This window comes from Amaranthus tricolor, chromosome 10 (assembly GCF_026212465.1).
Source record: "Amaranthus tricolor cultivar Red isolate AtriRed21 chromosome 10, ASM2621246v1, whole genome shotgun sequence".
In the NCBI taxonomy this organism is placed as follows: domain Eukaryota; kingdom Viridiplantae; phylum Streptophyta; class Magnoliopsida; order Caryophyllales; family Amaranthaceae; genus Amaranthus; species Amaranthus tricolor.
This window is the reverse complement of record NC_080056.1, coordinates 6,512,289-6,570,878: the sequence shown is the minus strand read 5'-3', so window position 1 is coordinate 6,570,878 and position 58,590 is coordinate 6,512,289. Positions and strand designations below refer to the sequence as shown.

The window sequence follows — 58,590 nt, the reverse complement described above, 5'->3', positions numbered from 1 at the left end:
GAAGAAAAAGTGAGAACCCTAAATATTAAAAGAATATGAAATAAAAATTATTAGAAAAAATAAGAAGACCACAACTATAATAAAAAAATATGTTTATAAAGTTAGTGGGAAACTTGTGGCCTTGTAGAGACCATAAGCAATACAAAAATATTAAAATGAAATTAGTGGAAGATATGAAGAAATCATAAGCATTATTGAAATATTAAAATGAGGATGAATAATGTTAATTTTGTCCAAAATTTGTGATATAAATAGAAAGATTCCTTATTGGAATATAAAGTGAAAATCCAAAAATGATAAATGGAAACTTCTTTACAGGCTAAATAAGAAATATAGTTTGGACTTTTCATAAATTTGTTTGAATTTGGATTAGAAATTTCTAAACCGAAATATATTGGTTTGGATTAGGTTTGAGTTCACTTAAAACCGAAAACCGAAATTTCAAATTCGATTAAAATTAGAATTTAATTTCACTTTAGAAGGCAATAATAAAAAAAACTTAAGCGTTCTTACAAACAAAAGATAAACCTTTAATCCTACAATTCAAGTTTCATTTTTATATTCCTACTTTTACTACTATGACTTTTAAATTTATTTAATTTTTTAAAAATTCAATTTGTAATTTAGATTTGTTTAATTTGAAGGAGTAAATTTGGTTTAGATTGAACAAAAAAATTTTAAACTGAATTGATTTGATTTGAATTGTGGCCAAATTTATTTTGGATGTAGATTGAAAATTAAAAACTAATCAAATTTAGTTTGATTTGATTTTAAGTGAAAATCAAACCAAAACCGAACTTTCAGCCCTAACCACCATATTATAACACAAATTATTGTAAGAGACCATCTCTAATTGGGCTAGCCCAAAAAGGAAAATATAAAGTAAATTTTTGGTAGGTATTTAGAATATTGTAAGTACTTACTCGGTTGGCATTACGTATATTGTAAGTAGGCATTAAAAATACTGTAAGGATATGATATGTAGGCTAGTTGTAATAGACTCAAAATTCTTAATCATAATCTTCTGATTAATTATTCCCAATTTTCAATTTAAATCTCTAATCCTTTGGTTATCCATTTCAAACCATCTTTAATTCCTAAACCTTTTCCGATTTTGTAATTTCTTTCAAATATTAAACTTAAAAAATATTATTTGTTTAAAATCTTTTTATAAGCACTAAAATATTATTTTATTATTTCATAGTACGAAAAGTAAAATTTTATTATTATATTCACGGTTTTGTAAAACGTTACGTTTTATTTTTCTTCCTTAAACTAACATTACTACTTATTATTTTAACCTTATAACTTGATTTAATTATTTTATATATAAAAATGAGTTGTATTTTTATTATTAACTTTAAGTATAGTTTAAGAAAAATTTTCTAAGTAAACTACAGATTTTCATTATCAAATTTACTCATTATTTTAAAGTATATTTACTTGTACATACTAGAACAAAAATTTGATGAACCAAAATCCTTTCTATAGTAACCCATGATGTTCATTACTAACACAAATTATCACAATTTCCTTATACAAGCTAACCTTCTTCTACACTCCAAACTCTTACACATTCACACATTCACACATTCACTTACACACTCTAACTCTTACACATTCACTTACACACTCTAACTCTTACACATTCACTTACACACTCTAACTCTTACACATTCACTTACACACTCTAACTCTTACACATTCACTTACACACGCTAAATCACTTACACAAGTTAACCTTCTTCTATACTCCTAAGATACTTTTTCATACAATCTAATGAACTACAAAGTTGCCCAAACCCATTGTAAATACCCCCTTAGCCATGAGATCGCTTACACCACCATCATCAAATCTTTTTAACATTCTTTCTTATATTTTCACTTCATTTAAATCTTATTACCTTGATACCTTTATTATTAGTTGAAGAAATTCAAAAAGATGGAGCTTAGAACACTCTTTATTTAGCTAAATCACCATTATTATGGAGCATTATTGGGTTATTACTTTGGGTATTTAATGTATATTATTTTTGGAGTTTGGATTTAATTATTTTGGGAGCTTAGAAGATCATCATTATTTTGGGAGTTTGGATTGATTATCTCTGAAGCATTATTATCTATTTTGGAGGGACTTATTTCTTATTATTTTCCTAATTAGTACTTAGTACTAATCCTTGGTGTTAGTATGGTATAACTTCTTACCCTACTCTTTTTGTGGAATTTTACATTATATTTACTTTATAATATGCAAAGTATGAAATATGTTGATATGTTTTAGTAGGAAGTTAGTTTAATGAAATTATGATCAAGATTATATTAAGTATGTGTATGCTAAAAGTATTTTTAGTATGTTAATTTAATAATCTTTGAACAAGTTTAGGAAGTTGGGTGCAAAATTATATTCTAGTGATATTAAGTATGATTTATGTTACTAACTAGTGCTAGTATGTTTATGAGTTAAGTGTTACATTAGGACTGTTATTATTTTTTTATGTTAGAATTTTTATTAATATGTTTATGTTAGCCTTTAAACTAGTTTATAAGATAGTAAGTTATTTTATGAACGTATTTTACTCGGTATGATTATATTAAAAATATTGTTATTATACTTTATTTTGAGATTTAAGTTTATCCTTAAAGTTATATAGTAAATTTCTATGTTATTGCGTAAAGTTTTTATTTTTGTAAGTGGTTATGTTAATTATTTAAATCTAGGATTTAGTATGATAAATTAAATTAAGTCGTTCTTTTTATGTGAAAAAGGCCCAAAACACTCTTAAGCCATTCGACCACTATCATATAATAGAAAAAAAGAGTTTAATTTACTATTTTAAATTATTACAACTATTTTTGTGATAATAATAAGATAACAATTTAAAAAGAAATTTTTGAGAAATTTTTATAAGTTATTATATATTGAAGTGTTTTTCTTGAATATATGAGATTTCATAATAAAAGTAACTATTAATCACTATTTAGTACAAAATATTTTATTTGCTAGCTATTTGACCAAATTTTATGTAAAATGATGTAAAAATATTTTTAGTATACTTGCCGCTAAAACTATGTGTGAAATATTGATTTTGTGGGATTACAAGTTTTACTTGTTTTATAATTAGAAATATTAATTTTTGTGAAAATTATAAGTTTGACTTGTTTTAAAACTAGAAATATTGATTTTTGTGAAATTATAAGTTTTATTTGTTTTACAACTAGAATGTTGATTTTTGCAAACCTAATAAGTTTACTTATTTTTCTGAACTTGAAACATTAATTTTTGGTGAACTTGTAGAATTTTGGAAACTTATCCAAATGATGCAATTTTAACTTGCATTTTAATTAGAATATTTGATTTTTTTGAAGAAAATAAAGTTTTATTTATTGTAAAGTTGAAAATGTTGATTTTGGGAACTTATTTAAAGAGAAATAGATTTTAGTAGCTACTTGTGGAAAATATTAATTTGGAGACTATTGATAGAATATTAAGTTATTAGTGTAAATTTAGCGAGCTATTAAAAAATAAAGTTATAAATAAAATTTAATGTGTAAAAATTTAATAATGAATGTATAAAGACATAAAGGTTAATTTTACGTTATGATTTGGAATTTTATTAAATAAAAAAGGTTATCACCTAAGTTGTCAAATTGTAGTAATAAAAATGTGATGTACTTGTGTGAATGAATATTGATTGAATGACCTTGATAGTAAGGTAATGTCGAACCATGGACCGACATGTTAAATTCCGGCGCACGTGTTGGCCGGCACATAAAATGCGGTGTAAGACAGGGGGTTAGCTACCTATCTTGTAGAGCTCGAGCATAAATTGTATTGGAGGGGTGACGACTCCCACCACAGTTAGGGTTTAGGACTACGGTCCTCACCTAACCAGACCCTTACATATATCAGGTGTCATATTTGATGCGCTTGTTGATCAGTGATAAACTTGATTAGTGTTGATGCTATGATGCATGGTACGGTTATGAGTATTAACCAAATGAACTTACTAAAGTGTTAAGATTACCGAATTGTATAAGTGACAGTAACATACTTCTGTCAGGATTGAGAATGCTATCTTAATGACTTAAAAGTATGGAACAGAAAAAGAATATGGTAAAAGTATACGATGATATCAATTAATTATAAGTTCGTACTTAAATTATTATTTTGTAAATGTAGCGTATAATTTTCGTATTTTGAGCTAGATAGGAAGTTATGCTCAGCGTTAAGCGTTGACTGATTAATCGGCTGTCATCCATATCATAGATGACAGCATTTTGCAGGATTTAATTCAGGTTCCGATCTAGGCCGCAGCAATTACTATTTATCGAGAACTTAGCTGCTTTTTGTATCTTTATTGATGACTTGATGATGATGTATTTTTTCCATTTTTAGCAAACAATATTTCTTATCAGATATAATATTTACTTTTGTTTTAAACAATTTCAGTTTTTATAATTTAAAGTTTTTAACAGTTCGGCATTTTGAGACTTCCGCAATATTCTTGTATTAATTATTATTAAATATTAATTATATATCGAAATTGCCGCTCCTGTTACACTAGTAGACTAAGTTTCTCGCTAGGCATTAAAAATATTATAAGTAGGTATTTTAAGTACTTTTTCCGTGGACAATAAGTATATTGTAAGTAAACATTAAGTATAATGTAAGTAGACACTAATGATACAATAAGTGAACATTAAGATTTAATGGGTTGGACCTGAGAGACGTTCAGGAGACCGAATAATATAAAGATAGCAATTTTACAAAATTGTGATTTTTTCATTTAACAAAAGTTAAAATGAACTAATTACAAGAATTATTATATTGAAATTGCGGGTTTCTTTAGGGTACATGTTTTAATTAAAAATCACATCCAAGAATATCAATAAATTCAGAAACTAACCTAAGAAAACAATAATACTAACCTAAGATAGACTCGGATCCGAAAATCCGGTATTTCAAATACCTAAAAATGCGATTCGATTCCTACTCGAATTAAACCGGGTATCCGGATTTCAGATACCCGATTTAATCCTGGTCGGATCAGGATACCCGGTTTTATTAGAATGTTTTTTTTAATTATTTTTTTGTCTTTTTTTTCGTTCAACCATACGTTTTTTGTCTCTACTTTTGTTTTGGAAAACTTTTTTATATAAAATTCAAATACTAACTCTCTGAAAATATATAGCTTAATTAGTGATGGAAACAAATTAAAAAAAAATTAAAGAATAATATTATTGCTCATTGGTTTAAGTAAGGACAATCATAAAAAAAAAAATCCAGGAGAGAATAATTATATTAAGGTTCAACTCAAGGTTAGCTTGTAGAAAAAAAAACAAAAAATAAATAAAAACGAATACCGGACATCCAGTTTTCAAAAATATGTAATCCGGATTATCCAATTTGCAAAAAACGTGTAAATTATCCGATTTCGAAAACCGAATATCGATATTTCGAATCCGGTGTTTATGTACACTCCTAACTTCAATCCTCTTCAAATCTATAAAAAAATTATGAGTCTGTCTATGGTTAAAATACCTCTCCTACTTTCAGGAATTTTCTAAACTATTTTCAAACTAAAATAATCCACACTACAACATTAGTAATCATGTAATAGTAAGAAACTTCAACTTTATCAACCAAATACAAACTAGCATAATCGATAAGGTCCAAGTTGTTGTATGAGTTCGTGTTACGCGCCTCATACATATATTAAACGATCCAACTTGTATACGTAAGATATTAATCAGAGACAATTATGACAGAAAATTATCTGGAAAAATTAATTTAATACTAATCTGGGAGGAATTAGTAAGTTTAGAGGGTAATCTGACAATATTTATCTGGGATGATTGAAGGAGCATTGAACGTATATCAGTAATACAACTACAGTGGCATGCAAAGGAATTTTGCGGATTGTTGAAATAACAGAGGAATGTTCTACATGCACAATGATAGACTATAAATACACATTAAAGAGCTCAAAAATGAGGTAATTAATTTTTAACTAACAACTGCTACTAAGAGAGAAACAAAGAGCTCTAAGTAATTTATTGCAAAGGAGTTATTACATCTGATTTTCAAAGACCTACATTGATTTTCAAATAAGCATTGTCATTGCACAATCATAAATCTAAGAAGGTAGCTCCTATTGTCATAAATAATCCGCAAAAGTACATTTGTCAGATATTAATCACAAAAGACCTCACGTCAAAATAAGTTCTAAGTAGTAATCCACCTTGTAACCACAGTGCTCATGGAAGGACCTATTAGGCAATCTGTCTCAAACTGTTACTGACTTGGGTGTCAGAGTGGGTCCCCGGAAAAACATTTCAGGCCCTACTAACCCCTTGTTGCATTTTACAGGAACAACCATCTTCTCAAACGATCTTACTGTACAGCTTGGCAAGATAGCAAAGACAAGCTACCACCAACACTTAATTTCTGATTAAATACAAATCAGGGGATTAAGTTCTTAATTAATTGTCCTACAAAAACATATAAGAACACAACTATCACAAATTATGAGATTATACGCTCATTTTGAAAGGTACTTTAACTGAGTAACGTCTCATTGGAGTAAGTAGGTCCAGAAAAAGCTGACCCAACTTGCTAATCTTACATAAATCTAACCTGAAATAAGTAGGATTGGAGTGAGATTTTCTACCTAGTTAATTAAATAGGTTGACCTGACCCGATGTTTATTAATTGGGTTAAGTTAAGGTTAAATTTTAAACCTAAAATAAACTTGTATAACTCAATTAATTATACAAAAGAATTTCGAGTCAAATCAATTATCATAACATTAACTTAGTTCATTTAATATTTTCCTATTTTTTCATAATAAATACAAAATAAATAACTCATAAATTTAAAGTTTAAAATTAAGGCATAAAATATGATTTATCAATATTTAAAACCCTGAAATAAAAACTTAAATTTTTTAACGAGTTGATTGAATCAAAATTAGGTTGACTGTGATTTTTAACTCCATTAACAAAATGAGTTAGTTCAGATCAAAGAATTAACTCCATTAACTAAACGAGTTAATTCAGGTCAAAGAATTTATGGCTCATTTATCTATAACTCGAATGTGACTCGATCCAACCTTATCTGTTTCACATGAGGAACTGTCAATAAAGGTTACTTGCATAGTGAATTACAACAAGTTTTGTATGAGACCGTCTCACCGTGAGATGAGCCCACACAAGCAGTCTATTAATAAGAAAACATAAAAAAATAAAATAAAATTTGAATTCACACTTATTTTAAGGAGTTTGAGGTGACCCAATTGAGGTCGACTCAAGTCGGGCCTTTAACGTGGGCCTTCCCTAGATAAGAGACACTCAAAGTGTTTGACTCACTGAGTCCGAAACTCTCACGCATTGAACGCGCGCGTCAACAATGATGCTAACTGTGCACTCGGATTTATCCCTTCATCGGCTGGCGTTTCGTTAATGAGTCAACCCAGCGATCGAATCCCTTTCCTCGAACGCTTCCGCTCAAACCCTAGTTTTTTTTACCACTAGTCACGCCTCAGCCTCACGAGTTTCTTGACTCGTTGATTTAAATCGTTCGACGCCGATTCATACCTTATTCTTCCCGAAATTTCTCAATTTCCCTTAATTTTGGTCCATTTTTGCAATTTAATGTTTGCAGCTTCAGTCTTCTGATCAACAAATTTGACAAAAGGCGAATTTTGGTATAATTCTGCAGTTTTGCTGTTACGATCATATTTGATGGTATTATTTCGTTGAGTTATTGTTATAGCTTTGGAAAAGTTAGGAATTATGAACTGTGATCTCATTTAGATATTTGCAAAAATTTTTCCGATTTTGGTACAATTTTCGTCCATTTTGGTATAATTTTAGTTCTTGTTTCTTGTAGTTCTTCTATGAACTGTGAAAAGAAGGAATGCGTTTCTTACACCGAGCCGATACATCTTTTCGTCAGATGCATGTATTTAAGGTGAAAAGTGAAGGAATGTGTTTTTAAAACCAAAAATGAAGAAAAGTGTATAAAATAGGGTAATCATGGAATTGGAACATGAAAAGTAACTACTTTGATTTTAATTCCTGTTATTGGTTGCATTGAATGAATTGATTTCACATTGCTTAGTCTCCCAGTGACAGTAGTCTTCCTGGTCATGATATATGAATATGAAAATACAAAAAGGATTGATTTTGGGAATAGAGTTTTTTTTTTACTACAAGGTAGGGTGAGGGAAGGGGAGGGGAAGAAGGGGAGGGGAAAATACCAAACCCAAGACTTTACATGAGAAAAGTGGTACTTGTTCCAACTAAGACAAGACCTGATTCTTGGAAATAGAGTTTCATAGCCTCATCACATTATCTAAATTTTCTGAATAAGATAATCCCTAGAAAGCACTAGAAAATGTAGCTATGAGAGTATTCAGATTACGGATGGGGTTGGTGAATATGTTTTTAATGGAATAATGAATTTTTTTTTTCTTTCGGGATGCGATCACCTTGCTATTATATTTTTTGTTCTTTCTATGTTTTAAAAGCTTTACGTTGGGCATCTTGGATGAAATATGGAGGCTGCCCTAGTTAACTTTGATGTGGAAATGACTGCTGATTGTCCCGGTGAAATTACAATATGCTATGCAGGATTCCACAGGTCTTGTAGATTCTAGAATATGGAGTATGGCATGATTTTTCCTAAGTTGGTTGTATATGTTATTGTGTAGATTTAGGAGAAGTTGAACTGCTGACAGATAAGGAGATGTTTGTTGCTCTTATGCCACAAGTTGGCTGGGTTTCTTTTGCCTTTGAGGAGCTGAGTTCCTATGCTTGAAATATTCATTAGATTATAGATATGTTATGCACTTCTAAGCTATTGTACTGTGAATGTGGAGTAGTAGATATTCATTGATTAATGGACTAAGGCTCAACTCGGAACGACCTCCATCACTCTGTTTTTCAGCCCCACTGATTAAGCGACCTTGTTTTCCCTTGTTAAGAGTCCGATTCTTTTAAGTGCAGTATTGTAATGTCTCATTGAGATTCAAAATTACAGTAAACTTTTGGAATCATATGTTTTATCTTATGTGAAAATATGATGTTCAAACTCCAAACTTTGTGAAGATAGATAGTTAATGTGAAATATTCCGAATAAAATTCAAGCTATCTTCAATTACCATAAAGTCTCTACTTTTTATAACTATTTTCTTCATTTGTGATGCATTGATGGATGTCAGTCACCATTCTCCTACATAATGAGGGTAATATACACAGTGTTGTTCTCTCTTCATTTGATCAAATTTTGCATGATCTTGTGCTGTTCAGTGATGGTACAAATGTTTATCTGTTTTTTTTTTTTTATAATGGCAAATGTTTATCTTGTTTTGTTCATAATGGAAATGTTTATCTTGTTTTGTTCATTAATGTTGTGAATTGTTATCTTGTTTGTTGTAGTTAAGATATATGCTTGGTCTACAATATAATGGGAGAGATGACTCCACTCCGTCCGGCGGGATACATTGACCCTGGCTGGGAGCATGGGACTGCCCAAGATGAGAAGAAGAAAAAGGTCAAGTGCAACTATTGTGGGAAAGTTGTTAGTGGAGGTATATATAGATTAAAGCAACACTTGGCTCGAGTCTCTGGAGAAGTAACATACTGTGAAAGGGCTCCAGAAGATGTATATTTGAAAATGAGAGAGAATTTGGAAGGTTGTCGATCCAACAAGAAGCAAAAACTGTCTGAAAATGATGAGCAGGCGTATCTGAATTTTCAGTCTCATGATGACGACGATGATGATGATGCAATGGAGACTATGGAGTATAAAAGAAAAGGGAAAAAAGTGATGAATGATAAGAGTTTCTTTTTGAATTTGACTCCTCTTCGCTCATTGGGATATGTTGACCCTGGTTGGGAGCATGGGATTGCTCAAGATGAGAGAAAGAAAAAGGTGAAGTGCAATTACTGTGGAAAAATAGTCAGTGGAGGCATCAATAGATTTAAACAACACTTGGCTAGAATTCCAGGAGAAGTTGCTCCCTGTAAAAATGCTCCAGATGAAGTATACTTGAAGATAAAGGATAATATGAAATGGCATCGCACAGGAAGAAGGCACAGAAGACCAAATACCAAAGAAGCACCAACCTTTTTTATGCATTCAGATAATGAACCTGAAGAAGATGAGCCAGAAGATGTTTTGCATCACTTGAGTAATGATAAGGTTGTTATTGGAGATATGAGACAGAGCAAAGATTTCAGGAGGGGACATGGTGGAATCTCTTCAGGAAGTAGTTCAGAGATGTACTTGAAAAAGTCGAGGCTAAATTCATCGGTCTTGAAGACTTCAATGCGTCATATGCCACTGACTTATAAGCAAGGAAGCTGTGGTTCAAACAAAAAGAACCGCAAGGAAGTACTTTCAGCTATTAGTGAGTTCTTCTATTATGCGGGGATCCCAATGCAAGTAGCCAACTCCCTTTCTTTCCAGAAGATGTTGGAACTTGTTGGTCATTATGGTCCGGGTCTTACAGGTCCTTCAAGTCGGCAGATATCTGGTAGATTTCTACACGACGAACTGTCAACAGTCAAAAGCTATCTTGTCGAGTATAGGACATGCTGGGCGGTTACTGGTTGTTCTATTATGGCAGATAGTTGGAAAAATTCACAGGGTAGGATACTAATTAATTTTTTAGTGTCCTGTCCTCGTGGTGTGTACTTTGTTTATTTAGTTGATGCCACTGACGTAGTAGATGATCCTTCTAGTTTGTTCAAGTTACTTGATCAAGTGGTGGAGGAAATTGGTGAGGAAAATGTTGTTCAGGTATTTATGTGACTTATATTCATTTCTCTTGTTAACAAATATTTTCAGCTACGGACTTACGGAATTTTCTATTTGGCCCATACTCACATATTTGTGCTGTTATATGATGTAGGTAGTCACTCAGAATACTCCTAATTATAAGGCTGCTGGAAAGATGCTTGAAGACAAAAGAAAAACTCTATTTTGGACTCCGTGTGTTGCCTATAGTATAGATAGAGTACTTGAAGATTTTTTGAAGATAAAGATTGTCGGTGAATGTATAGAGAAAGCCCAGAAGGTGACAAAGTTCATCTACAACCGTACATGGCTGTTGAATCTGATGAAGAAGGAATTTACTGGCAGGCAGGACATTCTTAGACCTGCTATTACTAAATATGCTGCTAACTTCATTAGTTTACAAGGTGTATTTGACCATAGGATAAGTCTTAAGAGAATGTTCCAATCAAGCAAATGGCTTTTATGTCGGTATTCCAGATCAGAAGAAGGCAAGGAAGTGGAGAAAATTGTACTAAATGCTTCATTTTGGAAGAAAATGCAGCATGTTTTGAAATCAGTGGAACCAGTTCTGCAAGCACTGCATAAGGTTGACAGCAACAGTAACCTGTCTTTGCCATATGTATATAGTGACCTGTTAAGGGCAAAACTTGCTATTAAAAGCATGCATGGTGAGGATGCTGATAAATATGGTCCTTTTTGGAGTGTGATTGACAGCCATTTGAGTTCATTATTTCATCATTCATTATGTGTCGCTGCATACTCTTTAAATCCAGCCTATAGATATCGACCAGATTATCAAGCGGTAGGATCACTACAACTCTCATTTACTGTAAATTTTATTGTTTCTAGTCTGATTTAGTTTTTTTTGCTCCATTAACACAGAATCCGGAGGTGGTCCGTGGATTAAATGAATGCATCGTTCGGCTTGAGTCAGATAGAGGTAGACAGGTTGCTGCATCCATGCAGGTAATTATTCGCATACTAATTTCTCATATTGGGGAAAAGTTTAGTACCTGATTCTTCCCGTAACAGATCTCTGACTTTGTATCGGCTAAAGCTGATTTCGGGACTGAATTGGCAATCAGTACAAGAACTGAGCTTGATCCAGGTGAGAAGAATTATTAGTAGAGAACATTTTGACCTGTGTTCATTTTGTGACAAACATCACTTTTAAGAAAGACCTGCTCCTTTTTGTGACTTGATTGGGTTAACATTTTTGTAAAGGTTCTGACTCAGTTTCGCCTCATCAGGTGTGTGGTGGCAGCAACATGGTATAAATTGTTTGGAATTGCAGTGCTTAGCTGTACGCATACTAAGTCAAACATGCTCTTCGTTTGGTTGCGAACACAATTGGAGTGTATATGATCAAATCCATTGTGAAAGTCAAAACAATTTAGCTCGCAAGAAATTAACTGATTTTGTTTACGTTCACTACAACTTGAGACTTAGAGAGCGCCAAATAAGACAGGCGAATGAGTTGATGTCACTTGATAGTGCTCTTCTAGAAGGTTTACTTGATGACTGGGTTGTAGAAGCTGGCAGACATGCTATTCAAGATGATGAGGTATCTTTTTGCGCCTATAAATTATAAATAGATACTTAAGACCAAGCCATTGCCCCCTCCCTCTTGTTATTTCCTGCATAGCTGTCGACTCTTGTGGGTGGTTTGATATAATATGTCATTAGGGGGAGGTTGCTTAACAAATGCAGATTAGTTGGACTTCTGATTTCTCCTCAGCAGGATATATTTGACCATGAAGATGGATACAACTACGATATACTTGATTATGACGATGGTAACTCGGATATGAGGAGGGGATCTTTAGAAATGGTGACACTGGCAGATGTGGAACCTTTGGAAGTCCATCCTAATGCCGGTCCAGCAACTGATGATGATGCTGATCTTGATTTCCTTGATGATGACTTAACTGATTAATTGAATTACAGGACTTACTAAGGTATATTTAAACACTACTTTACTACCCAAAAAAGTTGAATGAATTTGAGACCTATATCCCACCTAATATTTATTAGGCCGTACAATTCGTCACGTAATCTCACCGTGGCCCATTTGTGTGGACACGGGACACCCGTAGGCTCAGGCCCACAAACCCACGGGTTAAGAGCGTTGACTTGCACACGCACTTGGTGAGGTTCATTGTTTCCTAGAACCATATGGTAGTAGGAAGATTAGCTCACCCAATATATATGGAGGTTAACAGCCCACTATTTTATCGATGTGTTATCTTGTCTCACATGTGAAGTATTTCCAATAAAATCCCTTGCTCTTTTTGTGGCTATTCTGTTATGACTGGCATTACCTAGCCGAGAGTCTACACAAATGGAAACGAGCATCTTAGTCATTAGGGAAACATAATACTATCAAGAAGAGGATATAAGCACAATAATAGGAATTAAATTCCTAAATAAGTTATCAGAGTCTATTAGAAACCTAGAGTTTGTTAGGACGGTCTAAACATGTAGTAGTATATAAATAGAGGAACGGAGGCGATAAAAATGAGTGTAATATCGTAATGAGTTTGGACTCTTAGGAGAGAACAAGCCTCTTATATAGCTTGTAATATGTTTTTTCGTCCTGCCATTAATATCAATTTGCTTACTTTTTCTATCTTTGTCCTTTCATATATGTTCATTTCTATGGCCAACTCAGTTTTCTTTCCAACACTCAAGCCTAAGAAATTTCCGGTTATTTGCAGATTCTATTCTGGAATGACAAACATGATGCCGGGCATGTTTTATTTTGAGAGATTTGTTTTTTTCCGGGTTGCTTGGCTCTACTCATTGGACGATCGGTAAACAAGCACATTCGTTTTACACATGTTTTTAGTACCAATTGTAGAACTTCTGACCTAGGAAGTAATAGTTCTTTTAAGAGTCAATGAGCTTCATCGTTCTTCGCTAAGTCTCACATAGTAAGCAGACGAAATCAGGAATTGTGTTCGTGCTGGATTTTGTGGAGTCGTCGATACGTATCAGCATAGTGATAATTCATTTTTTTTTGTTCTGTATTTTGGTAATGTTTTATTTTTCAGCCTCTGGAGTGAGAAGGCATCTGTATATAACTCTATATTACCTACTGTAACATAATCATTAATCTGTTTAGGTTTGTTGTACCCTGCTATTCAGTTTTAGATTCTGCAATCTGCAGTCAAAACATCATGTTCATTCAATCTTAAATTTTTCTCTTTTTACAACATCATGTGGGGGTGTTTACCAAATTAGATTTTTTATTGGTTTTTTAGTTGATTTTTAGATTTTGATTGGTCAAACAATTAAAAAAAATATTTAATAAATAACTATTAAACTATAATCAAAAATTTATTCGTATAAGCATTTTACATTTGATTTTAGCTTTTTGCCTGTATTTTCTCTAATAAACACCCAACCACTAATAAATAATTTTTTCCTAACATTTGCTTGACTTATTTAAACAACTAGCTTAAATAGTTCTCTGGTCATCATACTTTCAACTAGTCAAACCAACCAATAAATTTAGTTAATAGGTCCAATTTATTTGCAATATTTGAATTTTAATCAACTTCTCGTACTTCTTTTGGAAGTTTTCACTTTCCCAATACTTTTTCTTGGTATGCTTGATATGAAAATTTTAGGTACGACAATTTTAAGATGCATGGATATCGTCTTATCATTGGATAAGAATACGGAAATACGACATAATAATTCAAAAAATTCTTACATCATAAATATACTTAATATTGCATAAAATGTAAATAATAATAATAATAATAATAATAATAATAATAATAATAATAATAATAATAATAATAAGAAGAACAAGAACAAGAACAAAAATAAAAGAACAAAAAAACAAGAATTTTTAATACTTTATACTAAATTTAAGAATTAGTAGATCAAAATAAACACTTAAATGGCCAAATGTAAAATTTTAAAACCAAGTTCAAGACTTAAAGTCAATTTAATTTTAATTCTAAAATTTGTATTATTATTTTTTAAAATAAATTTTTAATTTCAAAATTTAAATGACCAAACGGCTTAGAAAGACCAATTTCAACGTTATCTTGGATTTGACCTTTTAAGTATTGAAATTAATATTTTAAGACTTAAAATCTGTATTTTATGGTTTGGTTTGAAGACATGTATTGAGGTTTACTAATTCTTTATTGAGATCGTTTCACCGTAGATGAATTTAATTTGGTCAACTCAAACTATTTTCTTAAAAAAATTGCCTTTTTGTACAATTGTTAATCTAGATTTCATTACTTTTTCACAAAAACTTGGGTGAGACCGTCTCACGTGTGAGACGCATCTTATTAGGCCGACACAATTGTATATATTTTTTTTACCAAATTCACAAATTAAAATGTCAATTTCAAAAGTTAAAAGACCAATTTAATGACTTAAAAGACCAATTTCAAGGATTTGAAATTGACAGTTTAAGTCATGAAATTTGACAGTTTTAAGGCTTAAAAGGTAAATTTCAATAGTTAAAAAACCAATTTTAAGACTTAAAAGACCAATTTCAAGACATTAAATTCTCATTTCAACTTTAAAATAGGATGACTCAAATATTAAAGTAGATATTAAAAACTTTAAAATTGACCTTTTAAGTCTTAAAATTGAATTTTAAAGTCTTGAAATTGTACTTTTAAGTCTTAAAATTAGTATGTCAGAATATTTTTAAAAAATGATTAGGCCTGGGCTAGTTGCACAACTAAGGTCGTCTCATAAGAAAGTAACTGTATTTTTTTAAAATTTTTTTCTTATTAATAAACTGCTTATATAAACCGTCTGAGTGAGTGGGTTTTAGTAGGGGGCCTTGGGGGCACGTTCCTTAGGCACTTTTTATAAAAAAAATTAAGGGGGTATTTGGTAAGAGGGAATTGAGGTAGGAGATTGAGATTTTGTGGTAAAATAATATAAAGTTTGTTGTTTGTTTAAGGAGATTGAAAAATGATGAGACTTGTAGATAAGTTGAGACTTGAAAAGGTAAAGTCCCACAAAAAAGTCTTTGAGAAAGGTGCTATTTACTATTTAGGGTTGAGACTTAAAAAAATTTATAAAATAACATTTTTATCATTAATAAAAGTAAAGAAATATAAGAATTATAAGGACAATTTTATAACTATAATCAATTTTTATTTAATTTCTAATCTATTTTTTTCATTTGTTAAATAAAAACGTAAAACATTTATTTTTAAAGTCTCGATTCAAATCTAATCCTAAAATCACATTTTAAGTCCCAACTTCAGTCTCATAATTTCAATTCTCACGTGCCAAACACCCCTAAAATTTAATGGCATTTGATTTGCTGCTGTTTTATGAAGGAATATGTCCGTAGACATTTCCGACAACTACTAAATATAAATATATAGGATATTTATGAAGATAATAAAGTTAATTATTATTAGTAATTGTATTTACTTGCTAGAGAATAAATATAATTGGTGGGTCAATAATAATTGGACCACGACTAATATAATTAATCCTATAAGGTCTTACAAAAGAATCAATTAAACGATAAATGACTCAGGCCCATTAGGAGTATGGGTTTGTGATTCAATTAGGTTAACAAAAGAATCAATTTTTTTTGACCTAGGTTTTGTAATGGAAAACGTGGGATGATGGGGTGAGCATAAAACAGTTTTATTTAAACTTCCCCTGTCTATCATTCTCATTGCAAAAAAATTGAAAAACCAGAAAAAGCAAGAGAAATAATCTCTTCCGTTCTAGCAGACGTTGGTGTTTAATTGATTCTGGTAGACTGAATAGAGGAGCAACGTTTGAGGCTCTATAGATTATCTTACCGCGCCTTTTATATGATTCATGTGTCTTATTATGTTCATGATCTTGAGATAGATGTTAGGGAAATTCCGCTTTTAAGCATCTAAGGAGACCCAACATTTTAGAATTCATAACCAACCCTAAAACCCAGTTACCCACCCAACCGACGACCGGACGGCGAACGACCCTACCACATCGCCACCAATCCTCGCCGGAATCTCTCGCCAGCCGCCACCATTCATTGGTATTTCTCTGTGAGCCTGTGAGTCTTTGGCGCAGTCTGCTGTTCACAATTCGCAAATCGCAAGGCCTGAAGGCCATAACTGCTGCTGCTGCCTGCACTTGCTGCAGTGAAGTCAAGCTACCAGGCCTACCGACGGCCACCGTGATAACACCATACCAACCCACCTTCAATTAAATTTCAGGTACTCCCTCCGTTTGTTTGTTCATAAGTTTTTCCGAGAGAGAAATTAAAATTTATTTTTGAAATATATATTAAAATTAAATTATATTGTTAGAGTCGCTTGATATAAAGAATTTTAATATATAATTTTTATAATTTTTTATGATGCCGGATTATGAGATTCAAAATTTATTTTAAAATGCGTGGAAGATAAATAAAAAGTAAGCAGAGCGACTATTATTTTGATTTGTAATCCCAAAAATTAGGTTTTTTTTATTTCAAATTTCAATTCTGAAATGGGTTACTTTTTACGTTCTTCATTGCTTAATTGCTTGTCCAGTTGTCCTCCTTTTTGTGTGTTTAATAAACCCAGAAATTTGGTATTTTGTTGTAATTAATCATTTATCCCATTGCAGAATCCAAGCAGATTGAGTTAAGGCCGTGTTGGATTTGGATTCTGAAATACGTTTATCGCGTTTGGTATCACTTGTCAGTTCGAGCGATTGCTGAGTCAAAGTGGAACTACATCTTATCAAAGAAGAAGGTATCTATGTTACGCTAAGCGATTAGTGTTGTATTAACTTTAGCAGTCTTTCATTGTTTCATGCCTTTCTTTGTGTTGTTTTAAGCATAATGCTTGGTTTGCCTTGTGTAGGATGGGATATAATTCACTGTCCGGTTTGCTTCTTGAATACATAATGTGCTGAAACCCGATTGATCTAAATAGCCCAAAACTGGCCATGATTCACTTTTTATTTTTCGATTTGTGATTTGTGATTCGTAGAGAGATTAAAGAATCATGTTGGCTTGTATTTCTGTTGTTTTATTACTTTCTTCATTTAATTTTGTTTTTTCACTTGATTCTTTTCTTGGGTCAATCTAAATATGGCAAGATGAAGCAATTGCTGCTCAAGTTAAAAACTTTGTTGTTAATTTTTTGGAGTCTAGGAGATTTGGTAATGTTAGGTTTTTCTTTCGATTAGTATGGATTGTGGGCATGTTTTTTTTGACTTTGATTTGAGTTATGGGCCTTGTGCTCAATTTTGTTTTTTTTGGAGGAGTTAAAAAAAAATTGATTGTTCATTTTACAAATGCAACTCCGCTGAAATTTACCGTAACTTTTCTTAAAGTTTCTTTAATATGTTGGTGCCCCCAGGGAGTTTGGACCTTGGATTTGCCAACTACCCGTCTCATGGTGAGACAGTCTGGTTTGGGTTTTAATGAAATGATGGAAAAGTATCTAGAACACTTTCTCTTCTTGTTAAACTCCACTCCCCTTCAATGACAATTTGAAAAACAGTAAGGTAAATTTCCATCTTCTTCTCTTTTTTCAGGGTACGTATCCGAAATCCCGACCCACCGAAGAATATGGAGACTCCGAGTATTATAGATTATGAGTGTAAATTATCTTCTTATATGGTTTTTCTTTTTTTTTTTTTTTGGGGTTTCATTATGCAGCTTGAATTGATGCAATAATGGGTAGTGAAGCCAACTTAAAGTCATGGGTCTCTAACAAATTGATGTCTCTTTTGGGCTACTCTCAACCTACTGTTGTCCAATACATTATTGGTTTATGTGAGTATTGAATTATCAATTATTATTTTACCCTTTTTTAGGTATAAATTGATTGGAAATTTTTATGGGAATATATAATTTGATTGATTATTTTGTATAGCTAAGCAAGCTTCTTCCTCTGGAGATGTTGTGGAAAAACTTGTGGAGTTTGGGCTATCATCGTCTACTGAAACACGTGCTTTTGCAGAAGAGATTTATGCTCGTGTTCCTCGTAAAAATGCTGGAGTTAATGTATGTTTTGATGTTAAATTATTATGTTGGAGTCATTATTAATTTATTATGTTTATCAGTTTTGGTATTCTTGTGAATTTTGGGTTATGTGTTTCAATCAACCATGATTTGTAGACTCTTTTTCTTCAAAATTTGTTGAATTTCTTGATCTAGTCTTGACCCTTATGTATTGGGTCGTTCGACATACTTGTCACTGGATTTAAATTTGTTACAATGTGAAATTATTGGATTGCAACATTTTAATTATAATGTTTGACAGGTTTAAGTTTCTCAATTACAATTAATTCTTAGTTTCTTGCACTTAATGATTTTTAGGAGAGCTATAGAGAACTTTACTATTTGAGATTATGTTGAATTAAGAAAAGATGAACCACATGAAAGCTATAAAGAGGATTAATAAGTAACTTTTTTGATTTTGTGTGAAGTGGATTACCCTTAATGTTGCTCATACTATTTTATTTCCAACTAAACAATTGCACATATCTTCATGGTTGTTAAAATCGCAATCTGGATCGTAGAATTTTACGATTGTACGACCCAGATTTGACCCAACGACTAGGATCGTTTACAGATTGGAATCAGGTAGGATCAGTGGTAGGATTGGTAGAATTGTTCGAGATTGTGTAGAATTGCGATTCTTGAATGACCCTAACGATTCTATTTGAAAGACCTTGTAACGTATTATTTGGGCCTGAACCTGCTTCAGCCCACAAAAACCCTTAAAACCCCTAATTTTTCAATCAGCCTTCTTCCTTCTCCCCCCTTTAAAAAAAAACCCTCTGCTTGCTTGCGTTCCTCCCTGCTATCTGTTGCTGCTTGTGTTCTTCACTTTCATTCACTCTATCTTCCCCCCTGCTTGCGTTCCTCCTCTTGCTTAATCTTTCAACCACTTCACTTCAGGTATGGCTGATTGATCTTTCATGTTTTTCACTTAATTTTTTCTTTTCCATGTTTTCTATTCTTTTTATCTTCTTCAACCCTAATCTGATTTTGATTCGTTTTCTTTTCATGTTATTCATTTACCATTTTTTCTTTTCTTTTCCTGTTGTTAATTTCATGTTCATGTTTAATTTGTTTTTTTTTTAAATTTTCTTTTGTTTGAATTCCGAATTTCCCAATTTCCCAATTTATTGATTCATCATAATATAATTTATTTAGGTTCGAATTATGAACTTTTTTTTTGATCTTAAGTCCAGGATTGTATGTAAAATTAGAAGTAAATGTAAAATTCATGTAAAATAGAAGTAGATGACATATTATGCTTATCTGAAAAACTAAATTTTCTCATTCTACAAGAGGTTTGTTTCTGTTATGCCAACATTTTGTTCCCTATTTCGTATATCATGTTTGTACGACAGTTTATTGATTTCTCAGCAGGATCCCAGGTTAAAAGATAGCATGCTTTCCATGCCAAAGATACAAATTTTATACGATTCATCAATTTATTATTGTTAATTGTCCTTGTATTGTTTTTGCATTAGCTTATGTTTAATGTAAGCTTATTGTTTGACATTTAAGTCGATTTTAAATTTTGGAGTAATATGTATTATGATTATTTTGAAACTTGTATTTTGACAATGGTTTTTGCTAGTATGTTTGTTCTTTTGTATTGACTATGGTTCTTTATTATATCCTTGGTGTGTGTGTGTTCTAAATACTTCTAGAGATAGTGACATTTCTTCTCACAAGATGTCACTATCTCTAGCAACTTATAAAAACCAGAGGAAGCAAATTGTGAGTAGTGTATATCCAATATCTTATGTATATTTTGTCATTTCATAAAGAAAAGAGAACCAAAATGACATAAACAAGTAAGATGTATATATTTTTTTTAATATTCAAGCAAAAGTGTATGTGTTTTTAGCGCTTTTTTACACTGAAAAATGATCAAACAATAATCATAGTCATCATAGAACTTGTTATTTCTGCAAATTTGTTGATAGTAGAATCGTCTGATCCTACGATCCGATCTAACGATCCAATCCCACTAGTTGATTTCAATCCAACGAAGAATCCTAATCCTGACAATCTTGCATATATTTATACCTCATAAGACCACTTCTAAATTTTTTGCAACCAGACAATCAATATGTTTCATTTTCCCAATGTTGAAGTGTTGCTAAGTGCGAATCTTGTGGTATTGTGGCACTTTAGACAAAAGTTTCTGTTCCATTCTATTATCTGACATGGTTCTGTATCTGCGTAATATAATTGGACCATCATTGTAATAGATATGGAGGAACTTCTGCCTTTAAAATTAGAAATCAACGTTTTGTTCTATTATATCAGCTTTATCAGAAGCAAGAAAGGGAAGCAGCAATGTTGGCAAGGAAACAGAGGACTTATCAGCTTTTGGATGCGGATGATGATGATGATATGCCTGTTGCTGAGAAAAAATCTGCTGGCACCATTGATTCTGATTCAAAGAAAGTAGTTTCTAGTAAGAAACGGTTCAGAAAGAAGAATGACAATCTTGACGACGGTGATGATGATGATGAGGCATAATGTTCATTTCTTTTACTGATTGATTAAGTTTTCTCTGTTATTTTAAGCTGGTAAAGATTTGTGTATGTACTGTACTAATTGTCCCATTTTCTTGAATTTATATGTGATGCAGGTGACTCCAAGCAGAGAAAAAGGCAGACATGTGAAAATAAGATCTTCCCATGCAGATGATGATGATGATGATTATGAGGTATGCATGGTTGATAAGCTTCATGGCAGTGCATCTCCCTCCTCCCTGCCAGTTTCAATATTTTGAATTTGAATTTTTTATATCAGGGAAGATGAGACTGTCCCACTGTTTTTGACTTTAAACTTCTAGTTTATAGCAATAACTTAGAGCCAAGGCTTATCTACTGAATATTGATCCCTGCTTGGGATAATTGAAGTTCAGTTTACTGTTCAAAGTAAAGAAATATAAATTGGGCGTTCCTTTGTGGACATGTAAAATTATGTGGTTGTTTATTTTGATGTTTGGAAGTTAGGGGGTGTTAATCTATATTTTCTTGCCAATCATAAATTGTGAAATTTTTATTTGAACAAGGCAAACTAATACATTCTTTTTTTCAAGTATTTAAGACTGGATTATAGAACGAAACAATCATGTTTTTCTTTCACTGCACAAGTGAAAAACTCACTTTGTCTATTCACATGACAGGAATATAAATGAAATATCTGTGCTTGTAATGAAACACTTCGTGGTTAACTGGTCCAATGAAAGAGTAATTGTGTGAGACTTAATAAAGATGAGCAAGGTAGAGAGTCTCAAAAAAAAGCTTCTAGCTTTGCTGAGATTTATGGTACACTGGCTGAAATAAATATCTCTATCGCATACTTGGTTTTATTCAGTTCAGGTCTATGTTCATTTAGCCAACTAAGAGTCATGAGTTGCTTGCATATATTTCTCCATTCATGTGAATGATTTTTCTTCTAAGAATTGGCTTATAATTTTTTGGATAATAGTGACGTACTGTTTCCCAATGGATGGCCCTTGGTGTGCTTAGGCGGATCTGGTTTTTATCATTATTCATTTTTCTTGGAGGACTTTTAGATAATTTTTGAAGTGTTGAATGAAGATGGGCTTAATTGCAGATGATCCTGTGGTTCAGCTCAATCGACTTTAATGATTTCACAAAATTCTGGTTATTGATTGTCGTGAAATAGTCTCCCAATAAAGTGCCGCTCATGAAAATACATAAAGCAGAAACATTATATATCGGCCCTGCTTTTTTCTCGTTATATTCACTTGAGTTCTTTTATGTAACTTGATGTGCTTTAACATACATTCCGTCAGAAAAATGGGGCAGCACAATGAGAGTTATTGAAATATTTCAGAGTACAGCTTACACAATAATGATTTACTCATGAAAAACAGTACTTTTTGGTAAATGCTTGTGCAAGTAATTGTTGCTCTTTTAAGTATCTCATTGTGAATGCATGACTTGGTAGACATGATATAATTCATTTTAAAATAAGATTTCTGTTTGTGATCTTTTATTGATATATTTGTTTGATTAAACAGTCAGAGGAAGAAAGACAACGAGATCAAAGAGAGAAAGAAGAATTGGAGAGACATATTAAAAAACGGGACGCTGCTCGAACAAGGAAGGTAACCTTCTCAATACTAGTGTGTTTACATTCTAATATATCTCATATATGCAAGCATGGGCTTTTTGATAATCTTAGTTCTCATGTGCTGTGTACCAAACACTTTCTTATCCCAGATTCCTGCCTTTCTGAGCTTCATTATATCGGTGGTAAAACCAACATTTCTAAATCGGACAGAAATCTATTTCCAAATTTTTGATGTGGTGTGGACTGAAATCTATTATGTGGATTTTTGCATATCTTTTTGACATGATACCTGCTGGGTCTGGTTCTGGGTTTCTCCTTTGGTGTTTTTCAAAGGAATACACTTTAACATACTTTAGAATTGTTTCTGTTTGGTGTTGGTTTTATCCATATCTATGCCATTTCTCGAGTCGATTATTTCAGTGACATGTGGAATCTTTGTATCTTATTGTTTCATCTTTGTTCTTTCCGTGCTTTTTTGCTCTCTCATTCATTCTAGTTTAATTTGTAGTTAACGGAGTCAAAATTGACGAAGAAAGAGGAAGGTATGCTTCAATGACCTTCATTTTTTCTTTATGAATTGAAATATTAAAGGTTGAAACATAGAAGAAATCCCATTGTTTTATTGCTCGAACTTCTTTGCAGAAGAGGCAATTCGGAGATCTAATGCTTTGGAGCGGGATGACACTGAAGCACTTAGGTTAGTTACTTGTGCTTAGATGTGGGGTGCTTCCATATTGCATCATTTGGAGTATATCATTTCTCATCTTTGTTTTTTACTTTGTTCACTTTTTACGATTGCACGTTATGCTGAGAAACAAATACTGTTTTACAAGTAAAATTTTGTTGCTCATGATGCACACTCCATTAGTACTTTTGTGATCTTAATTTGAGTTATGAATATTTTGTCTAGAATGCCAAAAAAAAAAAAAAATTACCATCCAGGGGATAAAGGTGTTGGGATGAAAGCTCATAAGATTACTTTTGAAGAGAACTACTTATTATTTAGTATCATTATAATAGTAGTACTTTTAGTTAGTCTAAATTCAATACAATTTTGGAGGATGTGTCTTCATAGGGAAGTTGTTCAGTAAATAGAAATAGAATAAAAAAGAGGCCATTCTGTTAAATAGTGGCCGCTTTTTAATGAATTTTTAACTCACCGCTTTGCAAACCTTGACATGATTTAAAATCACGGAATAGCAACCATTATAAGTTGTTACTCCAATGTATTAGTCATTTATAGTGTTTTTTTTAATATTTATTCGGGACATAAAGTCTAAAAGAATAATAGAGTAATGAGCTGTATAAGTTGTTTCTCTAACATGTTATCCTTTATTCTTTTGAAATACATATTGATAAGCTTTTATTTAAATATGCCCTCTAGAAAATTTGAATCATTATTATATATATGGATATTTTCAAGTTAATATTCATATTGTGATTTCTCCAAAACGAGTCGTTATGTTTGCAACATCGTCTTCTGTATTGCAATCGCGAAGACATCTGTAATTTTTTTTTTCATGAATGTGATACATGATAAGATGTGAAGTTAATAATGAAGTTGCAACATTTTCTGTGGGGTTTCTTAATGTCTGTTTGTTGAGTCTACACATCTCTCACCCTAGTTATGTGCTTCTTGTACATTGTACATGAGGGATAAACATTGGAAATCTGTAGATATTTCCCTATTTTTTAGTAATCTTTGTCATGTGAAAGATAGTTGAACCAATGTTCCCATAATTCTGATGCTCATGAAAGCTGCAAATGAATTGTGAACTTGTATTCCATTCACATTCCCTTGGAGTCAATAAATCCATGTAACTTTTGACATAATTTGGATTCCAATCACATTCCAATTACTACTCAATTCACGGAAATCGCAATATGAGTTGTTAACTTAAAAATATCTATTTTTAATATAATGATTCAAATTTTCTAGAGGACGTATTTAAATTAAAGCTTATTAATACATGATTCAAATTGTTAAATTGGATTCAAAAAGTAATAGAATACTTAAAATTTTTCTTTCATATGTTAAACCTTTACTCCCTTTTTATAATTATGTTAAAGTTACATTTCTTTATTTTGATATTAATGCTTAGGTTCCACTCTCTAAAGCCCGAGGTTCTACAAAAGTGTCTTTGTCAAAAGGCCATCTATTTCATCATTTTATTCATTTGTGCAAATCATTACTTTTGGCTCATTAGCTCTGTTGTGTGGCACTGTACTGATGTATGTTATATGTAAACTTGATATTATCTCCCTTTGTGGAATCCAAATTATCTTTTAGTCATCAACTGTTTAATGCTAAAAACTCAAATTCTGCTTCTACTAATTCTGGATTATCTCTGTTTTGCTCATCTGCTGCAGAAAAGTTTCAAGACAAGAATATTTGAAAAAAAGGGAGGAAAAGAAATTGGAAGAGCTCAGGTACTCTTGCAATATTGTTTTATGTTCTGTTTTTATGGTGCCTAACTTAAATAGGCATGAGGCCTGGTAGCTTGCTAATTCACATGATTTTTGACTTGTCATTTGATCTTTATATGGTCATAATAATGCAGAGATGAACTAGAAGACGAGCAATACTTGTTTGATGGGGAAGAGTTGACTGAAGCAGAGCGTCGTGAATTCAGGTGATACACTGCCCATGTGCCCATGCGCTTATTTTTTTATTTTTTTTTGTGAATGTCGTTACTGTAAGTATGTGTCCAAAGGAAATTTAAACATTTTTTGTAATTGGATCTTGTTTTCTTTTACTATTTGTATCTATCTGCTGGAACCACGTTTGTGATTGTTCGGTGAAGGGTCATATATACAATCTTTTGTAATTGGATATGTTTTATCCCTTTTCTTGGTGGTTTCCGTGTTAGGTATTAGGCAGTGTTGCTTTATATGAAAATTGATTAGGCTCTTCTCAAATGTAAGTTTTATTTTGCGGCTGCGGGTGAATTTATGCTTGTACTTTTTCCATAATGATAAGGATAAATCCTCCAAAAAATAATAATATTCTTGCTTGCATGCACTATTAGACATTTTTAAAGCAAGAAGGTTTATGTAGATTTTTTTTACACTTAGAATTTGTATTTCTTATTTTTGCTTGGATGAATTTTCAAGAGATACTATCCTTGAAATTCAGTTGGTCATGATTTTTTTGTTATGACAGGTACAAAAAGGAAATTTTCGAGCTTGTCTCAAAAAGGAAGGGAGAAGATGCCAGTGAGATGAGCGAGGTAATGTACAACTCTAGTTTTTGATATGTGGTTGCTGTTTTTGACTTTTTCTTTAATAATTTTTTAAAAAATTATATCAAGCTTTGAGATTGATGCTTTACCTGCAATCATTGTTTTAGGAAAATTCAAACCTAAGAATCTCACCTTTAGGTGGTCTACTTTTAAAAATCTCAACTTGTTATTTTTTTAAAATCCCACCTTTTAACCCGATTTCTTTTCCGAGGACTTTCTCCTTTGGTAGCTATACTAGCAGTATTTTTTAAGAAAAAAAATATAAAAAAGCTTTGTATCTCGTTCTATTTGGTAACCCACAGAATTAGACCATTGAAACATGTATACTTATCTTCTTCCTTTGGCTTCGATGCAACAAGCATACATGAAACACCCCTGGCCTGCATCCCCATGGTTGTACTATAGAAAAATCAGTAATTAAAAAAAAGGGTTAATTACTGTGCTGCCCCTGCTAACAATCAGTATATATGCATATATTAATGAACGATTCTCATAAACATTTTCATGGTTTACTAGAAGTCGAGAACTCTAAAGGCTAGAAATCTTTCACTTTATAATGTAAAGAGTCATTTTGCGAACAACGACATTGATTGTAGACTCCTTATACCAAATGGCTTACTTGATCCTACATCCCATTTACGAACATATTCATCCCAAAGTTGTTGTTCTTGCTCCAGAATATCACGCTTCCTCTCAAGCTCGGCTAAATGAACAAATGAAGGCAAATCCAGCAACGAATGAATCCTGATTTTTGTCTAGACTGCTTCATCCACATTCTCTGTCCCTCTTACTAAAAAAACATTTTTCTTTTTCTTTGGTGGTGGTGATAGTAGAGATGATGATTGGCCGAATTTTATTCTATCCCTTTTTCAGTCCCTTTTTTTTTCTTTTTTCCAATTTATCCCTTTGTCCATTCTATTGATTTTGAGTTTTGGACAATTTTCTTTTAGATCTAGGGTTTTGGTTGTCGATGAAAATCGATGGAGACATTAAACAATAGATAGTTATTTAATTATTGAATCATGGAGGAGATTGAAAAGAGGAGAGAGAGTGAGTCGAGGGGAAGAGGGAGGAAGAGAGAGAGAAAGGATGGAAGGGGGTATAGAAGGTGAGAAGGAATGGTGGTGAAGTGAGGGAGAGTGGGGAGGAGAGAAAAATTGTGGTGGTGATTATGCTCTTGAGGTTGATGGTTTTCTTCTTGCTCCATTTTTGTAATCCTTGTTCTCATTTTTCCTGTTTTAGCTCACATATTTTTGAAAATTCTACTTTTTAAAATTTATTTTAATACCTTATTTAAGTTTTTTAAATAAAAAAGAAATTAAAAAGTTTAAAATGTCAAATAAAAGGTTAAATATGATGGCTAGGTTACACGTCATAAAGTTCTTTAAAAGCAAATCAATTTAAAAGTTGAGAGTTTTAAAAGATAATGTAAAAGTGAGATTTTTGTAAGCTAACAATCGAAAGATGGAATTTTTAGTTTAAACTTTTTCTTATTTTAAAAGAATGACTTATTAATGCATGTGCACTTCTTTTTATTCTAAAGTTGCATATGTTTCCATCAAAACAACTCATTGTTTTTACAAGGGTAAGGTTGCGTCCATTTAATTCTCCTTAACCATCTAGGTGGAATTTGGGAGTCACTTAACGATATTAAGCTAGTAAATATGTGGAATATTGTATTATTTGTATTATATTATAATAATAATAATAATAATAATTATTATTATTATTATTATTAATAATATTATTTGTTAATATTTTTAACATTATTATCATCACTATCATCATAATTATTATTACTATCATTGTTACTGTTAGTTTTTTTTATTGTTGTGTTCCCCTTTAAATTCATGCTATGGTTGAAGTTGTGTTTTGAATATGATTCGTTTGAAAGTGTCTGTATATCGATTTTGCTTATTCATACACGCTTCATGAACTTGAGTAGCAAAAATAATGAACTTGTGTTTCCTGAGCTAATCAGGAAGTTTACTCTCAAGGGTGAGCTAACCCCCAAACTCATGAGCCAGTAAAAAGTTTGAACTTGTATATCTGATAAAAGCTTGTTCATTTTGTTGATCTTGGGGATTTTTGAATCTATTAGTGTTACTTAGAGCTTGAAACAGTCTTGAAAGAGAAAACATATGTGTGTATAGTGAGTTCTGTAAGTATGCTACATCTATTAATGAAGAATTTGGAAGTTTATTTAATGTTTAATTTTAAAACCTTCCCTTCAAACTAAGTTCTAATGTCCTACTTTTAAGTGTGCTCTCTTTGGACATTGATGAATCAGTGCGCATGTGAAATTTTATTAATTACAGTATAAAATGCCGGAAGCATATGACGTAGAAGGAGGAGTGAACCAAGAAAAAAGATTTTCCGTAGCTTTACATCGTTACAGGTCTGCAATTGTAATTTTTGACATTCGCTACCTACATCATTTCCTTTTTATACAGAGTCGACAAAAAGTACTGGGACATGATTGCCTATTTGAGTATATAGTTTATTTTTCTTATTGTTTTTTCATCAGAGATGGTGGTGAATCTGGAGGTAAAATGAACCCATTTGCTGAACAAGAAGCGTGGGAAGATCACCAGATTGGTAAGTTGGTGTATCAGTCATAATAATGAAACATTTTTAGACATCTTTTATTTTCATAGCCTCTTACCCATCTAAAGGAGCCTTTTTTTTTTTTTTTTTTTTCAGGAAAAGCAACACTTAAATTTGGTTCTAAAAACAAAAAACAGAATGTAGATAATTATGAGTGAGACATCTTTTATTTTTTTGCTGCATTTGACTTCCTTGATAATGGTTGAATGTTCAATTTACCACTCCTTTCTTTTTAATTTTTGTTTCAGATATGTCTTTGAAGATCAGATCGACTTTGTTAAGACTATTGTAATGGAAGGGGATGAGGTAGACTGAATTTAGATTGTAATTTATTATTTTTTATGGTTATTTCTTATGCCAAATATTGTCTATAATTATTCTCTTTTTCTAGTTTGAAGATGAGATGTTAAACGAGTCACGGGAGAACTCCAAGGCAAAGTCCGCCTTTGAGAAGCTTCAGGTATGTATTTCGTGTTTGCATTTATGTTGTACTTTTAGTTTCACCATCATTTATATGACGATTGGATAAGAAAACCGTGGAGTCATATTATTGATATGAGCAATATAATATAAGAAATAAAATGTCAGATTTTATCTATAGTATTTGCCAGTAGGATGGATTGAGTGTCAATAAACTAAACATGCCACAAAGCCAAATAGTGGCCCTTTTATGTTTGATAGGATTCCTTAATGTTACATGTTACACGAATTGTCATGCTATGCTACTCAAACTCGTATGTGTTGTGCCCAACACCATCGAAGAATAATGTGTATGGAGCTATTATAGAGGGTTTAAGGGTCATGTCGTGTCGTGTCGTATTGTGTCGTGTTCGAGTAACATAGGAGTGTTCGAGTAACATAACTTTTATATATTGGGAGCATGCCGCATTGTGTTGCCTCAATTGCGTTCAAAGATTTAAAAAAACGATAAAGGTGTAAAAAACCGTGTTTTGGGACTTATCAAGGCATAATTTATGGTTTTGAAAGATATTTAGGCATTACGATAACCGCATCATCGTTCCTTTACCGCGATCGCAGCTGTTACCGCTTTTTGCACTATGGTTGGGACTTGGTTATTCAGAACCAAAAAACCAAAAAAATTCAGCTTGAGCCTTAGATTGAGATTACTTGATATTCCGCAAAGACAACTTCTGAGTCCTAGGGATGCTGCAAGTATCATTGAAATTTGTTGCCTTCAACTGATGTTGTCAAAGACTATGTGTAGTCCTGTTATATTTGTGTAGTCAATAGGATTTTTATGTCTTATGAATGCCTGTTTGTATAAAATGTATATATGTATTATTATTTTCATAGCCTTTATCGATTTTCCGGTTCTATCTCATTCGAACTGATTTTTTATCACTACATAACTCATTATTGGTCCTTGATTCTTAGTTGAACATTGTTTAATTACTGTTTAGGAAGAACGGAAAACTCTTCCAATGTATGCATATCGAGAGGAGTTATTGAATGCTATTCAAGATCATCAGGTTTGTCTTACTTCTTATCATATGATTGTTACTAGTATTGGGGCATTGGTAATGTGGTGCATGGGTATAACGTTATGATTGGTTTCCCTTATCTGTATTCTTAGGTCCTTATAATTGTAGGGGAGACCGGTTCTGGAAAAACAACTCAGATACCGCAATACCTTCATGAAGCGGGCTATACAAAAGTTGGAATGGTAAGAAATCTCATGCTTAGTATATGTATTCGTCTACTTAAAGCAAGACAAGGCGTATCTGTTAAATGTTTTCTGAATTATTTTGTGTACTTTACTTTCTCGATGATGCATATTCTTGTATTTTCGTTAAATGAATTATGTTTCTGTACGATAATCAAATTTTACCTTTTGTGGAGATGTTTGAATGCTAATTGCTATATTACTTTAATCAGGATTTTGTACCATTGAGTTTTGCTATGCATAGAACTACGGCTGTAATCATTATTACTCCGTAATCCAAATCATGGGATCGTACAATTTTACGATTCTTGAATTTCTGAACTATCCAAATTGGTCATAGAAGTTGAAATGTATAGGATTGTTCAGGATCAATTTGAGTTGATGCAAGCAAAATCGGTTCATGATTGCTTAGGATCAGCCGATCCTACGAACAACTTGTTCTTTGGTGTTTTTATTTCTTGTTTGCTTATATACTTGTATCATCACGTAAGCAAAATATAATGCTAACGTATTTATAAAATATATGCAAGTATAATTATAAATGTGTAATGCCTATTATTTTCTTATAATTTAGCTTTCTTAAAATTTTAACAATTTCCTTTTTACTTTTAGGATTTTTAATCTTAAAATATGAATTTTACCAAATTTTAGTAATTTGTAAGATCATATGATTCAATGATACGATCCAAAAATTCAATTCTATGTGCTCTCACCAATTCAATGTAGGATCGCAATCTTGATAATCGTCACGAGTGAACAACCGGTCCATCTGTCCTCAAGACTTATCATAGGAGAAATAAAAAGAGACAGCTGTCATGTAAATGTTAGTCTTTAGATAGTTTTGATGAGGTGTCTTAGTGAGTCTTGTGTTGACTCCTATATAAGACCAACATTGTACATATTCTCATTTGTCAAATAAAGAAATAAAAGGAAGGATTGGATTAGGAGCTTTGCAGTAGCTCGAATACTGCCTATATCGTGTGTGGTGTTTGTCTCTTCTTTTCTTAATTTTCTTGTTTGGCCACTCAACTTATTAAGTTGCAGACATTGATAGAAGCAATCTATTGCAAAGGTATCAGAGCATAGTTACGTTCTGCGGGAAGTTCTTTTCAAGAATTTATGGATTCACTTGAACAAAGTTTAGCAAAATTGAAGGAGGCTATGGCAAGCCAGATGAGGACAGAAGTAGGGGCGATGTAGGAACGGTTTACCCGTAAGTAAGAGAAAATCGAACCAGATCTTAACCGTTTTATTGGTGGTCAAGTGAAATTGTTCCAGAGATAGGAGAAGGAGGAGTCGGTTCGTCGAAGGCGTTCGTCTCAGCACGAAACTGACGGGGAATGGCAGACTTACCGAAATCGAAGAACGAATGAAAGAGAGGCCACGATTGAGGAGGAGGCCGGTGGTGGAGAACGGTCCAATTGGATGCCGAAATTACCAAACAAATCCCCAACCCTACCCAATTTAGCCTTATAACCCACCCAAAAATTTCCCCACCCGAAATTACCCAAATATCGCCTACAATAATCCTGTATATAATTCAAGAACCCCATACCCACAGCAATTTCGAAACAGTGAGTTCAGCGGAGACATGGCTAGCCGCAATAACCCAATTTCCGGGGACCGGATTCGACGACTTACCGACAAGGAGTTTAGGGAGAAACGGGCGATAGGATTATGTTTCCAATGCGATGCCAAGTGGTCCGTAAATCATGTATGTAGTAAGAAGGAACTTAACGTGCTTATAGGGAGTGTCAAAGATGATGTAAAGGCCGGCAATGAAAATGTAGTGGAGGAAACGGAGATCGAGGAGAAGAATGACTATTATTTCGTTAAATTCAGTCGTCGGCATTACCAATCCCAAAACAATGAAAATGTTGGGGCGAATTGGGACGGAGGACTTGATAGTGATAATTGATTCAGGAGCAACCAACAATTTCATTTCCAATGAAGCAGTATAGAAATTGGGAATTACTTGTGAAGAGTGTGAAAGGTATGGGGTAATCTTGGGAAATGGGGATGAAATAGTGCATGATTTCTTATCTTTAGAGTTGGGAAATTTCGATGTGATTCTTGGGGTGCAATGGTTGGAGCCTTTGGGCTCGGTGATTACAAATTGGAAGACGCTGACTATGCAATTTTTGTGGGAAGGAAGATCGGTGATGTTGGTAGGAGACCCTTCATTGAAACGTTCGAGAATTAGTTTGAAGGCGAGGCTCAAGGAATTACGGATGGAAGGAGAGGGAATCTTTGTTGAGTATAATGGAATAGTGAATTGTTTGAAAGATGTTCCTATTCCAGCTTAATTGAAGGGTTTGTTTGAGGAGTATTCCGATGTGTTTCAACCGTTAACAACCCTACCGCCCACACGACAACAAGACAATGCCATAAACTTGAAGGAGGGAACCGATCCGATTGATGTACGCCCCTATAGATATCCCCACAGTCAAAATAATGAGATTGAACGTCTAGTGAAGGATATGTTGAAAGCTGGCTTGATACAACCCTTTATAAGTTCGTTCTCAAGCCCGGTTATCTTGGTTAAGAAGAAGGATGGTTTCTTGGCGATTTTGTGTCGAGTATAGAACATTAAATAAAGCTACTATGCCAGACAAGTATCCCATTCCGATGATAGATGAGTTGTTAGATATGTTACATGGTGCACGGATTTTTACGAAGCTCGATCTTAAATCGAGCTATCATCAAATCCGAATGCGGCAACAAGATATACAAAAGACCGCTTTAAGAACTCATGAGGAGCATCATGAGTTCTTAGTCATGCCTTTTGGATTAACAAATGCTCCATCAACGTTCCAATCTTTAAGGAATGAAATATTTCGACCCTATTTACGGAAGTTCATCCTAGTATTTTTCGATGATATATTGATGTATAGTAGAGAAGAAGAAGCGCATAAGCACCATGTCGATCAAGTGCTTCGGTGTTTGTGGGAAAGTGCTATGGTGGTGAATGGAGGAAAATGTGAATTTGGTGTTAGACGGGTGGCTTATTTGGGTCATGTCATATCCGAAAAAGGGTTAGCGGTAGTTGATGAGAAGGTAGAACTATGTTAGCTTGGCTGACGCCTAAAAATTTGAAGGAATTGCTTGGGTTTCTTGGACTTACGAGATATTATCGGTATTTCGTGAAAGTGTATGCTAATATGGCAAAAGCTCTTACTCGATTACTTCAAAAAGACGCGTTTTCTTGGGATGAAAAGGCTGAAAAAGCGTTCATTGGGTTAAAGCTAGCAATGACTCAAGTTCCGGTTTTGGCTATGCTTAATTTTCAAGCCTTGTTCGTGGTCGAAACGGATGCGTGTCATCATGGGCTAGGGGCTGTCCTCTTGCAAGAAAAGCATCTGATTGCTTTCTTTAGCAAGACTTTGGCTGTACGAGCTAGTGGGAAGTCGATATATGAACAAAGAACTTACGGCCATTGTGTTTGCGGTCTTGAAATGGAAACACTATTTGATGGGAAGGAGATTCTTGGTGCGTACTGATCAACGAAGTTTGAAACATTTGTTGGAGCAATGGGAAATCAATTGAGACTATCAAAAGTGGATGATGAAGTTAATGGCCTTTGATTTTGTGATAGAATACAATTCGGGAAAGAATAATAAGGTGGCCGATGCCTTATCCCGTATTCCACTTCCGTTGCTTGAGTTGGGGGCGTTCCTTAGTTCCAATGGGATCGAATGGCAATTGCTACAAGACGAAGTTAAGAAGGATGCCACGTTGGTTTCGATACGGCAGGGACTGTTGAAGGGAGATTCGAATCCTTTGGGTTTCACATTAGAGAATGATATCTTGTTTTTTCAGGGAACGTTATGTGTTGGCTAAATCCTCACCTTTCATTCCAGTGCTTTTGCGAGAATATCATGACTCGCCATTGGGAAGTCACTCAGGGGAATTAAAAACATATTTACGTTAGCAAGCGAGTGGTATTGGGAGGGTATGTAGCGACAAGTGATGCAATATGTGCGTGCATGTCAAGTGCGTCAACAAATCAAAGCCTCCTATCAAAAACCGGCGGGATTGTTACAAAATCTTCTTATACCCGCGCAAGTTTGGTAGCACGTGACGATGGATTTCATTGAAGGGTTACCTAGGTCGGAAGGGGTAGATACTATCTTGGTTGTGGTGGATCGACTCACAAAACATGGGCATTTCTTGACACTACGATATCCATTTACGACATTAAAAGTAGCTGAATTGTTTGTTAAGGAAGTAGTTCGGCTCCATGGGTTTCCAACTCCCATTGTCTCGGATCAGGACAAGGTTTTTATGAGTATCTTTTGGCGTGAGCTTTTAGATTCCAACAAACTCGTTTGTTACGAAGCACGTCATTTCATCCCCAAACCGATGGTCAATTGGAAATTGTCAACAAAGTTGTGGAGCTATACCTTCGTTGTTTTGTAAATGGACTACCAAAGAAGTGGGCGCATTGGATTCATTGGGCTGAGTTTAGTTACAACACCTCTCATTTGTCAACTAATATGTCTCCATTTCTAGCTTTGTACGATCGCGTTCCTCCGCATGTTATGAGGGTAGGACAGCAGCAAACCCCCGTGGAATCTTTGGACCAACTGTTACAAGAGTCGCACATTATGTTAGATGAATTAAAGTTTAATATGATGAAATCACAATTAAGGATGAAGCAACAAGCTGATAAGAAGCGCAGGGAGATCGAATTTCAGGTTGGGGACTATGTGTACCTCAAATTGCATCCCGATAAGCAGCGTTCTTTAGCTCAACACTCCAATCAGAAGCTGAGCATGCGTTATTATGGGCCCTACAAGATCATTCAACGAGTGGGAACAGTTGCGTATAAACTTGAGTTGCCTCGTGATTGTCGTATCCATCCGGTGTTCCATGTCTCACAATTAAAAGGGGCCACAGGAGCTACTGCATCTTCGTATACAATTCCACCACTCACTGAGGACTTGGTGATGGTAGCCCAACCTCTAGATGTCATAGAGGTGCGTCTGTCACCTTCTGGAGCAAAGGAGATTTTGGTTCTTTGGGAGGGGCTGGATCCTACTAAGGCTACATGGGAAGATTGCTCTAAGTTCTTTGCCACCTATCCTCTCTCTCACCTTGAGGACAAGGTGAATGTTTTGGGAAGGGGGTATTGTCATGAGTGAACAACCGGTCCTCAAGACTTATTATAGGAGAAATAAAAAGAGTGGGACAGTTGTCATGTAAATTTTAGTCTTTAGATAGTTTTGATGAGGTGTCTTAGTGAGTCTTGTGTTGACTCCTATATAAGACCAACATTGTACATATTCTCATTTGTCAAATAAAAAAATAAAAGGAAGGATTGGATTAGGAGCCTTCAAGTAGCTCTTATATCGTGTGTGGTGTTTGTCTCTTCTTTTATTAATTTTCTTGTTTGGTTACTCATCTTAGTAAGTTGCAGACGTTGACAGAAGCAATCTGTCACAATAACCTTGATTGTGATGTTACAATAAGTACAAAAAATTAGAAAATTTGCTCTTTCTTATTGCACTGTTTTTTGTGTTTGATTGACATAAATTAAAATATTGATTTGACAAGAAAAGTTGTAGTGAGGTGACTTGTGAACCTTCTCTTTAGAAGTACCTTCATTTAAGCAAAATGCATTTGAAAATTGCACTTTTAGTTCATGTGAACTTGATTTTAGAAATTAAGGGTCAACTGAAAACGACCTTTGTTATTACAAAGGTAAGGTTGCGACACCCGACCTCCTAAATCCTGCTTAGGTGGGATCCACTAGGCATTGAGGTATGGTCCAATGGTTGTTGCCTGACCAACTGGAAGTATTGGATGATTTGTTGAAGCTGCGTGTTTAAGAGCCAACTATTATAAAGGTGTTTGGCAAAAATTAGTTGTCGGTTGGTTGTTTATTACAAAAAAAAGGTGGGTAAAAAGCAAAAAGCTTTTGGCTTAAAAGCAGGCTTTTCAGCTGGCTTAGAAGCCATTTACCTAACACTTTTTTGGGCTATTTGGCCAACCAAAAAGCCAAATGCTAAAAGCCAACCATAAAGCCAATGAAAAAGCAACTTACAAAACAAACCCAATAGGGTGGTGGTGCTTTTGAAAATTTCAAGGTTGTAATTATTGTGTTTTGTACTTTTGAGCTTGGAATATTCAACAATCATTACCTAGGTTCTTCTATCCTTTGATTTCTATTGTCAAATAGGTTTCGTGACTGACACATTATGTTTTGTAAGGAAGCTCTATATTAAATTAGTATTGTCACCTTAGTGTTGGTGAATGCATTGAGATCCTGATTTTTTTTTTCCCTTCAATACAGATTGGATGTACCCAGCCCAGGAGGGTTGCTGCCATGAGTGTTGCCGCTCGTGTCTCCCAGGAAATGGGTGTGAAGCTTGGGCATGAGGTAAGCATTGGACTTCTGTTAGCGTCTTACTTTCCGATGTAGTTTTTGTTTCTTGAGTGCTTTGTTGATTAGGAATTCAAAATGGATTTATATTTCCACCTTATCCTTAGACTTTTGAATGTTTTCTGGTACGATGATGAATTGGAAACATCATTGCACTATTGAATTGTTGTTTATACATTACTTGGACGTGACACTGATGGTAGTGTATTGGTAGCTTCAAATGTTGACATGATTTAGTATGATCAATGATGGTTTTGAATTTGAATTAAGATACTCCACCAAATTTGCCCCATAGGCATTGGTTAGGAAACTATGAAAAGTGAGTATATTGGTTTTTTTTGGGGAAAGTGGAGAAATATGGATGAGATAAAATAGTAAGTTAAATGTATGGATGAAAAATATAAGGGTGTAACTCATGACCAAAAATAAAATTAGGGCGAATTTGGTGGGATGGACTAAAACGAAAAGTGGAATTTTGTCGGACTGAGGGAGTAGTTGATATTTTGTTTAGTTGATTTCTCACTATCTGTAACAACATGACTCTTCACTAATTTTTGCTTTGGGTTACAGTTGAGTGAAATTGAGTCACAAAACCTTTTGCCTCAAGATATATGAAGTAAATTGTGAAAATTGTATTTTGCGTTGAGGATTACTGTCATGAATGGGCAACCGGTCCAACCGGCCCTCAAAACTTATCAAAGGAGGAATAGAAATAAAGGTACAGCTGTCATGTAAATAGTTTGTCTTTAGATATTTTGATGATGTGTCTTAATGGGTCTTATGTTTGAAAACTATATAAGACCAATATTGTACATATTATGTTTTTTATCAAAGAAGAAATAAAGGAAGTTGGATTAGGAGCCTGCAGTAGCTCGAATACTGTGTGAATTCTTTGTCTCATTCGTTGTCATTTGTTCTTCTTAGATAATATTTCCAGCAGCTTTTGCCCTTGACAGAACCATTCTGTCACAAAGGTATCAGAGCAAATTTCGTTCCAGTGGGAGAATTAATTTCAAGAAGGCATGGATTCTTTGGAGCAAAGGTTGTCAAAATTGAAAGAAGCCATTACTAATTAGATGAAAACAGAAATGGGTGCTTTGGAAGAAAGGCTCACATGAAAGCAAAATAAAACGGACCAGATTTTGGCCATTTTAATGGAGGAAAGGGCGAGTTTGGGAGAGAGAAGAGAAAAGGAAGAGCCGGTTCGCAGGTGGCAAACGACTTTTACCGATGAACCTCCACATGAGGAGGTCGAAGAGGAATAGGTCAGGCCAAAAAGGGATGTACCGAAACCCTCTGACGAAGGCGAGTGCTCAGGAGGTGAAAAACCTAATTGGCGGCAGAGGAAGCTCGAAATACTCACGTTTTGTGGGTAAGATCCAGATTCTTGGATTTGAAAGGCTGAGAAATATTTTTCATTTTATCAGTTAAATGAAAGGGACGTTGGAGGCGGTAGCGGTGAGTTTCGAAAGAGAAGCGGAGATGTGGTTCGAATGGGAGGAGCAAAACACCACGGTGAGGAACTGACATGACCTTAAGCGGCTGATCTTGAGTCGTTTCCGGCCATGGGATGAAGGTGAGATATGCGAACAATGGTTATCCGTCGTGCAAACCGGCACGCTGGCTGCGTATCTCCGGGAATTTGTTACTAGGTTGACTCATTTGGGAAGGAAGGAGAGTCTCATGCTTGGGGCTTTAATGAGGGGTTTAACAGAAGAAATCAAAACTGAAATGAAGGTTCTTGGGCCTATGAATTTGGGGCAGGCCATGTCTTGGGCCGAGAAAATAGAGGCCAAGATTATGGCCCAAACTTGGTTGGGGAGAAGTGAACCAGTGTGATATTACCCAAATAACCCACCCAATTACCCACAAAATAACCCAGCTAAACAATACCCCAATAATCCACCCGTTTACCCACCATATACCACAAGAAACCCACCCATGCGAAGTTACCAAAATAACCCCCATAATAACCCCATTTATAATCTTAGACCTTGTTACAAATGCGATGCCAAGTGGTCCGTTAATCACAAATGTAACAAGAAAGAAGTCAGTGTACTTATAAGCGACGAAGAGGAGGAGGATGAAATAGGGGGAAACATTGTTGAGGAGGAACCGGTGATGGGAGAGGAGATGGACACCATAATTTCATTAAATTTGGTAGTCGAAATCACAAATCCCAAAACAATGAAAATGTTGGGGAGTGTAGAGAAGGAGGAATTGATAGTGATGATTGATCCCGGAGCAACCAACAATTTTATCTCTAATAGAGTTGTGCAAACATTGGGTATTACATGTGAGGAGTGCAAGAAGTTTGGTGTGATCTTGGGTAATGGGGATGAAATCTTGGACAAGGAGTATGTAGGAGAGTAACTGTACACTTGCAAGGGTTAGTGATCGTGCAAGATTTCTTATCCCTGGAATTGGGAAATTCGGATGTGATACTTGGAATACAGTGGCTCGAAACTTTGGGATCGGTGAGGACGAATTGGAAGACACAAACTATGCAGTTCAAGTGGGAAGGAAGACCCGTTATGCTAGTGGGTGATCCTTCATTAAAACGCTCAAAAATTTCCTTGAAGACGATGATAAAAGAGTTAAACAAGGAAGTAGGGGGAATTTTGGTAGAGTATAATGGAATTAAGAATTGTTTGAAGGAGGCTCCAATTCCAGATTTGAAAAGCTTGTTCGATGAGTATGATGATATTTTTCAACCGCTTACATCACTACCTCCCACATGAAATCAAGATCATGCCATCACCTTAAAGGAGGGGACGAATACGATAAATGTTTGCCCATATTGATACCCTCACAGTCAAAAGAACGAGATCGAGTGTTTGGTGCGAGATATGTTAAAAGCCAGATTAATACAACCTTCCATAAGCCCATTTTCGAGTCCGGTCATATTGGTGAAGAAGAAAGATGGTTCATGGCGTTTTTGCATGGATTATAGGGCTTTGAATAAAGCCGCGGTTTCGGACAAATATCCCATACCGATGATAGATGAGTTATTGGATGAGTTACATTGCGCTACGGTTTTCACCAAGCTAGATCTTAAATCGGGTTAACATCAAATCAGAATGCGGCAAGAAGATGTTCACAAGTCAACTTTTCAGATGCACGAAGGGCATTATGAGTTTCTTGTAATGCCATTTGGTTTAACTAACGCTCCTTCCACTTTTCAATCTTTGATGAATGAAATTTTCCGGCCTTACTTGCAGAAATTCGTATTGGTATTCTTTTATGATATATTGATATATAGTAAAGAGGAAAAGGAGCATATGCATTATGTGGAGTTACTGCTACGTCGCTTGCGGGAAAATGCTATGGTTGTTAATGGAGAAAAATGTGAGTTCGGCGTTAAGAAGGTAACTTACTTGGGCCATGTTATTTTGGAGGAAGGATTAGCCGTTGATGATGAAAAAGTAGAAGCAATGTTGGCTTGGCCGAGACCCAAAAATGTTAAGGAGTTACGAAGTTTTCTTGGTCTCAGGGGGTATTATAGGCGCTTCGTCAAAGGGTATGCTCGAGTGACTCAAGGGCTTACGAAATTATTGCAGAAAGATGCATTTTCTTGGGATACGGAGGCTGAAACAGATTTTATGAGTTTGAAGCTTGCGATGACTCAAGTTCCGGTGTTGGCCATGCCGAATTTTCAAGCATTGTTTGTAGTTGAGCCCGATGCAAGTCATCATGGGCTAGGGGAAAACATCCCATCGCATTCTTAGCAAGGTTTTTGGTTTACGAGCTAGCGGAAAGTCCATATATGAGAAAGAACTCATGGCCATTGTGTTTGCGGTTTTGAAATGGAAGCATTATTTGATGGGCAGGCGGTTCTTGGTACGCACTGATCAAAAGAGTTCAAAGCATTTGTTGGAGCAACGGGAGATTAATGGTGACTATCAAAAGTGGATGATGAAGTTAATGGCATTTGATTTCGTGATCGAATACAATCCGGGCAAACACAATAATGTGGCTGATGCTTTATCACAAATTTCACATCCGGTCATGGAATTTGGGGCATTACTAAGCTGTCATGGCATCGACTGGCAATTGTTGCAAGAGGAGGTCAAAAAAGATGCTACATTGGTATGCATACGACAGGGGCTGCAAAAAGGGGAACCTAATTCGTTGGGTTTTACATTGGAGAATGACATTCTTTTCTACAATGGCCTTTATGTGCTGGCTAAATCCTTACCTTTTATTTCGGTTCTTTTACGAGAGTATCATGATTCGCCTTATGGAGGTCATATGGGGGAACTAAAGACTTATTTACAGTTAGCAAGAGAATGGACAGCGACGTCAAGTGATGCAATATGTGCGTGCATGTCAAGTGTGTTAACACACCAAAGCTTTGTACCAAAAGCTGGCTGGGTTGTTGCAAAATTTACCCATTCCGATGCAAGTTTGGGAGCATGTGACGATGGACCTTATTGAAGGGTTACCTTGGTCCGGAGGGGTGGATACTATCTTGGTTGTGGTGGATCGACTCACTAAATATGGGCATTTCTTGACATAACGACACCCATTTACAGCGTTGCAAGTAGCTGAAATATTTGTTAAAGAAGTGGTTCAGCTCCATGCTTTCTTACTTCCATTGTCTCCGATCGGGACAAGATTTTTATGAGTATCTTTTGGCGTGAACTTTTTCGGCTTCAACAAACACAGTTATTGCATAGCACGGTGTTTCATCCCCAAACCGATAGTCAATCGGAGATTGTAAATAAGGTCGTTGAAACATACCTTCATTGTTTTGTAAATGGACAGCCAAAGAAGTGGGCACAATGGATACATTGGGCTGAATTTAGTTAAAACACCTCCCCCCCACTTGTCGATCAACATGTCTCCCTGTCAAGCTTTGTACGGTCGTGTACCTCCGCATTTTATGAGAGTGGGACAGCAATCGACTCCTGTAGACTCTTTGGATCAACTGTTACAAGAGCGGAATATTATGTTAGAGGATTTAAAGTTCAATATGATGAAAGCACAATTGAGGATGAAGCAACAAGCTGACTAGAAGCGCCGGGAGGTTGAATTTCAGGTTGGGGACTTTTTGTACTTAAAACTACAACCTTATAAGCAGCGTTCCTTAGCAAAACGTTCAAATCAAAAGCTGGGTTTGCATTTCTATGGTCCCTACAAGGTCATTCAAAGAGTGGGCACCGTTGCATATAAGCTAGAATTACCTCGTGATTGTCGTGTTCATCCCGTGTTCCATGTTTCTCAATTGAAAGCTTCCTCTGGAGCTTCGGCATCTTCGACCAAAGCACCTCCTGTCACAGAGGAATTAGAGTTGGCTGCCCAACCTTTGGATGTCATTGAAGTGCGCTTGTCACCCTCGGGAGTAAAGGAGATATTGGTTCTTTGGGAGGGGTTGGATCCTTCTGATGCTACATGGGAAGACTGTTCCACATTTTTGACCACCTATCCTCTTTTTCACCTTGAGGACAAGGTGAATGTTTTGGTAGGGGGTATTGTCATGAATGGGCTACCGGTCTAATCGGCCCTCAAAACTTATCAAAGGAGGAATAGAAATAAAGTGTCAGCTGTCATGTAAATAGTTTGTCATTAGATATTTTGATGAGATGTCTTAATGGGTCTTGTGTTTGACTCCGATATAAGACCAATATTGTACATATTATGTTTTTTTGTCTAAGAAGAAATGAAGAAAGTTGGATTAGGAGCCTGCAGTAGCTCGAATACTGTGTGAATTCTTTGTCTAATTCTTTGTCATTTGTTCTTGTTAGATAATATTTCCAGCAGCTTTTGCCCTTGACAGAACCATTCTGTCACAATTACATAAGGCGGCTTCTCAGAATTTCCTCGCAGATTACATAACAATAATGTTTTATATTTAATCAAATATAGGATTTCACTCGTTTAAATTTATTTACTAACAACTCTGAGAATTATGACCTGACCAAGCAAATTTAGTTCAATTTCTTTTTGGATGAATTGCTTATTTATATGCTATATAAGACATCAAATTAGTTGACACTAGTCTCCACACCAAAAACTGAATGAGGAAAAGGTATAGATTTTTAAAGTGGGTTTAGGATTTCACTCAATGAATAATATGGCTGACTTAATGTTAGGTTCAACTTGCTAAATTGCTAATTGAAGGTTCTTTTAAATCAAGTCCATTCACGATGGAAATAAATATAGTATCTATAGTTGATCCCTCCCTTATGTAGTCTTTTATGTCACTTTCCATGCCCGACACCCATGTCTAAATCTCAAATAGGGTCCATCTTTTGAAATTGTAAATTTGTTGGATCCCACACTTGAATACATACCAATTCTGACACTCATAACGACATCTGGGTATTAAAATTAATGATATTAAGTTTTAAATACAAGTAAAAGATTTTTATATACAGACAATTATATGGTCAAAAAATATTCGATGACATCCTAATTTAATGAACATAGTGATTGTCAAATATTAAAATTTCTTCTCTTAAATTTCTTTTGGCTGGAATTGACATACTGACTATTTCTAGTATGTCACTTCCCCAAAATAATCAACCTTGAAACAAAAGGAAATAGCTAAGGGCTCATTGGAATCCTTTCATGTTTTCTTTTTTAAGTTTAATAAAACAAGACATAATCAAGTTTTTGTTATCACAAATACTAAACCAAATCCAAAAGTGGGTTTCTACTTGCAACATACACTATAGCCCTCAGAGAGAATTCAACTCCTCTATAATTATATGCAATTAAGCATGGCACACCATAATGCAAAATCGCATATGTATCATCGTATTACAACTGTATTATAAAGATTTTTGAATTTACTGCAAATATAGGCCGTAAAGTGAAACCATTCGCATGGCACACGACCATCACCATAACCGTATATATGTGCTATGTGGCACACTAATGTTAGTCATGTAAATGACTATATCTTTGTTATGAGTATATATTGGGATCCCTTTATACTTTATTTACTTTGTTGCAATTTATCCGATAAGGATAGGTGTCCAATGCCATCATCATTCCTTTCCTCTAGTAAACACATCAATATTATAAAAAATCCTAAATCAATTCAACAATTCCAAGCCCATACTACCATAGATACCTAGTAAAGCTTTATCGACCAGTTCACCTTCAAAACCATGTAAAAAAAAAAATCTTTAGTATGCTATCATCATACATCCGTCCTATTTTAAAGGATTTCCAAATTTTTATCAAGGATTGCCAAATAGATAGAAAAAAATTTTAAAAATAAAGAAAAGAAAGTAAGTTGAAATCTCGTAAGGAGTAAGAAAAAGAAAGCAAATGAAAAATGCAAATCTAATTTTTGCTATCAATTGTTACTTAATACTTGCCCTTAAAACCTAATTCTGATAATTCATACAGCGTATTAGAGCACCTCTTATAATGGAAGTGTGAAGAGAATGAAGGTTCTTATGAGTGTCAAGTTAAAATGGCGAAATGTCAAGTTGAGTTAATTAGTGTGACCTGTTTTTTTATTGCTAATCGAGTTTTCAATTACGCACAGGTGGGTTATTCCATTCGATTTGAAGATTGCACATCTGAGAAGACACTTCTTAAGTATATGACCGATGGTATGCTTCTCCGAGAATTCCTTGGTGAGCCAGATCTTGCTAGCTACAGGTGACTTGTTTGATACACACGTAGTAAAGCTCTATTCTTTTGTACATTTACCTAGTATTCATCTGATGCATCTTTTTTCTCTAGTGTTATCATGGTGGATGAAGCGCACGAGAGGACACTTTCTACGGACATATTATTCGGTTTGGTTAAGGTAAGAGCAAACTCTCGAATAATATTCTCAAATTCTGACTTGTGCGATGGTCACATATTGGTATTTGATGGAGTTTGTTTGCTCAGTGATATGATTTCCAGGTGTTGTATATAGATTTTTAAAATGAAAATTTGATCAAGATCACTTCTTGAAATCATTAGTTTATGACATGTGGAACCATGTTTTATAATTTTGAATTTTAAAACAATTTTCATTTTAAAACATATTCCTTCATTAAATACTTTTATTATTCCTTCCGTTTGACTTGAGTGTATAGCTAGAAATTACCTTTTTCTTGGTAAATTTTGTGTGTTATGTATCTGAAAGCCAATTTTTTTGTAAGAATTCAACAAGGCATTTTACAAAAGCACAGGTCAAATGATTTCGAAAAAATAGTTTGGTGTGATGACTTGGATTTGCTGATGCAAGTTTTTAACCGATTAATCTTTTTTGTCGTAAAAGAGTTACTTTGTACCATAAAGAAAAAACTAAGTCGCACCACATCGCATCGGCTGCGTTGTAATGGTTTCTATAAAAAAATCAAACTGGTAGTTCACGCTTTATAAAGGAGTAAAAAAAGCCGCATTTTGGGCCGTATAAGGGATATCTCATGCATTTGACTAATATTTAAGCGTTATGATAAACATATCACTGTTCTGTTACCGTGATCGCAATTGTTGCCACATTTTTGCACTATGCTCTTTATTAGATGTATTTACTCTGTGTCAATCACAAATGAGGTAGACAAAGATAATGAACTACCCAATTTTCCTTATTGTTGTTGCCTCTCCCATTAAATACTTCCATTTCTTGGGGCAAAGAATTAAAACTTAAGAACTGTACTCTATGGGGCAAAAAAAATTGAAGATTGAAGAGTTTGGTTTTCTTGAGTAACATTCCGAAAATCAAAATGCTCAACTCATAATGCTGAACTTATACCAGTTTTCTTGAACTAAGTTTAGAAACCATGAATATTTTGGTTTAAATTTGTATTTATTCGTGAGTATCTAATGATTTTAAAGAATTGAATAAATCGGAGGAGGTTGAGGAAATGATAAATGAGTTTATACTCGAAATATTGAAATTTTAAAATATTTTTTTTTGGGAGGGCGGTTGTTTTGGAATCTAATTGGAGGGATATTGCAAAACACAGATTTGAAGTGTGTTTGTACTTATGCCGTTATATACATACTTACACAAGTGCTTTCATGTGATAGGATGTTGCTCGCTTTCGGCCAGATTTGAAGTTACTCATTTCCAGTGCAACTCTTGATGCTGAAAAGTTCAGTGACTATTTTGATTCTGCTCCAATTTTTAAAATTCCTGGGAGACGCTACCCTGTTGAGATACACTACACTAAAGCACCTGAGGCAGATTATCTGGATGCAGCAATCGTTACAACATTGCAAATACATGTAACTCAACCACCTGGTGATGTTTTAATATTTTTCACTGGCCAAGAAGAGATTGAAACAGCCGAAGAAATATTGAAGCAAAGGACCAGGGGTCTTGGCACAAAGATTGCTGAACTGATTATTTGTCCCATCTATGCGAACTTACCAACAGATATGCAGGCCAAGATATTTGAACCTACTCCTGAAGGGGCACGTAAAGTTGTGTTGGCCACAAATATTGCAGAAACGTCTTTGACGATCGATGGGATTAAGTATGTAGTAGATCCAGGATTCGTCAAGATGAAGTCTTATAATCCACGAACAGGGATGGAGTCATTACTGGTGACTCCCATCTCCAAAGCATCAGCAAATCAACGTGCAGGTCGATCTGGGCGAACTGGTCCAGGAAAGTGTTACAGATTGTATACTGCTTACAATTACTACCAGGATTTGGAGGATAATACTGTGCCAGAAATTCAGCGAACGAATCTTGCAAATGTTGTGCTTTCCCTTAAAAGTCTAGGAATTCACGACCTTTTGAATTTTGATTTCATGGACCCACCACCATCTGAAGCATTACTGAAAGCTCTTGAGTTGCTTTACGCACTTGGCGCTCTGAATAAGCTAGGTGAATTGACTAAAGTTGGGAGAAGAATGGCTGAATTTCCTCTTGATCCTATGTTATCTAAAATGATTGTCGCGTCTGAGAAGTATAAATGCTCAGATGAAATAATTACAATTGCAGCCATGCTTTCTATTGGAAATTCAATTTTTTACCGTCCAAAAGATAAACAAGTTCATGCAGACACTGCAAGGATGAGATTCCACGAGGGAAATGTTGGGGATCATATTTCACTTCTTAAGGTATATTGCAGTTAACTATAATTTGCTTTCATCCTATACTACAAAAATTTGATTTATTTTGTGTTCTGAAACTTAAAGAAAGTACAATGCATGTTACTAGGACGAAACTCAGAAATGGTGTTCATGCGAGAAAAACTTTGTATCTTGTATAATGTTTGTGCATTGACATCATAGTTTTTCATGGATAGAACCAGTCTTAAGTACTTCTTTTGTGTGAAAGCTCAAATAACATGCCATAGTCTTATTTATACAGATAATGTCTGACACTAATCTGATCCAAGATCATAGTTTGTCGATTCTAATCCTAGAGTACTCCAATTTCGTATTTTATAATGCACACTTGTACTCTTTTGCTAGGTTTACAATGATTGGAAGTCTTGTGACTATGGAAGTATGTGGTGCTTTGAGAATTATGTTCAGGTGAACTTTCATCTTTGTCATCTTATGAGCAGGTTATAAATTTTTCTTATGATCTAATTAAGTTGTAGTGTTATCGCATTCCAATAAAAGTTGTATTTTCACAACTCTATTGGTATTGATTCGATGGCTGATTGTTTAAGATGCTTGATATGTTGTATATTTAGGTCAGGAGCATGAAACGAGCAAGGGATATAAGAGATCAACTCGAGGGACTTTTGGAGAGGGTCGAAATTGAAGTGATATCTAGCCTTAATGATTTGGAAGCAATAAAGAAAGCAATCACAGCGGGTTTCTTTCCTCACACTGCAAGGTTACAAAAAAATGGATCTTATCGGACAGTCAAACATCCTCAGACTGTATACCTTCATCCTAGTTCAGGTTTAGCTCAGGTAAGCTGTGCTATATTAGAAGATTTCGCATAGGACTCTATTTCTGTTCGATTTAGGTGGAGAAATAATGTTACATGGTAGTTGCCTGCATTTTATTGGTAGTTTCAATTCATTTAATCAGAATTTTTATATACATTATTTCATGAACTTTTGTTGTGTAAACTGGATTACGGCGTGTTTGGATAGTGTCATACATGGCATACTCATAGGGTCTTAAATAATGTAAATGAATAAAAATTAGTTAGAGATGTATTTTAGGTTGTTGTGTTAGTTGGTCTTTTAATAGCCTTTATTCTTATTTGTATTTCCCATCCCATCTCTTAAAATAGAGGGGAGTATGGGATATTTGGGGGGAGGAAAAATATCTAGAGAGAGAGGTGGAAACACTTACGAGTGTTTGGGAGACTTGAACGTCCCATACTTAGGAGTGTTAGGGAGACTCGAACGTCCCATAGTATCGGTCTTGTATTCATTGATAAAGGTTGTTTTGATTACGATCTTGGCTAATCTGTTTACAGATAGCCATTTAGTAAAGAAAGGAAAGAAAGGGGTGGGGTGGAAGAGAATGAAAAGAAATATGTAGAGGTTGGAAAAGAAGGGATGGAAGAGGAAGAAAGATGTCCATTTTCCCTCATTTGGATAATGATATTGTCCATTTGATTTCTTACTAAAAAGAAATCCTTTTAAAATTGATGATTTGGAATGAAATCAAATGATGCTTTTTTACCCTTTTATTCCTTAAACATAGAAATTATTTTACAGTTATTGTTCTACTTACTCATACCACTGTGCTGTTAAGATTTCAAAGATATTTATTTTGTGAGGGAGAGGACTGCTTGAAAACTTTTTGCAGTATGGAGAAATTTAGTTCTTGTTTGGCCGAAAAATATTCATGAATAACCATAAGCATGTGAGAATAGAGAAGCTAAAGGGCCAAAAAAGAAGAAAAGATGGAGTGTCTCAGGATTGAGCGGACTGTACTTCTCATCATTGGTCTCGGTTAGAAATTATGAATGCCCTTGTTTTGAACCGGATAAATACAAGCAACCATAAACTAAAATTATGCTATGAACATCAAATCTATTTCAATGTCCCTGAAACCATAAACTAGAATTCGAAAGGAGTTACCCTGAAACCAATTGCAACCATTGCGGATATTGTACTTCCTAGTAGAAGAGAGTGATCAAAGATGACCATTGAAGCCATTTTAATTTTCAAAGAGCTAATGAGCCTCCAAGTCCAACTGTCTGAGCGGCTGGGAATAACCAAATTCATTCCTCCCTCCCTTTCCGAGCCAAAAGAAAGAGAGAAGTAGGGCTTTCATTTGGGTTTGTCTAGACATATTTCGGATGTTTTTGTATGCATTTCTTACAATACATATCGTTGCACGACAGATTGCTTTTTTCTTTTGTTCTTTTTATGTTCTATTTAAATTTCTTTGTATTCCCCTTAGGTTCCTTTGTTTCTCTAAGCCTCTTATAGAATTTAGAATTATTTCTTGTAATTGAACCATTGGTTTCTAATTTTCTTTGCAAACAGATGGAGCCACTACCAAGATGGGTTGTATACCATGAGCTTGTTCTAACAACTAAGGAATATATGCGACAAGTAAGTTCTTCAGCCCCCGGAGGTCCTCATAATTTATTTTTTGGGAAAATTTGAATAAAAATCTCGGTCTTGGTGGGTTGATTTAAAATTCTCATCTTTTGTTTAGTTTTTTGAAAAATCTTCCTTTAACTATTTTATTCCCTTTAAAGATCTAAGAAATTCAACTGAAAGGACCCAAATAGTTATAATGTGGATCCGAACATTATTAAGAGGGAGCACACAGAGTCTTTAATTTTCTAGAGTGGAATTGAAGGTTTTAGCACAACAGGTTGTAGGTCATTTAGACCTTAATGGGAAGACGACGTTAAATGTGCGATTTTAAAATGAAATAAATGAAAGGTGGAATTACTAGAATTTGATCACCTAAAGTTGACATTTTAGATTCAAGTTTTTCTAATTTAATTTTAAAATTATTTTCTCCGATTAAAACCCTTAGGTAGAAAGTGAAGGCTTTGTTTTTTTAATCGCCCCTAAGGAAGAAATCATATAAAGCATCCCAAAATGTGTTTTTACTTAAACTTGCTCCAACACAATTTGATCCTTATTCAATGTACTTAGATGATACTACCCCCTTTCTAAAAAAAAAAAGATGATACTAACTCAGCACAAAGTATAATTAAAAAGTTCAAGGAAAATGGCAGCCAAGATTCATAGTTTTAGTGACTTTTACTTAGCAAGATTTCATCCTCATCGTTCTAGCGACATTTACTTAGCAGGATTTCATGCTCACTGTTCTTCCCTATGTTTTAACTAAAGGCTAGAAATGCTCAATGGTTTGGGACTTGGCCTCTCTTTTATAACCAAAAGTTCAAAAAAAATTCTAGTCGTTGTAGTCGTTGTTGCATTCCTTTACGGTTTAGTGGCTTGATGCTTTAAACTATATTGTATATTTCAATTAAAACTTGTATTGGCACGACAATCTTTGTTCAATTTTAAAATATACTCCTTCGTCGCAATGAACTTGCTCCATTTTTCATTTTAGTTCGTCCCAATGAATTTACCATATTTTTGTTTTTGGACATAATCTGACCACGTTTATTTTCTATATTCTCTCTCTCATTTCTGAGTACCCCGCTACTTTTACCCACAAATCTCCGTGTCATTTGCAAATGGGGTAAACTAAATGGGACGGAGGATTATATTTATATGTATTTGATATTCCTATTTTCCAATATTCAACCTTCATCAAATTTTGCTCTTTCTGGGGGTTTTATATAATTGGCCGGATGTTGAACCAGGCTATTGAATCTAATGTCTTTGCCTCTCATTTCTTTTGAAATCTTGATGACTTTTAACAGAGTCTTGCTTCATTTGCAAGTTATAGAGTTCGTAGTTGATGGGGATTTGTTTGTGAGAATACAGCATTGGATGTATTTGTTAAAGAGGGTGATTTGGTTCTATGCATGTCAATTGCTCCGCACAATTAGTTTTGGTTAAGTTGACACTTGACAAAGAGGCAGGCTGTGTATGGCTGGGCAGAAGCGCATTAGTTTAAGGTTACTATTGGGTTAGGCTAATAGTACAAAGTTATCGCTGGGCTGAGAAGTTAAGAATTAGGATTTTCAGTCCTGGTCTTTAGTGGTTAGGGTTGGGACTTCGTCGATTAGAGCTGGATCTAAGGATGAAGCTCTCACTCGAGCGTGATTTTAAACAATAATCCTTTTATTTGATTCAAGTATTTTAGTTTGAAAGTCGAAAGTTTTTAGTTAAATTAAAGCATTAAAAAGGCAACTCAATCTCTTTTTTCATGTAATATTTTTGGACTTTAACGTTGTAGGTAACGGAGTTGAAACCGGAGTGGCTGGTCGAGATTGCTCCTCACTACTATCAAATGAAGGACGTTGAAGATAGTACGTCTTCTCACGCACTCCTTATACCTTTTGACTTTGTCGTTTTGTATTTCCCGAGCTTGATACCTATGGAGTCTCAATGTTTTACTTAGTGACTAATCTTGTATTTTGACTTTTAATGTTTTTGTAGCTAGCACAAAGAAAATGCCAAAGGGTAAAGGACATTCTGCTGCTAGTTGAAGTCGGAGTGACTCGAGATGAAATACAGAGAATGCTTGTTAGAAGAAAGAAATAGATTTATTTGGATAATGAATTATAAACCGAAAAATGTCCGAGTCGTTTTACAGAAATGTAAATATAAGCAGGCAGCATAGTGTTTGAATTTATTTTTGTCCCAGTTTTGCATTTTATTTTCCATTATCTGGAACACTATACTAAAGAGACTATAGACTATAGAGATAGCTCTTTTACATTAGATAGATATCAGTGTAGTTGAAGTGACAGCACAAATGGGCAAGAATATGGACCCTTTCTGAAGAGTATAATCGATTGATGTAGTCACTTTGTTAGGTCTTAAATCTTATTTACCTACATTAGTCTAATATATATAGGTAATATCCGTGCGATGTACAGCTTTATTAAAGGTTTTTTTGCGAATTTGCGAATATTTAATATAGTTTAATAAATAAATTTTTATATTATAAAATATTTTATTTATGTTGTATAAAATTATGAAAATGACATCATTTGATATAAATCATAATAATGTGGTGCAATATATAGGATAATTAGAATTAACCAATTTTAATGTATTGATTTGAAAATGAAAATATAGAAGACCTTTTCAAATGGTTCCACAATTGAACAAATCTAATAATATTAAGATAAGAATAATCATACAATTTAATAATTTTGCTGTAAAATGACAAATGACAATTTATAAGAGTTTTGCTTAATGTCATTTTATGAAAGTTCGATGTTCACCTGGAATTTCCTTTTGAAAAAAGGTAAGTTATTCTAAAGATCTTATGACGGCAAAATATTATACTTAACTAATAAACTTTAGAGAATAATTTTCAATTTAAGATGCATCATTGCTCAAAAAATAGTTGGTTAGTTATCAATTAATGCTAATAATAAGACACATAGTAACTAATTGGATATTTTTTATTGGCAAGTGATGAAGCAATGTATACTTTATTATACTATATCCTAAATTATAGCATTATATCAATAAACACAAAGTCTTTATAAGAATTAGTAAAAATAAGCATTTATGGGGAACGACAAAGACAATAAGATCTATAAAAAAGAATTCATCTGTAATTTAATAGACTAATCACTAAATCAATTATATTTAACTTAAAAGACAATTTATATATTGAGAACTTACAAGACAATTTCATTTTTTTATGGAGTTGGTAGTATTATAACATATTTGGAGTTGGTGTTATAATCTATTGAGTTGATATTATAACCTATTAAAGTTGCTATTATAACCTATCAAAGTTGGTATTTGGAGTTGACGTTTTAACCCATAACCTATTATAAACTATTAGATACCAACTCTAATAGGTCATAACACCAATTACAATAGGTTATAACACCAACTCCAAATAGGCTATACTACCAATTTCAAATACCAACTTTTAAGAAAATTTGAAACAATTAAACAATTTTAACAAAAAATTTTTTTTAAATAAGCTTCGATAAACTTAATTCAAAAAATAAGTGTTTTTTATGTCCGAGTCTAAGGTTAAGTATGTTCACAGTTATTATCTGCGAACAAAAAAATTAGTAAAACAAAGTCAAAATTGTTTGTTTGCAGTTATAACTGTGAACAAAAAAGAGACAATGTTATAATGTTAGAAGGGACAGAAAAAAAAAACATTGTTGTTCGCGAACAAACATAATTTCCACTTTTCCGTCCCTTCTAACATTATGACATTGTCTCCCTTTTGTTTGCAGTTATTAACGGCGAATAAATAATTTTGACTTTTTTTGACTAATTTTTTATTTGCTGTTAGCAACTGCGAACTAACCTAACCTTATGCTCAGACATAGAGACGCTTATTTTTGAAATTAAATTTATCATAATCTTCTTTCCTCACACTGCAAGGTTACAAAAAAATGGATCTTATCGGACAGTCAAACATGCTCAAACTGTATACCTTCATCCTAGTTCAGGTTTAGCTCAGGTAAGCTGTGCTATATTAGAAGATTTTGCATAGGACTCTATTTCTGTTCGATTTTGGTGGAGAAATAATGTTACATGGTAGTTGCCTGCATTTTATAAATATACTCCTTCGTTGCAGTGAACTTGCTCCATTTTCATTTTAGTTTGTCCCAATGAATTTACCATATTTTTGTTTTTGGACATGATCTTACCAATTTTATTTTTTATATCCTCTCTTATTTTTAGTTACCCTATTACTTTTACACACTAATCTCCGTGTCATTTGCAAATGGGGTAAACTAAATGGGACGGAGGATATGTATTCGAGATTCCTAATTTCCAATATTCAACGATCATCAAATTGTGTTCTTTCTGGGTCTTTTATATAATTGGCCAGATGTTGAACCAGGCTATTGAATCTAATGTCTTGCCTCTCTTTTCATTTGAAATGTTGATGACTGATAACACGGAGTTTTGCTCCATTTGCAAGTTATAGAGTTTGTAGTTGATGGGCATTTGCTTGTGAGAATACGGCTTTGGATGTATTTGTTAAATAGGGTGATTTGGTTCTACGCATGTCAATTGCTCCGCACAATCAGTTTTGGTTAAGTTGACACTAGACAAAGATGCAGGCTATGTAAGGCTGGGCAGAAGCGCATTAGTTTAAGGTTAGTGTTGGGTTAGGCTAATAGTACAAAGTTATCGCTGGGCTGAGAACAAGTTAAGAATTAGGATTTTCAATCCTGGTCTTATACTGGTTATGGTTGTGACTTCGTCGACTAGAGCTAGATCTAAGGATGAAACCCTCACTCGAGCGTGACTTTAAACAATAATCATTTTATTTGATTTAAGTATTTTAGTTTGAAAGTTGAAAGTTTTAAGCTTGAATTAAAGCATTAATAATGTAACTCGATCCTTTTTTCATGTTATATTTTTTGACTTTAACGTTGTAGGTAACGGAGTTGAAACCGGAGTGGCTGGTCGAGATTGCTCCTCACTACTATCAAATGAAGGATGTTGACGATAGTACGTCTTCCTCGCACCCTCCTTATACCTTTTGACTTTGTCGTTTTGTATTTCCCGAGCTCGATATCTGTAGAGTCTCAATGTTTTACTTAGTGACTAATCTCATATTTTGACTTTTAATGTTTTGTAGCTAGCACAAAGAAAATGCCAAAGGGTAAAGGACATTCTGCTGCTAGTTGAAGTCGGAGTGATTCGAGATGAAATACAAGTTGTTCTACAGAAATGTAAATATAAGCAGGCAACATAGTGTTATATGCATATGTTTTTGTCCCAGTTTTGCATTTTAGTTTCCATTGTTTGTAACACTATACTATAGAGACTATAGACAATAGACTATAGAGAAAGCTCTTGTACATAAGATACCAGTGTAGTTGAAGTGATAGCACAAATGAGCAAGAATACGGACCCGGTTTTGGAGAATAGAGTCAGTTGATGTAGTCACTCAGGCTGTTGGGTCTTATATCCTGATCCCCCACATTAGCCCCCAATATAACCATCTAAATTCTTGTATAAGACTGTGAGACGTGTGTCATATATGAGCTGAATAGTCCAAGTAATGCTATTTTAGCATGTATTATTTGTTTTATGGGCGTCTCATCAACAGTCGGTTTCTAGCTCATGTAATTATTTTTTTTGTGCTTCCTTCGTTTTGAAACATTTTTTATTAGGTTTATGGGTACTATTTATTTTTTATTATGTTTACTTTATATATTACGACTTATGTGTAAAAAAAATATAATTATGAGGAATTTTGTTTGAATCGTCTAATCAAATGCTTTTATAATATGAAGTTTAATCATTGGATTGTTATAATTGTCTAATTATTTTTAAGTTTAATTAGCATTAATTGGATTGCGTTAAAAATGAAATGTGGCAAATATAATAGAATGGAGAGGGTGTCAATTAGTGTAAGAATATATCAATGCATAGAATTTTTGGTATGGAAGTATATATATAAATATAAATTTTAAAGTAAGATTCAAATATATAGTATTGAATTATAATATTTATAACAAAATATTGAATACGTAAGTGGATAATAAGTATTGATATATTTGATACAAAAGAATAATGAAACTTAAAAAATCGATAAAGATGTTTACATCAAAAATATAAAAAAGAAATCTCATTTTATAGATTATTTTCCCATAATAATGCTAAAAAAAAAAAATTAATTCCCACTTTGTATTATGTGGGAAAGTATTTCCCACAATACCGTCCACGTGGAAATATGTTTTTTTTTTAATTATTTTCCAGACAAAACCGCCACTTGAGATGACGGTTTGCCTTAAGCACTAAACCGCCACATGAAGTAGCGGTTTGGTCAAGGCAAACCGCCATCTCATGTGGCGGTTTGGTCCCTGGTAAACCGCCACTTCATTTGGCGGTTTGCTTGTAGCCTGCAATTTTTATTTTTATTTTTTATTTCCCCTAAATAGTGAACGCAACCTGCATTAAACTAGTTCAATACCATCTATTCCATAATAATCAATTACAAACCAGCTTGATTTGAAAAAATTAATTATGAAAATAATGCGAAGATATATTACAATCATGGAAAATCATACAAGAAATTCAAATCATATAAGAATATACAAAGTTTGTTAAACTACAAATCCGACCCCTCTTGTTTTGCGCACCGGTGGATGATGATGGTGTGAACTCGTCAACCTTCGCAATGACATTAAGAGCAGGAGCTCGTTGTTGACTAGCACGCTGATATGTGATGATCCTTTGCGGAGGCGATGGATATAGAGGAGGAGTGGTGATGGAAGCTGGAGGAACGAATGGTGACATAGTACCGGATGTCGATGGCGATCTGGAAGACCGACCTCGAGTAGATGAACGCTGGCAACCTCTTGTGGACCGAGAACTGGATCCTTCAGAAGAGCTACCTTGGTGGGCTGAACTCCGTGGAGAAGGAGTGTGAAATGTGTCATCTACCTCGCCAATGACGGATGGAGTCGGTATGAGGTACTCATAACCCGCCTGACTCAATGCATCGGTCAACGACGCGTTAATGGAGCCTAGGGTCTGAGAACACAGCCGATACCCCACATCAACTGGTGATGTAGAGGCCCCTTGAATCGTGTTATTGCATTGTATGAGCACCGATCGGATGCGCTCAGCCTGTTTGTTATCATTATATTGTTAAAAGAGTCACTTAAAACTATTACTATATGTTATGAGTGTTGAAAAAAGACATACCAGCAACGTAGATGTCGGATGGTAATGTGATCCTGGCTGCGCAAATGTGGTGTTCGTTAGGCGTAATATGGAGATATGCCTGTACCAACTCATGTACATAGCAGAGCTATGACCTGTGAAGTTATCTCCTCGAACCAATCTAGATGCTCGGTCATTCCACGCATCTACATGCGATCTATGTCGTACGAGGTAGTTCCATGCTAGTCATGACTTCCCTCGCATTACCCAAATTTGCAACCAATTCAACATAAACCTCCATTGCCGTTTCAGGGGCTTGTGATGCCGCATAAGCAAGAGCACTTATGCTTTCATCATTCCTAATCGGGACTAACACATTTTTCCCAGTCACCGGGTATTTCATCTCCATTTTTAACATAAAAGAGTTGCGATCACAACCAATTACATCACAGATTTTGCTATGAAACACCTCAAAATTAGTATCCTGACGATGGATAAACATCACTATATTTAATCCTCCATTATATACAACATCAGATCCAGTATAACTTACTTCCCCACCCCAATACACTATAACGGGATAATGATCCATATTCTGCTAACACAAACATGTTTTTCATGTGATTTCACATACACTTTATTGTTGATTATGAGTAAGGGAAGTGTAAATGTGAATACAAGAATTTCTCATATTAAGGTATTAGAACACTTATTAGAACTTTAAATTCAAATATGAAGCTAAAAATACCATGAATGTATACTAAAACCACTAAACTAACCCAACAAAGTAATAAACTTTCATTGAAGCATTTCATCAAACATTTTATATGCATACAAATCAAATCATAAAATTCAACTACAAATGTGTAAAATGTAAGCTTAAATCATGAAATCAAGAGAATGTAACAAACAATCAATGTATTTATAACTTCAAATGACAACAATAATGAACAAAATATTCAATTTGCAAATTGAAATAAATTAGGGTTTATATTAATACCTTAAATGATTATCAAAATGAACAAGTAAAGAAGGAGAAAATGAGAATGTAGTTGATTAATTTAGTTGAATGAGAGGAATTGTGAATATGAAGTAAATGAGGATTGAAGAATTTTTTTTTAAAACAAGAACCGGCAGCTTGAGAAGGAGGCAAATGAAATGAAGTGAAGAAATTAAAACAGAAGCAGACATTTTGTACAGCCATTAAACCGCCACTTCAAGTGGCGGTTTGCTTCAAATAAATTTTTTTTTCTTAAAAAAAAAACTGAAATTCATCTAAACCGCCATTTCATCTAGCGGTTTGGTCCAGATTCCTAAACAAAACCGCCATTTCATGTGGCGGTTTTATTAAAAAAAAAAATAAATTATAAACTCATCCTATGTGGACGGTATTGTGAGAAATACTCTCTCATAATACCTAAGGTGGAAATTACTTTTTTTTGGGGCAATAATTATAGGAAAAAAGTCCATTTTATAGGTTTTGAAAAATCTTTTTGCATACAACTTTCTCATTCTTGTCATATTTGAGTATTTTCCAACTATTCATGCTAGTTATTTTAGAAGTTGAGAGATATAATTGTCTATGCCTAAAAACATACTTAGTAGAAACAACTTAACCTGGGATAATAATTGACCTTTATTCTAATAATTATCATTGCAAAATACAAAGACACAGGAAAACTTCGTCTTTGAATAACGACTGAGTAATTTTTAAAAAGAATACCTTATAACCAATGTTAGATCTGTATATAAAGCAGTTGTTGTAACTCAATCGCCAAGATGATCATAAACATGCAGATAAACTCTTTCAGATAAACTCTTATATTTTTATCAAGTTATTATCTCATTTTTGGCTTAGATAACTATTATAACTATTCAACAATATAGTTCCTCCCGGGTTCACCTATTAATAATAATAATAAAACTATTATCCCTAAAAGTTCAATTAGATTGACTTTCTTTATTAATTACTTACTTTTGTACAGTAATTCCGTAATAATTTTAACGTTAGAATATTAATTCATTGAATGAACACAACTCAACTAATCTAAAAACCTAGATCTTTCATGCTTGTATTCAACTATTCATTATCTTAAATTATATTAATCCAACCATTACGAAGTACATTTTCTCCAATAACTTTCATCTAATACCATAAACTAAATAGATTATTTAGTAGTTATCAATTAATCAT

At 34.0% G+C, this 58,590-nt stretch overlaps 3 protein-coding genes across 18 annotated transcripts; 2 read left to right on the top strand and 1 right to left on the bottom strand.

Annotated features, from left to right (window-relative positions):
* The first annotated feature begins 7,386 nt into the window (after nt 1–7,386).
* On the top strand, nt 7,387–13,925 carry LOC130825589 (uncharacterized). Of its 12 annotated transcripts, none has more exons than XM_057690889.1 (9): nt 7,392–7,706; nt 7,892–7,972; nt 9,442–10,807; nt 10,920–11,606; nt 11,687–11,770; nt 11,837–11,912; nt 12,055–12,368; nt 12,543–12,762; nt 13,522–13,925. In XM_057690889.1, exons 3-8 carry the CDS (start codon nt 9,470–9,472, stop codon nt 12,738–12,740), a joined length of 2,697 nt encoding a protein of 898 aa, XP_057546872.1. In that variant the 5' UTR covers nt 7,392–7,706; nt 7,892–7,972; nt 9,442–9,469; the 3' UTR covers nt 12,741–12,762; nt 13,522–13,925. The 12 variants fall into 12 exon arrangements, 11 of the variants coding, with proteins under 11 accessions (XP_057546878.1, XP_057546871.1, XP_057546877.1 ...); XM_057690890.1 differs by having other exon boundaries at nt 7,392–7,746; XM_057690891.1 differs by having other exon boundaries at nt 7,392–7,746; nt 7,892–8,031.
* Nucleotides 13,926–16,621: 2,696 nt separating this feature from the next.
* On the top strand, nt 16,622–51,734 carry LOC130825587 (pre-mRNA-splicing factor ATP-dependent RNA helicase DEAH1). Of its 5 annotated transcripts, XM_057690881.1 has the most exons (29): nt 16,622–17,013; nt 17,408–17,535; nt 18,148–18,295; nt 18,450–18,566; nt 18,667–18,797; nt 21,087–21,296; nt 21,415–21,492; nt 22,822–22,908; nt 23,383–23,416; nt 23,517–23,571; nt 25,245–25,304; nt 25,436–25,507; nt 26,038–26,104; nt 28,435–28,514; nt 28,644–28,714; nt 28,820–28,877; nt 28,972–29,029; nt 29,115–29,183; nt 30,145–30,213; nt 30,318–30,407; nt 36,703–36,789; nt 44,297–44,412; nt 44,497–44,563; nt 45,781–46,821; nt 47,179–47,241; nt 47,406–47,630; nt 49,170–49,238; nt 51,016–51,088; nt 51,219–51,734. In XM_057690881.1, the coding sequence occupies exons 4-29, from the start codon at nt 18,467–18,469 to the stop codon at nt 51,266–51,268; spliced, it is 3,180 nt and encodes a 1,059-aa protein (XP_057546864.1). In that variant the 5' UTR covers nt 16,622–17,013; nt 17,408–17,535; nt 18,148–18,295; nt 18,450–18,466; the 3' UTR covers nt 51,269–51,734. The 5 variants fall into 5 exon arrangements, with proteins under 5 accessions (XP_057546864.1, XP_057546867.1, XP_057546865.1 ...); XM_057690884.1 differs by lacking the exon at nt 18,148–18,295 and having other exon boundaries at nt 18,326–18,566; XM_057690882.1 differs by having other exon boundaries at nt 17,647–18,566.
* A 2,973-nt stretch (nt 51,735–54,707) lies between these two features.
* On the bottom strand, nt 54,708–56,718 carry LOC130824775 (uncharacterized). Its single transcript, XM_057689794.1, has 3 exons — nt 56,439–56,718; nt 55,844–56,360; nt 54,708–54,745 (listed from the first exon to the last, which is right to left on the bottom strand). The coding sequence occupies exons 1-3, from the start codon at nt 56,535–56,537 to the stop codon at nt 54,708–54,710; spliced, it is 654 nt and encodes a 217-aa protein (XP_057545777.1). The 5' UTR covers nt 56,538–56,718.
* Between the last annotated feature and the right edge of the window lie 1,872 nt (nt 56,719–58,590).

Coding starts and splice junctions, on each gene's coding strand:
- LOC130825589 (XM_057690888.1), top strand. CDS start 9,470: ATGGGAGAGATGACTCCACTCCGTCCGGCGGGATACATTGACCCTGGC. Junction 10,808..10,919: donor GTGAGGAAAATGTTGTTCAG/GTATTTATGTGA, acceptor TATATGATGTAG/GTAGTCACTCAGAATACTCC. Junction 11,607..11,686: donor ATCGACCAGATTATCAAGCG/GTAGGATCACTA, acceptor CCATTAACACAG/AATCCGGAGGTGGTCCGTGG.
- LOC130824775 (XM_057689794.1), bottom strand. CDS start 56,537: ATGTACATGAGTTGGTACAGGCATATCTCCATATTACGCCTAACGAAC. Junction 56,361..56,438: donor ATCCGACATCTACGTTGCTG/GTATGTCTTTTT, acceptor GATAACAAACAG/GCTGAGCGCATCCGATCGGT. Junction 54,746..55,843: donor AAACAAGAGGGGTCGGATTT/GTAGTTTAACAA, acceptor CACGTCTCACAG/TCTTATACAAGAATTTAGAT.
- LOC130825587 (XM_057690884.1), top strand. CDS start 18,467: ATGGGTAGTGAAGCCAACTTAAAGTCATGGGTCTCTAACAAATTGATG. Junction 29,184..30,144: donor CCGCCTTTGAGAAGCTTCAG/GTATGTATTTCG, acceptor ATTACTGTTTAG/GAAGAACGGAAAACTCTTCC. Junction 51,089..51,218: donor AATGAAGGACGTTGAAGATA/GTACGTCTTCTC, acceptor ATGTTTTTGTAG/CTAGCACAAAGAAAATGCCA.